Below are 71,294 nucleotides of genomic sequence, written 5' to 3' on the forward strand. Positions count from 1 at the left end.
ATACCCTCTGTGGGGTGTTGTTTGTAAGTCACTTTGACCTGCCCTGGGCAAGATAGCAAGTAATTTTAATTAATTGATCAATGATGATGATGGTGATGATGCAAGCAACGCAAGCATGGCATCCAAAGAGAAACTTGCTTTTGCTGTGGCCCCTGAGCACCCATCTTGCTGGGGTGGGGGCTTGTCCTCCCGCAGGGTGGGGCAGGCACATCCTTTGCAGGAGCTGCATCCAACAAGCAAGGTTTCCTCCAGTAAGGGGCAGGGGTGGGTTTCCAAAAATACCGTCTCGTGAGAGGAGCTCACCAGCTGCTTCCCTGATGGGGCAGGGGTGGGCGCAGGGTGGGCTTGTGCAGCATCAGAACATCCCCTCCCATGAGAGGGGCTTGGGAGGAGGCGGTGGCTGCTTGGGTTTGTCTCTGGCAGAGGGAGGGCGATAGGGAGGGCGATGCCTCGGTAACAGTGATCGAGCAGAATTCTTTCCACAATCAGTAAATTGCGATCTACAGGTTGGACTAGTGGAGCTACAGGAATGAAAGGGTTGTAGATAACATCTCCTCTTGTAACCTATTTCCAATGATCTGACTTCTGAACAGCTTTCATCACCATTTTTAACACAAACACACACTCCTCTCTTCCCCATTTTTCTCTTTTCTTTCTCCCTCCTTCCTTCCTTCTTTCTCTTTTTACTTTCTCTCAATTCTCCCCTTTCTTTTCTCCTCACTTTCCTGCTTTTATTGTGTTCTCACTTTTATAAATCCTAACAGCATCAACATTGCCATCATTATTGCTATTTATTTTATTTTAAATACACCTCCTTCTACTCATTTATTTATACTAGCAGAATTTCTAAAGGATGGAGTAAAGTCATATGTGTGTAATCACATCTAAGAAAATGTGGCATTTTCCCTCTCCATTTATTTCCAATGTTTCATTAATTAGGAAATCCTCTCACACTAAAAAAAGGGGGGACACAAAGATGAGGCAATGCTAAGACATCTCAACCACATGATGATATGAAACATTGGACTGAGCTTTAAAAATCAAATCAAATGCTTAATGTGCTGCAAGTGGTGGTGGTGGGAAATCTGAACCTGGTTCCAGTAACCAGGTGGAGAGGTGGAGAAGTGGGCATCTCCCAGGGTGAGAGGCTGGGTTAGAAAAAGGAAATCTCCAAGGTGAAAATGGGGGGTGCCTGTCATTGGGAGTCGGGGAATGTGCTTGTGACTTGTCAATGCTGTGACTTGTTTGCAAAGCATTTTGAGGATGAAATTGCTTGCATCCACTGGGAACCTGACTCAGCTGTTACAGCAGATGAAACTCAAGGAGTGTCCAGAGCACGTTCTAGCCCTGATGTGTTGACTGAGTTTCAATTGGTAAGATTCAAGGACATTGCCCCTTGCCCCTCTTGTCTGAAGTAGCAGGGGGGGGGGACAGCTGACTGGGTCAGGGAGGTGATTAATGCCTCCTTGAAAGAGGGGGTGGTCCCTGTCTACTTGAAGGAGGCAGTGGTGTGCCATCATCACAGATGAGTTATGTGGATTCCCCCCCAAGTTATTTCATACTAGCCCTTGGAGCTGGGACATCTGAGATGGGACTTTTTGGGTAGAGTGTCATATGAGATCTGTAGAGGGGTGGGGCATAATGAACTGACAGGAGGTAGTATACTAATACTACTGATGCCTGTTGTATGCATGACCAAAGTATCCTGCCAGGCTGCTCAATCAGAGGAATTGGGGGGGCAGTGTCTATGGCACCCTGTCTGAAGGCAACTAGGAGAGACCTATAGACCAGTTGCCAAGCCCATCTACTTTGGGAGGGACGGGCTCCCTCAGACATTTTAGGGGGTGGGGAGCGAAGACTCCTTGCCACCTTGGAGTTGCCTCCTATGTAAACTGGTGTTTGTTCAGTGAAGGTCACCGTGCATATCCTTTCTCTAAGGTATTGGCTAAAATTTAAAAAGGGGATGGAGGCTGCAAGGAGATTCAGATTTTTAATAATAGAGAGACTCCATCTTGGAATAAGAAAATACTACGCATTATTGATGATTATGATCTTCCTTGAGATATTCTTACTGTGTTAGATACTGAGGTGACACCTTGTCATATGAAATTTCATATTTTAAAGCATGATTTCATGGTCAAATGTGCTCCTTGGCAAGTCTGTCCCTAGACATGTTGGCAGATGAGGCAAACCACAAAATAGTGCCTCCCCATTCCAGGGAAGAAGAGATGAGTGCAGATGGACATCCGGAAGAATGTGAAGGGTGAGGAATAAAGATCCTCACAGGAAACAAGCATAGGAGGAGACCAGCAGTGCCTACTATTGGCCAAGAGGCCACTGAAGAGGCAACCTGATTGTGGGGGAGGGGCAAATCTGGTCTTTAAGAAGCGCACTGCGGCTGTTGTTGCCACTGTGTCAGCAGCAGGGGCAAGGAATTCCTTGGAGGTCAGATCTGCTGCCCCTATGGATCTATCCTCCTAAGATGGTTGCCTCACCTTGCCTCATGGGGACCAGCCTGTGTTGGAGAAACGCCCGACCGGGACGCCGGGGCTTCTCTCCGGTGGTCACTCTCTGGCTGGAATCCTCCCTCAGTCTAGAGAGACCGATGATAAGCGACCCCTCCCATCTGAGAGGAGCACATTCACTTTCTCCTGGCACCGCATCACAGAAGAAAGAGGCAGTCCATAGTCTACTGCTACTTTATTAAGACTGTACAAAACATGTCTGCGCTCCTGAGCAGTACAGCACGAGAGTATCTGACTCGACTCTGCTTCTACACAGAAGCGAAAGACAACTCTCAGTAGCTCCACCCGGGTACACTGAAAACTGGCTGAGACTTCCTGTCTCACGCTCAGAGACATCACATGATGTCAACAATGTAGCTGCTTGCTCGCAGCTGGTGGGAACTGAAATCCCAACTGCCTGCAACTTGCTATGCCAAACTAGCCATTCAGCCCCCTCACTATGTAAGCACATCACAAATACCAAATGGGGAAAAGCTTTTACAACTCTGTCATAGTTGAAGGCTGCTCTCTCTGGATCCCCCATGTAGTTTGCCTACGTAAAGGTGAGGGGCCTGAATATTCACCCAACTACTTACTGGTTTGTTCCATCTAAGAGGACTTCAGAGAAGCTTTGTTAAAATATTTAAATCTCCCACTTGAGAGATGGATTGGTTATATGATTAACTATTTATTAAGGGACAAATCCCCTTAGCCCTCTGAAAAATTGATCTGTTTTGCCTTTACGATTATAAGGAGAAAGGTTTGTAGGGATCAGCACTATTTTTCTAGATTTGCAGGTGCCAGAGTTCACCACGTTCACCACGAAGTTGTTCCTTGTTCTCTTAGAATGGCAATGGCACTAACCTGAGAGGTGCCGGAGCTGAATTCCACTGAACTCTGCTTAAAATATGCCCTAATTTAAATCTTTCAAAGGAGAAACCTCTTATCTCAGGAATCATCTGACTTGAATAATGATTTTAGCTGTGCAATGTAGTTTATTTTGTTTTTATTCTGTTTTATGTATTCCGTCTTTTGTAATCGCCGTGGCTAAACCAATAAATGATAATTACATTTGTATCTGAAAGAAACAGATCTGAGAACCAGCATTTGATTCTCCATAACCATTTATTTTGCATTGTAATAGTCATAATGAAAACTTAACTGTTTTTTAATGATACACAACAGGATTCTTTGAAGTTAGAATCCCCAATTCCCGTATTCTGACCTCTTTTTCTCTGCCCCTTGCTTCCCTTTACTTCAACCAAAAGCAAAAAAGAAAGAAACAGAGATCCTGAGTCCTGAATTTCAACACTAGGCCTCCAATTCCCCCTTTTTGCAATTGATTTTGGAATACACAAGGAGGAGGTCTACACTGTCCCATTCACTCTTCATGTTCAGGCTGGTGTGAGATTTGTGAAGCATTGTAACAACCTTCTTGGATAACAGAAAGAACAAAGTTCCCAGCTCCTAACAACTTTTTTTTATTTTTCCCGAAGGCACAAATATCTGTTGTTCCACAACCTTGGAAAGTGAAACGGTAGACCTGAAAAAAATCTGGGGGGGGGGGAGAGAGAGAAATGTTGGCATTAGTCCTTTACTCAGGGACTAGGAGATGGTTCCTGTGATGGTGAATGATAATTTTAATAAGTTAGTTTTTAAAAGTGTATATTTAAGAAATCTGAGAAATATAATTTCGTCAGAACATGAATATACAAAATTTCCAGCATTAGAATTTCAGGTAAAAAAATAGATCAGATATAATTTAAAATTGCTATCATACCCAAAGGACTCTCAAGACACAAAGAATATTTATAAACAGGTTATACTTACGTACTTTTCGCACCATAACACTCACTTTTTTCCTCCTAGAAAGTAGGGGGAAATGTCTGTGTGTGTTATGGAGTGAATGCCTATGGATGGCGGGGGGATCTGCTGCAGTCATGAGCAGAGGATCCATGGTTTACCTTCCTTCCCTCCTCCGTGGCTCGCTTTGAAACAGCAAAGCGGTAGAAGAGCCACTGAGTGGGGAGGAGGGAGAGAAGCAGAGCCTGCTTGCTTCAAAGTAGCAATGCAGGAGAGGAGAGGAGCCACTTACACAAGTGTAAGCGGCTCCTGTCCGGTTGGCTCCTTTAAAGCAACCATGTCCCTCTCTCCTCCCCACTCAGCTCGCTAAATCGCAGTGAGGTTTTTCAGATTGCTAAGCCGGGGAGGTGGGAGAGAAGCAGAGCCTGCTTGCTTCAAAGGAGCAAAGTGGGAGAGGAGAGGAGCCTTCTCCTCTTATACCCCTCTTCTGCATTATTAGCAGCATCCCTCTCCACACACCCCACGCGTGTTCCTTCTCCCCTTTTAGCAGCATACCTCTCCACACACCCCACGCATGTTCCTTCTCCCCTTAAACCCCTCGCCTGCATTATTAGCAGCATCTTTCTCCACACACCCCACGCGTGTTCCTCCTCTTACACCCCTCTTCTGCATTATTAGCAGCATCCTTCTCCACACACCCCACGCGTGCTCCTTGTCCTTGTCTCCTTGCACTGGGTTACCCCAAATTCACCATCAGATCACATAGCATGTCCATGGCTACAGCTTGCACCAAAAAAAGCACGCACCCACTATTGCCCGGGGCCGCAGTGGTGCAAAAATGTGGTTACAAAGCATGGATCCACATGGATCCTCAGGATTTTTGCATTGGGCTACCCCAAACTCACCGTCAGATCACATCTCTGTGGCCACAGCATGAACCACAAAAATCATACATCCACTGTTTCGTTTAGAATATATTTTTTCTTGTTTTCCGCCTCTAAAAACTATTTGCGTCTTATGGTCGGGTGCGTGTTATAGAGCGAAAAATATGGTATAAGATATAATGAAATCAGAGAATTTGAAAACAGGCCTAAATCAAATTCTTGTGGGCAGGTGATTTGCAATAAAATACGAGGAATTCTATCCCTGCCATCTCCTGGGCATGTTAAAAGTCACATGCTATGGCCACACAGCAAGATCTGAGAACAACACTCCCACCTTGGTGTCTGAACCTTGAGTGAACCTGCCATAAGTCAACAGGGTGATCCAGCAGCAAAAAAAGCTGGAGTTGCACTTCATTGTCTCTCAGGATGGTTGGGTGCCAACTAAGGCTCCCTCATTGCCCCACTGTGATCTAAGTATCCAGAGAATCCTTTTATTTTACCATATCTAATTTCATGTTAAACGCATCAAACATAAAGCAGATGAAAAAGGCGAACCCCAAGAGCCAATCAGGTACTCATCTCAGAATTCTTACTCAACCCTTAAAAGAGAAAATAGCAAAGCCAAGGCTGTAAAGGGAAGCAGAAATAAGAGAAGAAAGAATGTAGGGTAGAAACATCACAAATGGCCTGGAATCTGCCTCTGTCCTTCTGAGGCAAATCAGCCATATGCCCCTCCCCCATTCATTCCAAATTCCCTCCCAATGTAGCATTATTCCTGAAAAATATGCTGAAAGGATGGTTTCAGGTTAAGAACGGACTTCCGGAATTAATTAAGTTCTTAACCAGAGATACTAGGAAATCCTGTTAATGAAAGACGGGACTCCCAAGTGCCATCTGGTGTCAAATTGTTATAATGCATATAAAGCGCTTTATCTTTATGAATGTAGCTAAATCATGACATCAACAAAATAATGTATGGTTGTAGAAAGGAACATATCCTCTCTCTCTCTTCCTCCTTTTGTGTATCCCCTAAATGAATTCTGAGGGTTTTCCCAATTCTGTGGAGCAGATTTTGGGAGGATTCAGAGCACATACATGCAGAAGAGAGAGGAAATTCTCTTGCACAACTGTAAATCCTTGCACTGATGGTCTGAGTTAACCAGATACTGCTCATTGTCACAGAATTTAAGGAAATGAAATACATTCCTTTTACTTAATAAATATTTGTTTTGAGCAAGACGGACACATTTTGTCCTGGACTGCATCCCAGTGGTGGAGAGATCCGGATTCAACTGGGGTGAAGCAATCAATGCATTTTTTTTACTTTGTTCAGAAGGGTATTTTATATACACATCTCACTCTGAATCCTCCTTCCGGACAAGCAAGTGGCATTATGAGAGTTAAAGGACACAGACCAGGCAGGCAAAACAATACGGAAGGGTGCAGAGTGGGGCCAGTGAGAAATATGATCCCTCTCATTGTTCGTGCAACATGCAAGGGAAAAGGAGGAAGGGAGAGAAGGAGACAAGGAGAGAGTCTGCATTACCAAGAATTACTAGGCCTTTTTTTCTTGTCTGAGTAGCAATGTTACCTCTAATGAAATCAACTTTAAAAGCAACACACTGGGTCTCATTCTCAAGGCAGTTGATGGTCTTCTCACTTTTACACATTATTGTTCCTTTGGAAAAGCAGGATGGGCACTGCAAACCATTTTCAGCCAGCATGTTGCGATCAGGAACTGCCAAAATCAAAAGTATAGTGAGCATGTTGATGTTTTTCTCTTTTTTTGTATCTCTGTGTTGTATTAATGGAATCCACCCTAGGGCCTTCCAGTTTTGGTGGGGCAGCTGCAAGTACTCTTGGATAAAATATAATCTAGAAACAATCTGGGTTCAGGGCTGAGGATGGGACAAAGTCACCATTGGTCTCTGAGATGAATTACCTTTACATAAAGGGGAGTGGGGGAGTGTGAACTTTCTTCCCTTCTCAGTCTCTCAGAAGGTTTTCCTGCCATTGATTATGGTGTAGGCTGTATGAAAATGGATGCTCTTAGTCCCTTATCTTTGTACAGAGATTCTGTCTTCTGCACTTTAGCAATGAACTAACTGTCACTTTCTGTGAATTCCCTGAGACCTCCAGGTACAGGGCAGTATATAAATTAAATAAATAACAATAATAAAATAACTGCCAGCTTAGACAGTGCTTATTTTGTCAATTAAAAGACTGACCAGAAGCAGTTCAAGTGTCTGGATAAGATAGGTGGGTTGTAAGGCCCATATTTGGAGCATCTAATTGAACGTTATCTTTAAGGGACCATAAGCTATTTATGAGCTGTTCATGCGCTTAAGTATCCAATTATATTGCTTGAAATAGATCTTTGATGGCTAATTATGCATAGGGAATGTTATAAAGGCATCTTGAAGATTGTATTCTTGGCCCCGATTTTTTTTTAGACTTTTTTTTACTTATCCACTTGGTTAATTAACGTAGGCAAAGTTCAATTGACATAACTGACACTTCTTTAGACACTTCTAAATCCTCGGAAATCAACATGACTTATGCCAGAAGCAATCTACTTCTGAGGTAACCATTTTGGGGAGGTGGGTCATTAAAATAGCAGATTAGCACAGCAGCACATCAAAGGAATGGAGGCTGCTCCCTGTGTAGTAATAAAACCAGGATTAGGTTTTATTAGAAAATGAGGGATGTGACCGTTCTCAGGAAAAGACAAATTGCCAAGGCAAGGATGCTGCTGTGTCTATGAGAGGGACAGGACATCTTCTGGTGGATGTCTTCATTGTAGGCCTCAGGTTGTATATATTGATGCATAACCATATATGATAAAGACACCACAGTGCATTATGGTCCCACAGGAAACACAGACCCTGGGTTACAGCATGCCTGGTACCCATGGAATCTCACATCACTTGGATATAGGGGCGATATGTAACCATATATTAACATACAGTAAAAATATGGCTGGGACAAGGGGGACTAGCACTGTGCAAAATCAAATCCTTCCACCTATCAGTAGGATGATCTGATTCTGCATGGAGCTGCTTTGAGGGGCAGGAAGAAGGAGAGGCCTGGTTGGAAAGGCAACCCATCCCTTCTCTGGCTGACATGTCTGCCAAGTAAAAAATAAAGGGACCCCTGACCATTAGGTCCAGTCGGGAACTATTCTGGGGTTGTGGTGCGCATCTCGCTTTATTGGCCTAGGGAACCGCCATTTGTCTTCAACCAGCCTCCGGGTCATCTGACATCATGACTAAGCCACTTCTGGTGAACCAGATCAGCGCGCTGAAATGCCGTGTACCTTCCCGTTGGAGCAGTACCTATTTTATCTACTTGCACTTCATGCTTTTGAACTGCTAGGTTGGCAGGAACAGGTACCCAGCAACGGGAGCTAACCCTGTCATGGGGATTCGAACTGCTGACCTTCTGACTGGCAAGCCCTAGTCTCTGTGGTTTAACCTACAGTGTCACCCATGTCTCTAGCTAGGTCCCTCTTTTTCACAGTTTCTCCTCATCACTGCCTCCCCATCCTGCCTGACTCTCCATCCCTTGAGAACCCCTAATAGTCCTGAGCTGCTCAACACAATCTGTAGCCACCTGGGGCTGTCTCACCCCATTTGAATGAGGCACAGATTCTCTAAGTACTGCTGATTGACTAAGGATCCAGGCCGTGGCCAAATTCAGTGCAAAACCCTAACATGTTAATGATTCTAAATTGATGAAGAAACGTACGGCTGAGAAATGCATTGTTACACCAGTCAGTCTTGCAGCATTGTATCTTCATCTCAAAGAATTTACCATCCGCTGCAGTGAAGCTGTAATTGCCTGATAAACAGATTCCGGGTGGCGAGCATTGATTCGAAAGATGCTCTTGGAATTTCCCTATGAAAAAGAATTTGAAAGAAATATCTAGATATGAAGGTTTATTGCTGCTAAGACACATTCGTTGTAATGGTTCCAATTTTCTGTAAAAGATGCTTGCCAAGGATGGGTTAAATAATAGTGAGTGTAGAGTAGCCAATATAACTCAGATGATACTACCCTTACCTCTCAGAAGTAATAAGAAATAAACCTAGATACTGCAGATAAAACAATGTGACCACCTTTTAATCTTCCTTGTATTTCTCTTTTATTTTGCTTTTGAAAATGATTTTGTGGGTCTTCGACCAAAATAAATAATGTTGTTCTTGGCAGTATCAGTTGCATTTTCAGCTGAATTTCGGAAACCACTTGAAGCAGCCATTGTTAAGAGCTATTTCAATGGCTTTTGCTTGATTTGCTCAATGCAAACAGCTAGAAGTCTGTAAAATTTGATAATCAACCCAATGTGCAATGGGGCGTGAATAATTTTGATTGCAACCGTAGTTTGTAAACTATAACCAAAGCTTTCAAAGCTTTATTACGATCATAGACCAGAGTAAAAGGCATTAAATTTGGAATGAATGTAGAACTTCATTTCAGGTCCAATCTACAGCATGAAGAATCATGGCTTCTTCCATACTTCTGACAATACATGTGCCATACACTGCATTCTCTCTGCTAGTCGATCATAACCATTTACAGGGTGGGAAAATACTTCCCTGAGCTCCTGTTGCCCAACCCAAAATACTTGGCAGAGGTTTAAAGACTGTCTCAAGGCAAATCTAAAAAATGTTGTATCAACACTGACAACTGGGAAACACTGGCCTGTGAGCACTCCAGTTGGAGAACAGCCATTACCAAAGGTGTCATAGGCTTTGAAGTCACTTGAACTCAGGACGCAAGGGAGAAACATGCTAGCAGGAAGGCACACTTGGCAAATCCACACCTTGATCAACTCCTGTCTGGAAACCAATGCCCCCACTGTGGAAGGACGTGTGGATCCAGAATTGGCCTCCACAGTCACTTACGGACTCATTGTTAAAACCGTTTTTATGGAAGACAAACTTACTCAGCTACTAGTGATCGCCAAGGAAGAAGACTTGGCAGTGCACTTCAACTGCACCAACCTCACTGTCCCATTCCCCCTCTCCCTCCAAGTATGTAGCAATGATGTAGGAACAGATGGTCAAGTGAGCACCACCATCCCACCCAGAATAGCCCCAAGGTATTTTGGCACCTGAGGCAAACCACAAAATGGTGGTTGAATATGTACATCAAGATGGAAATCTGATGCTTGTGATCAGGTGATTTTAGTTTCCCCATTTTCAAATGTTAGTGATTCCTTACTGCAGGATTGAGAAGCTATGATCCTCCATATGCTGCTGGACTACATCTCCCATCATCTCTGACTGGTGGCCAGGATAGATGAGGCAGATGGGAGTTCTCTTTCATCTACAGCTTCCTTACCACTAATTTAGTAATTCCAAAAACAAAAGACAAAAAACCAAATAAATCTTACTTATATTTGTACGCAGAACACTGGCAACACAGAAATCTTGACGAAAGGTGCAATCGGCTCTTACTTTGGCTCTTACATTGCCAGTAAATGTCAGTGCAGTCTTGTTATATCCGTATCTGCACTTCAGAGGCAATGCTGAGGACAGGAGCAAAAGATTAGTTCATGGATTGTTATTATCATTAACATTATTATTATTTGGTTTTGTGGTTTCCTTCGTTTGACACAGAGAAGGAGGTGAGAGTGAATTAAATCTTTTAAATGAAATGGGGTTCAAGTTAAAAAGATCTTTCAGTAAAAGAAAATGAATAAAAGCCATTGGCCAGAACACTGGTTTAATTATTTCCAAGAGGTAAACCCTCCCTGTCTGACGGCCCATTTTTTCCTCCCATCCACTCTATTACTTCAATGCCTTTTTTTCCCTACTGTTCAATTACAATCTTAGATGTGAGCTTAGATAAAGGAGCAATGGCCAGATGAGCAGCAGGAAGGCTTATCCCATCATTTATGTATGAAAAAAAGCATTGTGGAAACTGGGTATCCTCTGCAGGAAAACTCTGTCCCATCACTGACCCAGACCTGTTGGGGAGCAGATTTTGCATTTCAACCAGTTTTAAGCAGAGTTAAATGAACAGGGTTAGATCCAGGTTAAGAGAGTTGGTCTTTAAGGGTTCTAATAGCTATGCTAGGGCAACTCACCTATGAAAAATGTTGACGATGTTCTTGGGGTTTTTTTGGGGGGGTTAGGACAGTTAAGGGGGGAGAAAGAGGGGACAGCTTTGTAGCTGAGTGGGGATTTGAACCCTGGTCTCCTGGATCCTTGTCTGAACCGCTAATGACTACAACACACTAGCTCTCTTAAATTCAGCTCTCTGGATTCCTCTGTGCTTCTAAATATTATTTCTGTAAAAGTTCCCCATCCTACTGGTTCCTACTTACCTGGAGAAAGCAGGGCCAAGAGGAGCCATGTGCTCAGAAGTGCCTTCATCATTCTAGAAAGAGAACTGATGCCTGTAGAGGCTTACTTGGAGGGATTTATAGGCTACGTGTTTGCGCTGCAAACAACACTTGGGGACAAATGTTCAGTAAACTCTGGGAAGAGGAGTTTATTTTCCCCTTTGGCATAACGACATAGAGAAAATGATGACATTCAAAAATCACTGTTGACATTGTCTGAATTATTTCACCACAATCTCATTAGTTGTCAACAGTCACTTTTCAATTTTTTTCTTCTATACAGTTACCGTATTTTTCGTTCTATAGGACACACTTTTTCCCTCCTAAAAAGCAAGGGGAAATGTGTGTGCATCCTATGGAGCGAATGCAGAGGGGAGGCAGGCGGGAAAAGCCCCCAAGAGCTGCACACAAGCTCCGTGCGCTCTTGGGGACTTTTCCCCAGGAGGGAGAAGGGACTGCCTGGCCGCACCAGTCCTTTCTCCCACCTCGTAGAAAAGCCCACAGGAGCCACGCACCCTTTAAAGAGCGTGCGGCTTCTGCCAGTTTTGTGAAAGGCCAGCAGAAGCCGTGCAGCCCCTTTAAAGAGCACACGGCTTTTGCGGGGCCACTCTTGGGGGCTTTTCCCCGAGGAGGGACAAGGGACTGACTGGCCGCATCAGTCCCTTCTCCCTCCTTGTAGAAAAGCCGACAGGAGCCGTGCGCTCCTTAAAGGGTGTGTGGCTCCTGTGGGCTTTTGCAGGAGATGGGGGAATTCCCCCACCTCCCTCAAAAGCAGGGAGAAGGTCTGGGAGAAGCGCATAGGCTGTGCGCTTCTGTTCGCTTCTCCCCAAACTGTGGGCTTTTGCGGGAGGTGGGGGAATCCCCCCACCTCCTGTAAAAGCAGGGAGAAGGTCTGGGAGAAGCGCACAGACTGCCGGCAGCTTGTCCGCTGCTCGCAGAGCTGGGGGGAGTGGGGAAATCATATTTTTTTCCTTGATTTCCCCCTCTGAAAACTAGGTGGGACCTATGGTCAGGTGCGCCCTATGGAGCAAAAAATACGGTAATATAAAATTTTAATTCTGACGGTACCCAATAAAGGAGCTGAGAACCAAAAAAGGCAATGGCAAAGCCCGGAAGCCACCTACAAGAAACCTCCTCAATACAGTCTCCATCTAAGGATTCCTCTTCTAAAGAAGAGAAAAGCCTGGATACTAGATCCATCCCAGCAAGGCTGCGAAGTATAGGATGAGCTGTGGTTAAAATGTTGACTTCATATTGCAGCGCATGTGGCTGCAATGGATGTTTCAACCAGTAAAACTGATATACACAGAAAAAAGAAGGGTGACTCAGTGGCAGCAAAGCAATCACTTCAGGGGCAGGCAAGTAAGGCTGAGGTAGAAAGCAGAGTGATACCTCTGGATACGAACACTTCTGACTACGAATGATTCGGGTTACGAACTCCGCTAACCTGGAAGTAGCTGCTCCTGGTTGCAAACTTTGCCCCAGGATGCGAATGGAAATCGCGCGCAGCAGGAGGTCCCCTTAGTGAAAGTACGCCTAAGGATAAGAATGAATTAAGTTATTAACCAGAGGTACCACTGTAAGGTAATGTTACTGCAGGACCACAAACAGCTCCAAATGAGCAACTTGTTCCAAGAAGGCTGCAAAGTCAATTGAGGCCATGTGACTATGCTCATCATTAGAAATAGAAAAAATAATTCTGTTTTGTTTTTTTAAAAAAATATTTATTAGGTTTTCACAGAAGAAAAAAAAACACAGGAAAAAAATACATAACCACCACAGATACAAAAAGAGAACAAGAAAAAACAAAACATATTCAAAAGTACATTTAAAACAAATCAAAATAAAATCCAGTAAAAGAAAAATTTCACCCAACCAGATAAAAAGTGTAAAAACTCCAACTTTTAAGGTCATGGCAAATTAACTTCCTTTCTTGACTTCCTCACTCCTCCATTTTGTGTTCCTCATTACCCAATCAGGTACAGCAAGTCCTTACCCTCTTTCAAATCTCATTTCTAATCATTAGGTGTATTCTATTATGTCACCAACCTTTCCTCTTTGTACTTAAACACCTTTATAATGTTATTTACTTTCGACATAATATAACTTTTATCTTTCCTCCTTTTCTGTTACGTTTTGCATACTTTTTCTTAAGCTATATCGCTAATGCCATATTATTTCCAAAACCAACATTATTTTAACATTCATAAACTTTGCAGTGTTTCTGCAGAGAGTCTTTAAACTTCCTCCAGTCCTCTTCCACTGATTCTTCTCCCAGCTCTCGGATTCTGCCAGTCATTTCTGCCAACTCCATATAATCTATCACTTGCATCTGCCATTCTTCCAGGGTGGGCAGATCTTGTGTTTTCCAATACTTTGCGATAAGTATTCTTGTTGCTGTTGTCGCATAGATAAAAAACGTTCTATCTTTCTTTAACACCAATTGTCCGACTATGCCCAAGAGAAAGGCCTCTGGTTTCTTAAGGAAGGTATATTTAAATACCTTTTTCATTTCATTATATATCATCTCCCAGAAAGCCTTGATCTTCGGACACATCCACCAAAGGTAAAAAAAAGTGCCCTCAGTTTCTTTACATTTCCAACATTTATTGTCAGGCAGGTGATAAATTTTGGCAAGCTTGACTGGGGTCATGTACCACCTATAAATCATTTTCATAATATTCTCTCTTAAAGCATTACATGCCGTAAATTTCATACTGGTGGTCCATAACCTTTCCCAGTCAGCAAACAAAATATTATGACCTATATCCTGTGCCCATTTAATCATTGCTGATTTAACTGTTTCATCCTGTGTGTTCCATTTCAACAGCAAGTTAAACATTCTTGAAAGAATCTTAGTTTTAGGTTCTAACAGTTCTGTTTCCAATTTTGATTTTTCCACCTGGAAACCCAACTTTTTATCCAAATTAAATAATGAAGCCAATCTCGCACCTTGTCCTTTAGTTTCTCAAAACTCTGCAATTTCAGTTTATCTCCTTCTAATTCTAATATCTCCCAATATTTCGGCCATTCGGCCTCCATATTAAGTCTTTTCAGAGCCTTTGCTTCCATAGGTGACAACCACCTTGGGGTCTTATTTTCCAATAAGTCTTTATACCTTATCCAGACATTAAATAATGCTTTCCTGACAATATGGTGTTTAAAAGCTTGATGCACTTTACCCTTGTCGTACCACAGGTATGCATGCCATCCAAAAGCATTGTTAAAACCTTCCAAGTCCAAAATGTCAGTGTTCTCAAGAAGCAGCCAGTCTCTCAGCCAGCAGAAAGCTGCTGACTCATAGTAAATCTTAAAGTCCGGCAGGGCAAACCCCCCTCTTTCTTTCGCATCTGTTAATATTTTAAATTTTATTCTGGGCTTTTTGCCCTGCCAGACAAATGTAGAAATATCTTTCTGCCACTTCTTGAAACAGTCCATCTTGTCCACAATTTGTAAAGTTTGAAACAAAAACAACATTTTTGGCAATACATTCATTTTTATGACTGCAATTCGCCCCAACAAGGAAAGCTTCAATTTAGACCATATTTCTAAGTCTTTTTTAACTTCTGACCAACATTTCTCATAATTGTCCTTAAATAAATAGGAAAAAAAAATTCTGATCCAATTCCTCTGTTTTTGCCTTCGCTTACTGAGTTGGAAGGAACAATATACTTTTTCTGTTCTTCCAGGCTACTAATCAAAGTGCAATCAAAGCCTCAAGGTACTGCTCAGGTGACTGCTCAGCTGCCAAAGCTAGACATAGCTCAGGGCTGTTGAAAGGTGCCAGGGACACACTGGTAGGCACGTAATAGAATACAGTGACTCTAAGATTATTACTGAGAGCTGATTAAATCATTTTACTGAACTTTGCCCCTCCTTGTTCTAATTGTGTCAGATTGTTGTGAAAGGCAGAGGATACTTTGAGCCAGCTGATTTGTTTAGTGATGACTAGACTTAGCCACATTGTCTTGAACTGAATCCAGCTACGTAGTTGGTTATCCCTGATTCAAATCCCACCCTCCATTTTCAGAAGACAAGAAGAACCCTGCAGTCTAGCAGCATCCTTCTTGGAGTGACTGATCAGATGTCCATTAGTACAGGACTATCATAACAGGAGGGCAGTCGCACACTCCCCCTGTTCTCCCCGAGCAAATGGAAATGGTATGTCCATCAAATTAATTGCCACTGATAGCCTCTTCCATAAATGTGACTAGTCCACTCTAAGGTCAATCCAACTGTGGCTTTCACTGCTGATGTGGGTTTTCTATAGCTCAGCCAGCAGAGCATGAAACTCTAAATCTCATGATCGAGTCCCAAGGGGGGAGATACAGTTTGTCGCGCTGATTCCGGATCTTCCCCGTCAGCTTTGCTAACTCAACATATTCCACCATCTTACTCCAACATTCTTCCAATGTTGGAATCTCCTGTGATTTGCATTTCTGGGCCAGGAGTATCCTTGTGGCCGTTGTGGCAAACATAGATTCATCTCCAATTAGACCTAACAAAAATTTTCGATGTCCTGGAGAAGGCAACCTAATGTTGCTTAATTATTTTGCTTGTGTTTAGTAAGTTAAAGAAAAAAGAAAAGAAAAGTATTCTATTTAATGATTAACCCCATAATATCACAAATATTTTAGCTGAGATAGTTGAAAGGAGGGATGAAGCATGCTTAGTGCAGTTCAGAAGCTATGTGCTGTATAATATATTATGCAGTTCATAGTTCAATCATGGAACTCACTTCCATAGGAGGCAGTGATGGCCACCAGCTTAGATAACTTGAAAAGAGGATTAGACAAACTCAGGCAGGGCAAAATAACCCACAATATCTATGTTCCACCTCCAGTTTCAAAGGAAGTTTGCTTCCTTCCTTGAAAGCGAAAGATATTTCTCAATTTTCCACCCCATCCCTCACCAATAAATATATTTGGCTGGAAGGATTGGAGCAAACTCCTAGGGATTTCAGCACACTCCTATGCACTTTTGGTTGAACTAATAACCATTTATTTCAAAGGGATTACAGTGCAATTCTATACCTGTCTATCTAGATGTAAGTGCCACTGATTTCAATGGGTCTTACTTCCAGATAAGTCTGTATTGTTTTGTATTGCAACTTCCTCAAAGTATACTTTGGAGTTTTGGTTTCTCTGGCACTTCCCTTTATCTCCACTGCCTCAGAAGCTTTTCCAGTTGAAATAACTATTATAATGCTTCACATATCTAACACCAGCCTCACATTGATGGGTAATTATGGTTCAGCATAAATCTCCTCCTTGTGAATTCAATAATTCATATCAATGTGAGGGCGATTCCTAGTGGTGAGAGTCAGGCATTTGGATCCCTGTCTCTTCCCCCCTCTCTCTTTTTTTCTGTTCATGGAGGGAAATGGGATGCAGTACACAGAGAAAAGAGTGCTGTCTATCATTGTGGTTATTATGATAAATATAAATGACTGTGGCAAATAAAAAGTTGCTTCTAAAATGTGTATCCTTCAAATCAATAGTTTGGAATGGGGAAGTATGGTATTTCCTGATATAAAGCATCAAAGTTTTGTTTTTAATGTAAAACTGCAGGCAAGCAGAGATTTGACAGTTTTTGAATGCATGGTTATATCATCTAATAATAATAATAATAATATTAAAAGGCAGTGGACTTTTATGCCAATCCTATGGTCCTCCAGCTCTGACCATTTTGCTTTGTAAATGTTCTCATATACTCCTTACAGTTCAAGAGTCCATTAACCTTGGAGGCAAATTTATTTTAAAGCTGATTTAAATGCATATGCCTCAGCAGTCCTGATTTGGCTGGAATGGCTACGGAATTCCTTGAGCTGTCCTGGGTTGTGCCTTGATTCCAGGGTGTCCTGATTTCTCCCTGCCAGCAGAGAAGGGCCACGGAAGCAGCTCCTGGGGTGGCAGCAGCATTGGGAAAGAGACAGGAGGGCTGCTTCCCAAAGCCTAGTTAGTGCTTAATGGCTTTGTGGGAAAGGCCGTTTGACTCCAGGATCCTGTCAGAGTCCTCACACCTCCTGCCAGAAGCACCTCCTTTTGCTAAATCTTTCAGATCGGAAGAAGGGGCTTACCCAACCATTGCACTGCTCCCACACCTCTGTATTGTTTAGCCTAAGCAGTAGTCGAAACCAACTCTTCAAGGAAGAAGCATATACTCAAGAAGACCCTCATAATGCCTGAGTGATTAGAAGCCAATGAGGAATGAACCAACAGGTGACCGCTGGAAGAAGAAGTTGACTTAGAGGAATTCATGGGCCAAGGAAGGGTGACTAAGGATTCCAATTGGGAAGGACTGGTCCAGTGAGGAGCAGGAAATTATGAAAATAGGGAGTGCATCCTATATTTTTATATTGTAACACAAATCTCTTTTTTCATATTGGATGCAACTCTGTGGGAGTCAGCCAGGTGCCTCTTCCAGTTGAACCACATTTAAACTCTCAGTAAGCAGGTACTTTTAATAAATGTGTTCCTCCCTCAGGCTTTATGGTAAAGCTGAGCTGGAAACAAACTAATCCTAACGAGGCACAAAGTAATAAACAATTAGCATGTCACACACATGCTCTTCCCAGAAATCAGGTGAACCTGGAACCTGCTTGTATCCATGGGGTCCTTCAAGTTTACACTGTCAGTTTTGTAACTTATCAGTACGGTATTTTGTTTTTAATATAGTTATGATAGCTATTTTCCCTCCAGTATGAGAACTAGTAAGCCTCTGAATATCTGTTGTTGCATATCACAGCGGAAAATGTGATCTATAAAGGGATACACATGCATTGATAGTTACCAGATCCTCTTTGCGGGTCACAAAGTAGTGTTGTCCGTTATGGATACCATCATTGCAAGCTTCCCAACCCCGACTGACACCCCGTCGGTTCTGGCAGCAAAATACATTGTAGAAGAACTGTCAGCAATGCAGACTTTGCTAAAAGAGCGTTTGGACTGTGCTAAAGAGGCCTATAAGAAATTGTCCGATGCGCACTGACAACCTGGCACCGAGATTAATGTGGAAGGTCAGGGGTGGCTGTCAAAATCTGATTTCCACAGAAGGGCATGTGCAGGAAACTGAACCCAAAGAGTGGGCCCGTTTGAAGTTGTGGACCAGATCAACTCTCTGACTTTCTGGCTCCGATTGCCTGTGTCTATGAAGATTCACCCCATCTTGCACAGATCAGTCTTGTCACCCGTCGTGCCTGCACACCCTTACCAGGCACCTAGACATGGTAGAAGGAGAGGAAGAGTACGAAGTAGAACAAATTCTAGACTCCAGGATGCAAAGAAAGAAGGTGCAATACCTGATTGCATGGGAGGGGTGTTGACCGGAAGAAAGATCATGTGAGTATTTTTAGGCCATTATCCATATTGTAATTGGACATATGAGTATGTTAATGGATCTTCTTGTTTTCTTAATGTTACCACTATGAGTGATAGGCCAAAAGTCTCAGTTAATAATGTCACAACCTACATGACTTATGAACAACAAGCTGCGTGTAGAGATTTTTATGTTTGGTTCAACTGGATGAGAAAGAGCAGTAAATCTACATGTTTGCTTCAATCTGATTTATGGTTATTTTGTGGCACAAGGGCCTACAAAGAAATCCCCTTTGCCTTTTCTGGAACTTGCACTCTAGAAATAGTGATACCCCTGATATATAAAATAGATAAGCTCCCAGAGGTTCGTTTGCGTAACAGAAGGGAAGTATAATCACCTATTTCTCATTATACAGGAACAGCCATCTCTAGATCCCTTTTTCCCTCTTTTGGTGTAGGGATGAATTACCGTGATCTGCAGAAATGGCTGTGTGGCTTCTTCTGGATTGTGGTTTTTACATGCCAATAATCGAGCCACGAAATATCACGCAGGTTGCTCGGAAACAGCTATTGGAATAATTTACCATTCTCATCCTTATTGGCATCACTTGGATTTTACCCCCCAGATATATATTTTTTTCTCCTCCCTCAGGAGTCCTGCCTTATGATGTGGTCCCCTGAGCATGTACAGAGGGTTATCTTGGAACTATTGTGGACTCTTGGCAAGGGAGGGGGTGAGGGGATTTTAGTGTGTTCAAGTTGTTTCATTTTTGTGCTTTGGCATGGTTCCCGGACAGAAAGCAAGTTGCAACATGGTTCTTTAGCAAGGCCTGCGAAGACAATGGGCCCTATTCTCGACCTTGTTGCAATCTTTTTAGTTACAGCAAGCGGAATATGCTTGGCTATTGCCTTTTAGCTGCTGAGAAAAATGATTTTGAAAAGCTTTAAAAAGCTTTGAGCTTTTTTTTTTGATGGTGGTATTCTAGCATTCCAGTAAATGCTTCATTTAAGATTAGCAATAATATGAAGGACAATCGTATAAGTTTATCACCTGTGTTTTGTTGCTTGCAGAAATAGTGTCTTATTGTTTTTGTTTTAATCATAATAGAAGTAAATTTTTAGGTCATTATCCATATTGTAATTGGACATATGAGTATGTTAATGGATCTTCTTGTTTTCTTAATGTTACCACTATGAGTGATAGGCCAAAAGTCTCAGTTAATAATGTCACAACCTACATGACTTATGAACAACAAGCTGCGTGTAGAGATTTTTATGTTTGGTTCAACTGGATGAGAAAGAGCAGTAAATCTACATGTTTGCTTCAATCTGATTTATGGTTATTTTGTGGCACAAGGGCCTACAAAGAAATCCCCTTTGCCTTTTCTGGAACTTGCACTCTAGAAATAGTGATACCCCCTGATATATAAAATAGATAAGCTCCCAGAGGTTCATTTGCGTAACAGAAGGGAAGTATAATCACCTATTTCTCATTATACAGGAACAGCCATCTCTAGATCCCTTTTTCCCTCTTTTGGTGTAGGGATGAATTGCCGTGATCTGCATAAACTGGCAAACTGGATTGAAGCCTTGTTTAATTCTACTATCTTGGCTTTAAAAATGATTAACACAGAAATGTCAGAAATAAGAGAAGTTGTTTTATACACTTTTTATGCTTTAAATGTAATCTTTGCCTCTAAAGGTGGAATTTGTGCCTTAATTCATTCTCATTGCTGTATGTGTATAACTGATCAATCGACCAATATCTCTGCTACTATTGATTATATGGAACAAATGATAGCCCATAATCCTTTGAATCCACCTGAAGGTTTTGATCCATGGGAGTGGTTGTCTTCTTGGTTGCCTAATGGATTATGGTTAAGAACAATATTATTGATTGTAATTGCATGTATTGCTGGCTTCATTATGGTGTGTTGTTGCATTCAATGCATACCCTCTTTGATTTCCCAATGCACTGCATGGTGGTACCGACCACGGCCCACCACAGGGGTTACAAGAGGAATTTATGTTGCAAAGTATAGACGCTTAGGCAATGAAGTGTACGATTCGGACTAATGGTCCCTCTTTTCCTCTAATAATATAAACAAGAAAAGAGGGCATGTGGGAAAATGATTGCTTGTACATGAGAGCATGAGCAAAGTTCTTATTACTGCAGGGTGATTTCATAGCTAGAAGTATCCTTGGAGCATGAACAGCGCATGAATAGCTCGTGCTGTCCCAAATGATTGGTTAACGTAGCATGGCCTGATGCTCGCATGGTCTAGTGCGAAGGTCCTTATCTGCTGGCTGAGAACAAATTGCTTCGCTTGTATATTGTATCTTTCTGACTTCACACAATAAAAGCTGTGCTGCAGTAGCCCTAGAGCAGCCATATTTCTTCAACCTATCTTGGTGTGAGACTGATTTCTTCGGATGTCGAGCTGGCACTCGACAAACATGTACATTCACCATACTTGCAAAGGGCGTTGCATACATGCCACCCCAACTGACCAAAACTACTGGGATAGGTGGAGGAGGGCTCTGGAGAGAACCTGACCCTTCCAGAGAAGAAGACAGTTCAGAATTACAACAGAGGTTTGAGGGAGATCACAGCTCATAGGAAGATGAGGGGAGAAGTTGGGAAATAATGGGAGAGTAGGAGGAGGCAGAGCCGGAGCAGCTGGCTGATACGTTATCACTAGAAAGCGTTTTAGATCCACCATCACCCTGAACCCTGCAAGCAAAGAGTTCAAAGACAAATGGTCCTAATGAGGCATCAGGCATAAGCCTGCATTTTATTAATGTTTGATCAGGACTTGTATATTAAAGAGAGAGCTTAGATTTTCAAAAGTTTCATGCCAGGCACAAGACCAGCTGCTTAGAGAACCTTGACAGTGTTTTCCTCCTAGACAAAGGGGCCCCTTTGATTTATAGCAGAAAACAATTCTCAAAGTCGTAAAAGCTGGAATTACAGACTGAGTGAGGACACTGACCCTACATGTTACAGAAGATAAAAAAGGCAGAGATAAACATAATTAATAGTTGGTAAATAGTAAAATAATACCAATGTGCCTCCCAGTAAAATGAGCCAGATCTTCTTTCTAAGGTTAAAAGGCCAAGACCAAATGGAGAAGCATCTAGCTGGCAGAAAGAGAGCATTTTTGGAAGTCTTTTTAAAGCATTTTTGGGAAGTCTTTTTAAAGCTGTTTCTTTCTTAAACTGAGAAAGTTAGAGGGCAATAAATGTTGGGAAGAGCTAATGGGAAAAGCAACTGGCTGGAGAAGGGGGGGAGTGTAAACTGAAGAGGCTTCTTTTGGAACTGCTTTTTTTACTGAGTTCCCTTTTCTACTTTAAAAAGGCCTTATTCCTTTTAAGAGGCTACCTGTGTTGTGTATTAAATATATTGGCTTAAATGTAATTATGCAAAGGATTTAAGAAATGCTAGATTTCATATAGTTGTAAGAGTTGTATTTTGAAATTAAGTCAGCCACCAGTCTAGCCCCCCTTGCCAGACAAGAGACGCCATCCAAGCAGTCCTGATATATTAGTTGTCAGACATTTGTTTAGAAACCTTCAAATGAAGGAGATCTTTCAATGTTGATGTGAAACTCAAGATCCTTGACATATGTTTAAGATAAAAATTTAAGATTAACCATTTGTTTTAGAAGGCAATAGGGCAAGGAGGGCAAGAGGTGAGCTGGTAATTAAGATTCCTTGTTGAGACACATGTAAGATATATTACTACTTATTTGTCATTTATAGATGTAACAATATATAGCTCTTTGTGTTCCATATAAGGACAGGAGGATATGGGTGTATCTTTTAGGATTGGTTATAGCAATCAGCCAATAGGAAATTCAACCAGGCTGATTGGACAGAGGCAGCCAAAGGAGGAGCAAAGGGGGCTGGATTAAGGGAATATAAGTGCTGGCCATAATGGCAGGAGGCCAGGCCAGAGCTTGGTAACCATATACCACTGTGCCTCTCATTTATTTGTCTGACAAATAAATTATTATTTTAATTTCTCTATTGCTGCGTTGAATATTTCATTCCAGCTAAGCGTTAACCACAAGCAGGGTGCTACACTAAGAGGAAACCATAGAGGGGGTGGTGCTGTTGACGAATGAGGAAGTGGGAGAGAAGGGGAGTGGAGTTTTACTCAGGACTATGCCATTTTTCCAAGAGGCTGCATTTGCATGTTCTCCAATAAATGAGATTACGTGTTGCGGTGTGGGCCGCTGGGCCAGGCCTCTTGATGCCAGGCAGGTTAATAGTTGTTACCTGCCAATGTGATTGGATAACCGGGTTGTTGGGGCAAATTGTATGTTGTAAATTGGGTGGGTGGGACCATAGTCTTTAAATACTGGTGCACTCTGGTTTCTCTTTCTCTTTGCAGAGTGCATCGGATCAGTTGGATCAGTGCAGTTGCAGCGAGAGAAATTGGTGATATTTGTACCTTTTAAAACCTTTTTTTTTTTTACTCAATTTTCCTTCTTTCTACTTACCCTATCCCCCCACACCTCCCCACCTTTACCTGGGGTCGCCTCTGTAAGGGCAGCCTTGCCCTTCCTGGGGGGGGGGTCCTGTCCCTAGCCTTATCGGAGTTTAGGCCTCTACGCCTGGGGTTACTTTTTCCTTTTGCCGCCGCCTGCAGCTGTGTGCAGGCTCCTCGGGAGTGGCGAGGTGCACCTTGCCGGTCGTCGCACCCCAATTTTTTCTGCCTTATTGCCCTGTGTAGGCCCAAGGTAATTCCTTGATTTTGGACCCACTTTGTATTAGTTGCCTCCAGCACCTGGGGCACGCGCGGGCGCTCCATAGGCTTCCTTTTGGCCGTTTCGGCCATCAGCGTTGGGCCTTTTCTCAGCCCAAAAAACTTATCTAGGTCACGGAGGGTTGCACCCGTGGCCTTTGGGCACCCCCACACACCTTAGGTGGGTGAGGGGCTTGCTTCATTTCGGGGGCTGGCGCTTTTGCGCGCGCGCTCTGGCCCTCCGTTGCGAATCACAGTTTATTTCTGTGCAACAAGGCCTTATTTCAATTTCTTAGGCAACATCGGCCTCTTGTGGCCAATATCTGTAGCTGCAGCTTTCTTTTTAGATTATTTTTCAGTTGCTGTGTTTGGGCACCATCTACTGGCGACTGAGGTGAATTGCACTCTGCAATATTATTTAGAGATTTAATACTGCTGCTTTCATTCGAGCAGCCCTCCCTCTGGGGTGCTTTATTTCTTGGAATTTTGTTATTTTCTTTCGGTCTATTGACTTTAATTATAAATTCATTTATTTCAATTTAAATTTTATTTTATTTATTTATTTTTATTTGTTTTTTACTTTTTATTTTATTTTATTTTTTTATTTATTTTTTTTCTTATACCAAGACTATTTTATTGCTTTTTTTATATGATATTGTCAGAGCTGCTTCCAGATCCTAGCTCACAGAGGATCACGCTAGCCAGCAATCACTTTGTAAAAGTCTTTATTGAGTTACAGTTTCCATTCTCCAGCTGCTGCGTGCAGCTCTACGTCTTATGGCGAAGCTCTGTCTGGGTCCCCGCCTCCTGTACACCAACTTAATATCCTAGCCTTACTCCACCTTTTCCGCCTGACCGTTCTTCTCTGGGTCCCTCTGCCCCCCGTGGTCTCTTCCTTCCGGGACTCTTCTGACGCTGACCCCCCGGACCCTTCTGTCTCCTTGCGCCGGGCTTTAGGACCTGGCTCCCTTTCCGGGCTGCTTACTGCGCCACCTTCCTGTGTATTTGAACTTGGCGCACGCGCCCAACCTTCCACTTTCCATCTGACCGTTTCTTCGCTCCCCGATGGAGGTGTGGCCACTCCTGACTCGTGCCCTCCCTCCTGTTGTGAGCTGTCAGCGCTTGATACCTGACTCCCTTCCTCTCCCTTGCTCTCTGTTGGTGACGCTGGTCCCGATTTCCAACTGCTCCCCTCTGAGCCCCCTCTGGCCCTTTCCTCCTGGGGTGTCCCCCTAGGCTCCCCCCTTGCCCTGGCCACTGGTGCTCCTTTCTGTGAATCTTCTGATTCACTGGAAAGACTCGGAGATCTCGGGTCGTCGTCATCACTCATCCTTTCTTCTGCCTCCTCCCCCTCGCTCTCTGTTTCCTCCCTTACCCTTGCCTCTGCTCCTGAACCCCTGACATCCATCCCCCCCTCGAAGCCCCCTCTTCCCCCCTCCCCTCCTTCCGGTGTGGGAGCTGGGTGCTGCCGTGTCATGGGGACGAATGTCGGATACAGTTCGCTTCCCGTGGCGGGCCTCCATCTGAAGTCTTCTGGTTCTTCCTCCCTGCTCTTGTCGACGACGGTCACTTCCGCTTCCATCTCTGTGCCGCCGTGCTCGAAACCCGGGTCATCCCCGAATACGTCCATGTCTGTCTCTCCCTCGCTTCCTCCTGGGGGCGTTGCTCGGCCTGGACCCTCCAGCCACTTCCTGCGCCACTGCTCCTCTGGTCTATCGTCCCACCAATACGAAGGTTCTGAGGCAGATCCCGAGGGTGACCCCTCCGGGGAACGTGCGTCGCGTGTCGGTTCCTCGTCCGAGTCGAACCCCCGGAACGTGCTGGCTGAAAGCGTGGGCGTGAAAAGCCAGTAGTCGAAAAAGTCTGCTGGCATGGGCCTGTGTGGGAAGAGGACATGAAACTCTTCTTTGAGCAGAGGTTCGTCTAAAGCGTAGCCCAGCACCCAGCTGTTAGCACTGGCCGGGGTGCCCTCCTTGGCGAGAAGGTATTCTACCCCCTCTTCCCCCCCATCTAGAGTCCAAAATCTCTGTGACTTCGTTGATGCGCTCCCCCTGTGCCACTCCCCCTTGCTCGGTTCTCTCTCGGAGCGGACTTGGTGCCGTTCCTGGTTCCTGAAATCTGTGAGGTGCCTTGTAGGGAGTGAACACCGATCTGTGGAACACCGGATGCATCCTGGAACCCTCCGGAAGCGCCAGCCTGAAAGCCACCGGGTTGACCTGCTCTTCGACTTGGTAGGGCCCCAGTTGTTTATGCCCTAGTTTCTTCTTCGCTAACGACCTGGCCAGAACTGCGTGGGCTGCCAACCATACCCAGTCGCCCACGCGGATCTCTTCGCCAACCCTCCTGTGTTTGTCCGCTTGTACCTTGTAGGCATGCTTAGCCAGCTCCAGGTGCCGCCGAAGCTGATCGTGGACCTCCTGCAACTCCGACGCGAACGCATCTGCTGTCTGCGGCTCCCCCTCCCCCATTCTTTCCAGTCCCGGGAAGGTTCTGGTGTGCCTCCCGTTGTTGGCGAAAAACGGCGTGACCCCCGTGGACACGTGCTTCGTGTTGTTGTAGGCGAACTCGGCGAGAGGCAGGTAATCCACCCACGTCGCAGGCTGTTGATTCGCATAACATCTCAGGTACTGCTGCATGATGGCATTGACCCGCTCCGCTTGCCCGTTGGTCTGCGGGTGTCTAGCCGAAGCCAGGTTGATCTTGACGTTCAGGAAGCTCATCAGCTTCTGCCAGAAGTTCGAGATGAACTGCCGCCCCCGGTCGGACAGTATAGACCGCAGCAGACCGTGAACCCTGAACACGTGATCTATGAACAGTTTGGCGGTTTGTTCCGCCGTGGCCACCTTCGCACACGGGATGAAATGTGCCATCTTGGAGAACAAGTCCACCACCACTAGCACTGCCGTCTTGCCCCTCGAGCTGGGCAGATCCGTGACAAAGTCCAGGGCCACTCTCTCCCACGGTTCGCACGGGGTTTGCAGCGGTTCCAGCAGTCCCGCCGGCGGTCTGTGTACTGGTTTGGCCCTCTGGCAGGTGTCACACCTTGCCACGTAGTCCGCGACCTCCCCTCTCATTCTGGGCCACCAGAAGTCCCTGGCGACTAATTCTATCGTCTTCTCCTTGCCAAAGTGCCCGGCAGTGGGTGCGTCGTGCAGCTGCTGCAGTACCTTGGCGCGAAGATCGTCCCCCGGCACATAGATGGCCCCTTTACGGAGGAGTAATCCATCGCGAACTTGGAACTCGCCGGTCGCCGCCTTGCCCCTTTGCGCCTCTGCCATCTTGGCTCGCGCGAAGGTGTCGTCCTGCAGTGCTCTCCTCACCGCATCCAGGTCAACTGTCGCCAAAGCGCACGCCCACACCGTCGGTGCGAAGATGTGCATGGCAGCCGCTGGCGTCGCCTCCTCCAGGTACTGTGGTTTACGGGATAGGGCATCCGCCATGACGTTGGTGTCCCCCGGGACATACTCTATTCGGAAGTCGAAGTTCGCAAAGAATTCGGCCCAACGTATCTGCCTCTGGTTCAGGAACTGCGCTGTGCGCCAGTGCTCCAGATTCTTGTGGTCCGTGCAGACCTGCACCGTGTGCTTGGCGCCGATCAGGAAGTGCCTCCACGCCTTGAAAGCTGCATGAATGGCAAGCAACTCCCTGTCCCAGATGGTGTAGTTCTGTTCAGACTTGCTGAGCTTCCTGGAGTAAAACGCGCCCGGCCTCCAGGCCCCCTGCGGGTCTTGCTGCAACAGGACTGCTCCCACGGCTCTGTCTGATGCGTCCGTCTCCACCCTCATTGGCCTGCTAGTGTTGACATGCAGTAGCTGCTCTTCCGACGCGAAGAGACGCTTGAGTGCCTGAAAGGACTGCTCCGCCTGCTCCGTCCAGATGAACTTCTTCTTCTTGGAACTGAGCGTGTCTGTGATGGCCGCCGTTTGCATAGCGAACCCCTTGATAAACTTGCGATAGAAGTTCGCAAAGCCAACAAACCGCTGGACCTCCTTCCGGTTGCGCGGGCTCTTCCAGTCCAACACGGCACGAACCTTGGCGCTGTCCATGGCGAGCCCCTTGTCTGACAACCTGTAGCCCAGGAAATCCACCTCCGTCACGTCGAACTGGCACTTTTCCAGCTTGGCGTAAAGCCTATGCTGCTGTAGCCTGCTCAGCACTTCCTTGACATGTCTGTCGTGATCCTGCTGGGACTCAGAAAATATCAGGATGTCATCCAAGAAGCAGACGCACGTCTTGTAGAGGAGCCCCGCCAGCACGTGATGCATGAAAGCTTGAAAACAGTGAGAGCCATTTTGCAATCCAAAAGGCATAACCCTGTATTCGTAGGTGCCCAGGGGCGTGAACATGGCTGTCTTCCACTCATCACCCTCCCGCATGCGAATGAGGTTGTACGCCCCACGCAGGTCCAACTTGGTGAACACGCGACCCTTGCGTACCGTCGCGAGGAGGTCGTCGATCCTGGGCATGGGGAAGTCCGATGGCTTGGTCACACTGTTCAAGATCCGGTAGTCCACTACAAGTCTTTTTTGGGGCGTGTCCTTCTTCTTCACAAAGAATAAAGGACTGCCTCCCACCGCCTTGGACTCCCGGATGAAGCCGCGCTCCAAATTATGATCTATGAACTCCTTGAGTTCCTGTAGTTCGTCCTCAGACATGGAATACAGCTTCCCTTTGGGCAGCGCCGCCCCTGGCAGTAGGTCAATCTTGCAGTCATATGACCTGTGGGGGGGTAGCTTATCCGCTTCCTTCTCGCAGAAGACCTCCAAAAATCCCGCGTATTTGTGGGGGATTGCTTGCAGCGTCCCCAGCTGCAGCTGCGCTTCCTCCTCCTCTCCCTCCTGCCGGGGCAGGATGCAATGTTCAGCGCAGTATGAGGAGCCAAAGACTAGCTGCCGCTGGTACCAAGCCAACGTCGGACTGTGTCTGTCCAGCCAACTCATGCCTAAGACAATAGGCGTGTCCGACAGTCTGGTGACATTAAAACTGATGATTTCCCTGTGATTTCCAAGTTGCATCACCATTGGTGGCGTTTGCTTCACCACCTGCCCCCCTAGCAGCTCCCTGCCATCCATTGTGACGACCTGCAGGGGCAGCGTGGCAGGCAGCAGCTGTATAGCGTGTTTATCAACAAAGTCCTGCCCTATAAAGTCTGCATTGCTTCCTGAATCAATGGTGATTGGCACGTCCATGGTGAGTCCATTGGGTAGCTGGAGCGATGCGGTGAGCCTCACCACTGGTTTGGGCGGGAGGGGGTCTGTGGGCTGCAAAATCTCTGGGGACTGCTTCACTGACACGTCTGGCTGGGCCCCAGTGCCTCTCTCTCCAGCCAGACTCCGTCGTTTCCCTGCTGTGGTTCCCCTTGCTGAGTTGCTGCAGTTACCCATTGCTGAGGCTGCAGTGTGCTTGTGGAGCCTCTGGGGACACTCTTTCGCCAGGTGCTGCGGACTTTCGCAGATGTAACACTTCCTGTTCCCTCTAGGAGGCTTCGCCTTGACTGCTCCCAGTGCTAGGGCTCTGTTTGCTGACTGAGCCCTGGCACCTCCAACCTCCATAGGTTCCGCTCCCCCTCCTGGCGGAGGTGTGGATTGCGCACGCGCAGCTTCCCTGGGAACGAAGGAGAACCCTCTCGCTGTTTCGCGCCCTCCACGCCCTTCGTCCCTGCTCCATGGACGTTCCTCCAGCCGCACTCCCACCGCCAGCGCCCTCTGAACGACCTCCTGCGTGGTCCGGGGTCTCTCTCCCCTTGCAATTTCGTCTTTAACCGCACTGTTCAAGCCTTCCCAAAATAGATCTCTGACTGGAGCTGAATCTCTGTCCCATTCCAAGGCACTGACTAATGCAAAAAAGCGGGCATGGTACTGTCTTACGCTGGCCCTCCCTTGCTTCAGCCCATGCACCTCCTTCCGGGCAAGATCCACGTCTATGCTTGATAAAAAACACCCATCCATCGCTTTAATAAAGGCATCCGCGGTTTGGAGCGCTGGATCCTTATCCCTCCACAAATTGCGCAGCCACGCTTTAGCATCTCCATGCAAATGGGACATGATAAATCCCACTTTCTCTTGCTCATCTCTAAAGTCTTTGTTCAGCAGTTGCAGTGCACACTGTACATCTGCTCTAAAGTTGGGGTACATTTGTAAATTCCCATCGAAGTGAGAGACTAGACCGCCTGTTCTTCTTCCCAATCCAATCCCCTCCCGTTTGGGTGTCAGTTCCCCTTGCTTCGTAAGCACTTCCAACCTGACCTGGAGATCCCTGTAGGCGGCAGCTGCGTCCTCCTCTCTCTTCCTGGATGCAAGTATTTCAGCATTCAGACGTGTCACTGCTTCTCTGAGTTCTCCTATCTGCTGTTCGGCCGTCATATTGTCTGCCGTTCGTGAGCTGAGTCGCAGGCACCCTCCTTCTCCTCTGTCCACGAGGCTGTAGATGCCCACAACGGGAGACAGAGCTTACTGTCAGAGCTGCTTCCAGATCCTAGCTCACAGAGGATCACGCTAGCCAGCAATCACTTTGTAAAAGTCTTTATTGAGTTACAGTTTCCATTCTCCAGCTGCTGCGTGCAGCTCTACGTCTTATGGGTTAGACCGGCGAAGCTCTGTCTGGGTCCCCGCCTCCTGTACACCAACTTAATATCCTAGCCTTACTCCACCTTTTCCGCCTGACCGTTCTTCTCTGGGTCCCTCTGCCCCCCGTGGTCTCTTCCTTCCGGGACTCTTCTGACGCTGAACCCCCGGACCCTTCTGTCTCCTTGCGCCGGGCTTTAGGACCTGGCTCCCTTTCCGGGCTGCTTACTGCGCCACCTTCCTGTGTATTTGAACTTGGCGCGCACGCCCAACCTTCCACTTTCCGTCTGACCGTTTCTTCGCTCCCCGATGGAGGCGTGGCCACTCCTGACTCGTGCCCTCCCTCCTGTTGTGAGCTGTCAGCGCTTGATACCTGACTCCCTTCCTCTCCCCTGCTCTCTGTTGGTGACGCTGGTCCCGATTTCCAACTGCTCCCCTCTGAGCCCCCTCTGGCCCTTTCCTCCTGGGGTGTCCCCCTAGGCTCCCCCCTTGCCCTGGCCACTGGTGCTCCTTTCTGTGAATCTTCTGATTCACTGGAAAGACTCGGAGATCTCGGGTCGTCGTCATCACTCATCCTTTCTTCTGCCTCCTCCCCCTCGCTCTCTGTTTCCTCCCTTGCCCTTGCCTCTGCTCCTGAACCCCTGACAGATATTTATTAAAATTTTCAAGATATTACAAAATAAAAATAGAAAAAAGAAAAATACAAAATAAAAATAGTTACAAACAAGTCAATCTTTCCGTTACTTATCTTTCATTAGCTTGTTTCCCGGACCTCCTCATGCCTCCCTTTTTTGTATTCCAGTTCGGTTTGTTAGTTCAGCAAATCCTTCCCCTCTTTGTTTATCCTAGTCTTTAATCTTAAAATATCGTAACATTAAATTTTTACCTGTTAGTAATCCATTTTTCATATTCCCTTATAGTATTACAGCTAAAAACCACTTCTATCCAACATCATTCTAACATTCATTAATTTTGCAATATTTCTGTAAATAGTCTTTAAATTTCTTCCAATATCTTCCACCGACTCTTCTCCCTGGTCTCGGATTCTGCCAGTCATTTCTGCCAGTTCCATGTAGTCCATCACCTTCATCTGCCATTCTTCCAGAGTGGGTAAATCTTGTGTCTTCCAGTATTTTGCATTAAGTATTCTTGCTGTTGTTGTAGCATACATAAAGTTCTATCCTTCTTTGGCACCAATTGGCCGACTATGCCCAGGAGAAAGGCCTCTGGTTTCTTCAAGAAGGTATATTTAAAAACCTTTTTCGTTTCATTATAAATCATCTCCCAGAAGACCTTTATCCTTGGGCACGTCCACCAAAGGTGAAAGAATGTACCTTCAGCTTCTTTACATTTCCAACATTTATTATCGGGCAAATGATAGATTTTTGCAAGCTTGACTGGGGTCATGTACCACCTGTATACCATTTTCATAATATTCTCTCTTAAAGCATTGCATGCCGTAAACTTCATACCCGTGGTCCATAACTGTTCCCAGTCAGCCATCATTATGTTATGTCCAACATCTTGTGCCCATTTAATCATAGCAGATTTCACCGTTTCATCCTGAGTATTCCATTTCAACAGCAAGTTATACATCTTTGACAAAATCTTAGTTTTGGGTTCTATCAGTTCTGTTTCTAATTTTGATTTTTCCACCTGGAAGCCAATTTTCTTGTCCGAATTATATGCCTCCATTATCTGATAATAATGAAGCCAATCTCGCACTTTGTTTTTTAGTTTCTCAAAACTCTGCAATTTCAGTCTATCTCCCCCTTGTTCCAGAATTTCCCAATATTTCGGCCATTTGGCCTCCATATTGAGCTTTTTCTGTGCTTTTGCTTCCATCGGTGACAGCCACTTTGGGGTTTTGTTTTCCAATAAATCCTTATATCTTATCCAGACATTAAACAATGCTTTACTAACAATATGATTCTTAAATGCTTTATGTGCTTTGACCTTATCATACCACAAATATGCATGTCATCCAAATACATTATTGAAACCTTCTAAATCCAAAATGTCTGTGTTTTCAAGAAGCAGCCATTCTTTCAGCCAGCAAAAAGCTGCTGATTCATAATATAGTTTAAGGTCTGGCAGGGCAAATCCACCTCTTTCCTTTGCATCCGTTAATATTTTGAATTTTATTCTGGGCTTCTTGCCCTGCCAGACAAATCTAGAGATATCTCTCTGCCACTTCTTGAAGCAATCCATTTTGTCCACAATTTGCAATGTTTGAAACAAAAACAACATTCTAGGCAATACATTCATTTTTATCGCAGCAATACGGCCTAGCAGTGAAAGCTTCAAATTTGACCAAATTTCTAAGTCTTTTTTCACTTCCGACCAACATTTTTCATAATTATCTTTAAATAAGTTCCCATTTTTAGCTGTCATATTAATCCCAAGGTGTATTTCACTTTCTTAACCACTGTTAAACCTGTCTCATTCTGAAACCTTTCTCTTTCAATCACTGTTAGATTTTTCTCTAAAACCTTTGTTTTTAATTTATTCAGTTTAAATCCTGCAACTTGACCAAATTCTTGAATCAATTCCAAAACTCTTTTAGTACTAGATTCTGGCTCCTGTAATGTCAATACTAAATTGTCTGCAAAAGCTCTCAGTTTATACTGTCTAGCTCCGACTTGTATACCTTTAACCAACTGGTCCCTTCTAATCATATTCAACAAAACCTCCAGGACTGATATAAAAAGCAATGGGGAAATTGGGCAGCCTTGTCGTGTCCCTTTTTCTATCTGAATTCCTCCGTCATCTCATGATTAACAATTAACTTGGCCTTTTGTTCAGAATAAATTGCACCTATACTATTTTCAAATCCTTCACCCACCCCCATCCCCTGTAAGTTCTTCTTCATAAAACTCCAAGAAATATTATCAAAAGCTTTCTCCGCGTCCACAAATATCAAAACTGCCTTAATGTTGATATTCACTTCTAGTTTTTCCAAAATATTAATTATATTCCTCAAATTGTCAGACAAGTGTCTACCCGGGAGAAAGCCCGCTTAGTCTTTATGAATCTCTTCCATCAACACTTTTTTCAATCTCTTGGGCAAAATATCTGCAAAAATTTTGTAATCCACATTGAGTAATGATATGGGGCGGTAGTTCTTAATCTGGGTCTTTTCAGTCTCTGTTTTCGGTATAAGTGTAATATACGCTTCTTTCCATGACTCTGGTGCCCTTTTGCCTTCCAATATTTCATTGCAGACTTCCTTTAAAGGTTGTACTAACCACTCTTTTAAGGATCTATAGTATCTAGAAGTCAACCCATCTGGTCCTGGAGATTTGCCTAATTGCATGTTTTGAATGGCACCTTCTACTTCCTGTTCAGATATTTTATAGTTCAACATTAATTTACTTTTTTGAGAGATTTTTTGCAGTCCATTTATCTTCAAGAATCGATCTATATCAATTTCTTTCTGTGGCTCTTGTGTATATAATTGTTTAAAGTACCTCTGGAAACAGTTTCTGATCTCGGCTGGGTTCTGTATGTTCTTTCCTTCCACTTCTAAATTTATAATAGTATTTAGTTTTTGTCTTTTTTTCATTTGCCAAACCAACAATTTCCCACATTTATTAGCTGATTCATTTAATTTTTCATTCTTTTCCTGATTCATCATTTTCATATATTGTACTTGATATAACTTTATTTCTCTCAAAATCTCCTGCGACTTTGGTTTTGCTCTCAATTTCTTCTCACTTTCTTTTATTTTCTCCAAAATTTTATCTTTCTTCTCATTTTGGCTTCTCTTCTTTATTGCATTCTGTTGTATCAGGAACCCTCTCATAAGAGCTTTGCTTGTGTCCCAGATTACTCTTTTTTCAACATTAGTGTTCATATTTATCTCAAAATAGTCTCTCAAAGTTTTTTGGGCCTTCTTAATCACATCTTCGTCTCTAAATAAGGTGTCATTCATCCTCCATCTGAAGGAGCCAGTTGATACTAGTTTCATCTCCATCCTTACAGCATTATGGTCGGAGCAGGTTTTTGGACAAATTTCCGCTTTCTTTATCTTTGGTGCCATTCCTCTAGTTACCCATATTTGGTCGGTTCTAGTCCATGTCATCTTGGCTTCAGAAAAGAAAGTTCCCTCTCTTCCCAAAGGATTCTTTGTTCTCCAAATGTCGACTAAGTCCAAGTTGTCTGTCATCTCAAAAAATGTTTTCGGTAGTCTACCATCCTTGGTGACTACCTGTCTTTGTGCCTTATCCATGTTTGTAGATACCACTCTGTTCATATCCCCCATCAAAATCAGATTGTAATCCAAATAGTCCATTAAGTTCTCATGCAACTTTTTAAAGAATTTAGATTTCCCCTCATTCGGTGCATAAAATCCTACTATCAAAAATTTCTCTCCTTGTATTTGAATTTCAATTGCCACAAATCTTCCTTGGTCGTCTTTAAAGATAAATTTTGGTGATAATCTCTCCTTTGCATAAATCACTACTCCTCTTTTTTTAACTTTGTCAGATGAAATAAACTCCTGTCCCAATCTCTTGTTAATCAATACTTTCCTATGTAGCCTTATCACGTGTGTTTCCTGTAGGCAAATCAAGTCCAATTGTTCCTTTTTTTGTAAATGAAAAACACTTTTCCTTTTCCAAGGAGAGTTGAGGCCATTACAATTCCAACTTAATAGTTGCAGAGCCATGATGTGATTACTTTGCTTTACCTCCAACTGCACCAAGTGTTTGTTCTTGTTCTGTCGGTGGTGTCACTTTCTCTGAACCATGCAATCCAAAAAATAAATTTGCTATGTCTAATATTCCTCTCTCCTGTGCTCTTGGCTCTTCTCCAGATTCCACTTCTTTCTGTAAGTCTTCTCCGTGGTCTTTCAAGAATCTATCTTTGTCTTCGACTGATCTTATTTTTATCTTTCTTCCTTTATATTTAAAGGACAGGTCTTGGGGAAATTCCCACCTAAAGATGATTCTATTGCTTCTCAGCAGGGCAACCAGGTCTCCGTAGTTAAACCTTAAGTCCAAAAGATGTTTTGGAATGTCCTTAAATATCTCCACACTTGACTCATGTATTTCCAAAGTCTTTCGGAAATGCAGATCAAGATTTTGTCTCTCTCCTCTTTTGTTCGAAGCGTAATCAAACAGTCTCTCACCTTGTTCTTCTTTCCTCCTCTTCCAAGCCTGAATGCACTCACTATCTTCCTTCCCCAAATCCGGTTGCCAGAAGTCTGCAAATTCCTGCGTAAGAAAGTCAATCAAATTATCTTTCTCAAGTTCTGGTACAGCCCTGATTCTCAAATTCGTTTGTTTCTCCTTCAATTCAATCATAGACAGCGTCAACCTGTGGTCCTCGAGTTGCCTATATATCGGTGGTATCTTCTCTTCAGTAGAAGTTGCTATGTCCTTTGCTTCTTCAGCTGTCTTTCGGGTCAAAGTAAATTCCTGTAACCATTTCTCAATAGTCTCTGTATTGGTGTTCACCTTCTGTCCCAAATTATTAATACTTGTAGTATTTTGATCAATTTTTACTGAAGCTTCAGCTACTTGTTTACTTGTTTCCGAAGATTCATTAATTTTTCCTAGTGCCAAAGCTAAAACGTCTTCAGACGACATTCCTTTTGATTTAACTTGTACAGGTGCAGCCCCTGATAATCCAGATGGTCCAGAAGGACCAGATGTTGAAGCTCTTCGCTGCGACCCCATATCTGTACGAAAGGATCTGCCAGACCTCGTAGTTTTTTCCTGAAACAACTCTAACTTTCCTCTTCCATCTGCCATAACACTCTAATTAGAGTCCAAGGTCAGTCCCACGGCTAGGATTTGTTCTGAAGTGGAAAATTCCCCTGGCCCAGTTGTTATTGTAACAATGTCCAACCTCCTCTAGGGGGACACAGTAACAGTCAAAACTTGTAACTTTGAAAAGAAAATAACCTTTTTAAATCCCCCAATTCACAAAAAGATGACAGTTTCAATTGCGCTTAATCTCCAGTTACTTTAAAACCAGGAGAAGTCCAGAAACACTGTATCTCTCTTGCAGAGTTAGCTGTCAACAGTACTCTATTTGCCAATAGTGCTTTTCACAGAACGGCATTCCTTCTCCCTAGGCAGTCCGTTCCCAGGTTCTAAGCGGTGGATTTTAGCTTCCTTTCCTCTTTTTTTTTTTGCAGATAAATACAGTTCAAACCTTTCCCCCCTCCTCTCCTGCAATCCGGAGGGGAGATCACTTTTCTGATGTTAGAATTTGAGTCCTTTTTCAAGCGTCTTTCAAAGTTTCCGCTTACAGTCTCCTTGATTTGATCTGTTTGCAAGAAACGGAAGGTGGACTTCCTGTTTATGCCTCCCCGCTTCGGTGCCGAATTAATTGTTTTCTCCCTTTAAGTCCAAGTTTATCCTACTCACGGGTAGTTGCTTTTGAAGTCGAACTGTCCCAGGAAAAAGTCAGTGCTCTCCGATAACTGCTTCACTCCGCGGAAGAAGCAGTCGACTCTCAGCACCGCGCCGCTCACCCCGTTTCGCTCCGGAGCCCGTAAATGGGTTCCTTCAAAAATTGGGGGGGGGCGCAAAAGGTGTCCGCCAAGTCCCACGTTCACAGGCTTCACCCGCCTGTGATTTTTGAAGGGTCCCCGCTTCGCCACAGCAATGCAGACCCGATCCCGTGGAGCTGGTCCCTCAGAAAGTCAGAGGGAATCCGCCATTACCGATGGTGCCAACCCGGAAGTGTTGTCGACTATTTCATTGTTTAGTGCTATTCATTAATCTTGCTATTCTTCTATTAACCAGACATGGCCCCGAAGAAGGCTGCTGGGAAAAAGGCTGCTGGGAAGAAGGCTGTGACAGTCGTCTCCTCTAAGCGGCCCATTAAGGGTCTGTCACAATCGCTGCGTTCTCCCACCCCAACTCAGTCCGGAGGCCAATTGGAATCTCTGGTATCAGGGGTAGCAGGTGACCCTGTGGCTCTAGCGCATCTTTCTGCGGAGATGGACGGCCTTATTCGACGCTGTGCCTCCCAACCATCGACTTCGCTTGTGCCTGCTCCCACGGCATCTGCTTCTTCCCCTGTTCTGTTGTCATCTAGTGAAGATGAGAGAGAAGCATTAGTGACTGGGGATTTGTTGGCGGAACCCCCGTCTCAGTCCCTTACCTTACCTGTGCCTCAGGTTGGCCCTAGGGGGGGGAGACTTTCAGCTAGGCGCCACTTGGGGAAGCGGGCCAGGGGGTCGACTCCTGCCAGGGCAATCTTGCCAACTCAGTCCTCCCCCGTTCTACCGTCTGGTTCGGGTCTCTTACAGGATTTTTCTATTCAGTCTACCTCAGGTGCTGCACAAGTTGGGGTTGACACGGACTCTTCAATGGAAGACAACTTGCCCGTTCCTGTGAAATCTTCTTCTGGGGGGCACTGTCGCCGTAAGAAGAGTTCCAGAAGGCGTTCCAAGAGGAGGGTCGAGACTTCATCTTCCTCCACTGGTATGTCTTCTGAGAGTTCAGGGGACGAGACTGACGCCTCTCTTGACCTTTATTGGGGTTATGGAGAAGCCGTCGGTGGATTGCCAGGGTGGGCTTGGCAAAACAGGGCTAATTCACATAGGGCTAGGTATGGGGCAATCCTTGATTGCCGCGACGGTAGACTGGTCCCTGATGTAAGGGTCTCTACTAATTCTGTTAGGGACATTATACCGGGGGCTCATTTGTCCTCCAAATTGCAGTCCAGGATTTTGAATGGCCGCTATGCGGACATTTTTGACCTGGCACCGCCGACCGTGAGCTTGGACGCTCAATATAAGGCTGTTTCCGCCCCAAAGAAGCGGACGGTGTTTAAGAAGGCTCACAGGACATTTGAGCGCTGGTTGGATAGCTTCCAGGTCTTCGCTGGAATTGTCTCGGCTTCTTATCCAAGGAGAGCTTTGCATCTCTTTGTGTACATGTCTATTGTGCACTCGGCTTATGCCATGGCCGGAGAGTTGGCGGCTATCAATTACGATGAAAATTTTCGATGCTGTGCTGCCCGTATCCTGACGGCTCAATGGGACCGCAGGGATTTGGATGTATGGACCACTTATGTGGTTCCACACTTTGAGAAGAAGACCTTAGATCAGTCCAAGCAGAAGGCAGCTCCTGTTCGGCCTAGGCGTAAGGTAATCTGTTGGGATTTTAATAAAGGACGGTGTCAGCGACAACCCTGCAGATATCCCCATACAGGCGAGAAGTGCAGTGGGGGTCACCCCACTACCAACTGTCAGGGTGGCTGGCAGCCCTTTCGAGGGGGAAAGGGGGGCTCCCAGCAGCCCCCAAAGGCCACTACCCCCGCTTCCTCCACTGGAGCTGGAAAGTAGTGACTTACTGTCTATGGCCTATACGCCGGTAAGATTGTCAGCGTCGTTGCCTTGGCTGCAGTCTTATCCTAAGCGCGAGGCTGCAGACTATTTGAGGGAAGGGTTTTCAATGGGTTTTAGGATTCCTGTAGCCATGCCGCCCGTGGCATGGAATCCTTCCAATCAGAAGTCGCTGCGGGAGATGCCTGACATCGCCCGTAGGAAGATTGGAAAGGAGTTGGCCTTACGACGTATGCTTGGCCCTTTTACGTCACCTCCGTTTCCTAATTTGCATATTTCACCTTTGGGTATTGTCCCGAAGAAGGCTGCGGGGGAATTTCGCCTTATTCATAATTTATCTCACCCTAGAGGCATGTCAGTAAATGACATCATTCCCCTGGAGCTGTGTTCAGTGAAATATGCATCTCTTGATCAGGCGATCAAGATGATCAGGAAATTTGGCCCTGGGGCCTTGCTGGCGAAGTGTGACATTGAGTCGGCATTTCGCCTGCTGCCTATTCATCCTGAGGACTTTTGGCTGTTGGGATTCCAATTTGAGGGGAAGTTTTATTTTGACAAGGCTATGCCTATGGCCTGTTCCATAGCATGTGCTGCCTTTGAGTTTTAGTACCTTTTTAGATTGGGCCTTGCGTGTTAAGACTTGCCTGGGGGGCGTGTCCCATTATTTGGACAACTTTTTGTTGGCCTCAGCACACGACACGGGCAACTGCGTTGTGTTACTGGAGGCCTTTGCTTCCCTTATGGGAGACCTGGGGGTCCCCTTGGCAGTGGGTAAAACAGAAGGCCCAGCTACTCAATTGACATATTTGGGTATTCGGTTGGATACCAATGCTCAAACATCCAGCTTACCCCTAAATAAGATACCGTATTTTTGGCCCTATAGGATGCACTTTCCCCCCTCCAAAAATGAAGGGGAAATGTGTGTGCGTTCTATGGGGCGAATGCCGGCTTTCGCTGAAGCCTGGCGAGCGAGAGGGGTCAGTGTGCACCAACCCCTCTCGCTCTCCAGGCTTCAGGAAGCTCTGCGCAACCCTCGGGAGACCGGCTCTGAGGGTTGTGCAGAGCTGCCTGCACTCCTGGGCTCAGCGCAGCTCTGCGCGGCCACCGGGAGCCAGGCGCAAAGTCTCACCCCGCTCCCGATGGCCACGCAGACTACCTACAGTCCTGGGCTCAGCGCAGCTCTGCGCGGCCATCGGGAGCGGGGCACGAAGTCCCGCCCCCTCCGGATGGCCGCGCAGAGCTGCCTGCCGTCCCCGGCTCAGCGCAGTTCTGCGCAGCCACTGGGAGCCGGGCGCGAAGTCCCGCCCCGCTCCCGATGGCCGCGCAGAGCTGCCTGCAGTCCCAGGATCAGCGCAGCTCTGCGCGGCCACCGGGAGCCGGGCGCGAAGTCCCGCCCTGCTCTGGATGGCGGCGCAGAGCTGCCTGCCGTCCCGGGATCAGCGCACTTCTCCCCATAGCCAGCCCCACAAGCTCGGGGGACAGCGGGGAGGCAGAGCGTGCCTTCCCGCTGTTCCCCGACCTGATTATTCCAGCCCCGCACCTGGGGGGGGGGAATAAATCTTTTTTTCTTTATTCCCCCCCCCAAAAAAAACTAGGTGCGTCCTATGGGCCGGAGCGTCCTATGGGGCGCAAAATACGGTAACTACATTGCGTAAGGTTATTCAGGAGATTTTTCTGTTGTGGAAGGTTACTCTGAGGCAGCTTCAGTCATTATTGGGTCATTTGAATTTTGCATGCAGAGTGGTGGCGCCTGGTCGCCCCTTCTGCTCCCGTCTGGCCAGGCTCACGGCTGGGTTATGGGTTCCACAGCATCGAGTGCGACTGTCCGCGCAGGTATGGGCGGACCTGCAGGTTTGGCTGGAATTCCTAGAGGAATTCAATGGTGTATCTTTGTGGCAGGACGTTTTGAACCGCCACAATGATTTTCAGGTGCACTCTGATGCTGCTGGTTCATTAGGCTTTGGGTTGTACTGGAATGGGAGATGGTGCGCCATGTGGTGGCCGCCCGAATGGCAAGGGGAAGCGATTACGTGAGACTTAACATTTCTCGAGTTTTTTCCCATTGCAGTAGCAGTGCATTTGTGGGTCGCTGAATTCAGGGACCGTCGGATTTGTTTCTGGTCCAACAACCAGGCGGTGGTTACGTGCTGGCAAAAAAGTCGTCCCATTCTCCCAGGGTGACGGCCCTTCTGCGGGCCTTTGTTTTACATTGTCTGAGGTTTAATATTGTGTTTTCGGCACGCTTCATCCCTGGTATATCTATCGAGATTGGTGATGCTCTATCCCGTTTTCAGATGGAGCGATTCTGGTCCCTGGCTCCAGAAGCTCAGAAGCTTCCAGAGTATTTTCCTCCGCACCTCTGGACTCTTGGCAGCATTTAGTCATGCAGGGAGTAGCAGCTTCCATTTCTGTGTCCACTTTGCGATCCTATAAAAAGGCTTCGGCTGACTTTTTTAAATTCACGCAGTCGGTGTCCAGCAATTTTAAACCCCCTCCTTCTACTTCTCAGGTCCTGCAATATTTAGCTCATTCGTTTCAGCTGGGCCGCGCTGCCAGAACTCTGAGAATTCATTCCACAGCAATCTCATTTTTTAGCAAGTCTTTGTATGACAAGGATCCTTGTAAAAGGTTTGTGGTGCATAAGGCCATGGAAGGGTGGGGCAGACTTGCCCCCCCCCCAGGACGGCTGCCAGGCATCCTGTCACCTTTGAGTTGTCCAGAATGCGCTCCAAGTTGAGGAGTGTGTGCTGGTCTAAATATGAAGCACGCCTTTTTTCAGCGGCGTTTTCATTAGCATTTTTCGGAGCCCTTCGGGTGGGAGAGGTTGTAGTGGAGTGCAACTCAGCTGCTGGTTCCCATGGGTTGTTCTTCCAGGATATTAGCGTGTCCCCCCTGGAGTTGAGACTATTAGTGCGCAATTCCAAAACTGACCAGTTGGGTTGGGGGGAGGTTATCCGCCTCCCTGCCACTGGGGAGGCGGGCCCATGCCCTGTCAAGGATGTAAGGAGGTACTTGGCCTTGAGGCCTCCTGGGGGTGGTCCCTTGCTCATGCATGAAGGTGGTCGCTCTCTGGCACGTCACCAGTTCACAAAAATCATGTGTAAACTTCTTGCAGCATGTGGGATCTTGGCATCTGGTTTTGCCCCTCATTTTTTTTGCATAGGGGCAGCGACCACGGCAGCCCATTGGGCTTTGTCAGCTGCCAGGATTAAGGATCTGAGGAGGTGGAAATCTGATGCCTTCAATGGTTATGTGCATAACAAATGTTGATTTTGTTACTAATGCTTGTTGTTTCCACTTGTAGATCCCTCGCCGGTCCGCGTCTGGATAGTGGGACACAGCATCGTTCATTGGGCTGGCATCAGAGCGAGGCAATCTACCAGGGGATCGTGCCTTGGCCTCCCTCAGCACGTGCAAGTGTCATGGATTTCCAGACGCGGAATGCTGTGGGAAGAGTTTTTGCTGCTTATTGAGCGTCGGCTGCTTTCTTCCCCTCCCCCTACGGCCATAGTGGTACAGCTGGGGGAAAATGATGTGGCAACTGTTGATTGCCTTTCTTTACACTCCATTATCATGAGGGATTTGGAGCATTTGGCTGCCTTGCTTCCTTCTGTGAGAATTATTTGGTCTCACTTGTTGCAGAGGCAATCCTGGCGCAGTGTTCCCCACCTGGAGGCCGCTGAGAAGGCCAGGAAATGCATTAACTCTGCAGTGTGCAAGAAGGTTTTGGAGCTGGGTGGCTTAGTGATTCCCCACCCTAGCATTTATTTTAAGGTGGAAGCCCTTTACCGGGTGGATGGAGTGCACCTTTCTGATTTGGGGAATGATATTTGGTTGGATGCTGTGGCTGAAAAATTGAGTTCTTGGTTGGGTTTGTGAGTGGTTGGAGGCGTGTTTTAAAGCTCGTGTGGCGGTTAGGCATTGCTGGTGGTGGAGGGGTCAGGATAGGCTGTGCCTGCCCCTCCTATTGCACTGAAGGGAATTCCGGTAAAGGAATCCTGGGGCTTGCCACGATTTCATCCAATCCCTGTCGGGGGATCAGGGCTGTCCAATCCCTGTCATGGGACCAGGGCCAGCAAGCTTTCGGGGAGCTGCTGGGGTGAGCGGTGTGGGTCCGACGCTTAGGTCAAATGACCCCCAAGTTTGACTTTCCCTTCTACTGGCTACCGATCGGGCCTCGGGATGTCAGTTCTGTTCCAAGCGGGGGGACAGATAGTCATAACCAATGTCTAAACAACCAATCACTGATTTTGAATTTTAATAAAGTTGTGGCCAAAATAGTGCCCAAAAACCAAAACTAAAATTACGTGTTATGTGTGGAGTTATTTGAGGGGTGGCCCGGGGACCTACACACGCAAAGCATGTTCTCCAATAAATGAGAGCACGTGTTGCGGTGTGGGCCGCCAGGCTAGGCCTATTGTTGCCAGGCAGGTTAATAGTTGTTGCCTGGCATTGTGATTGGATAACCGGGTTGCTGGGGCAAATTGTATGTTGCAAATTGGGTGGGTGGGTCCATAGTCTTTAAATACTGGTGCACTCTGGTTTCTCTTTCTCTTTGCAGAGTGCATTGGATCACCCGCCCGCCCTCTTTTCTGGTTGACCTTGCTTTGCCTGTCATGGGGTCGTCTGCCTTGGGATAAGATAGGAACTTTTAAAAGTCCTTGTCACCCCATTCTCGGGGTTCAATTCCTCTTTGAACCTGTTGCGCAATAAACTTTGACCTACAGCTATTTGCTCCAGTTGGTGGCTGGACTCTTTCTTTGTTCCACAGGGATCCACGGGCTCTGCCCGCCGAGCTGAGTGGCTGAGCAGCCTCGCACCCAGATTTTTCCCGTAACATGTCTGAAAGGTATTTTATCTTTTGTGATCTCTTCAGCTAAAACAATAAATAATAATTGCACTTGTATCTGAAAGAAAGAGATCTGTGTGATAAGAATTTTAAGGTCTTAGATATGTTCATAAATGTACCAAGCAAACACGTACATAAATATATAAACCACATGTCTGAAACCCCACAGAAAAAAGTCCTGAACAAATTGACCTTTCTCTGCAAGTTCAAAGTGGGAAACCTCGCCATTGTCTCTTTCCTCACAAATCCTGTCTTGAGGGCACATTTAAGATATGAATAGGGTGTGAGCCTGTGACCTGGCTCAGGAACTATTTATCATTACAAAAGAGTGTCCAGGCTCCCCAGGCAATCCAATCAAGTGACCATTAAACAGGTAACCTGCCAGACAGGAGAAAAACAATGACAGGAGATAAAAAATGCACTCAGATTTCTTCTGTAGACCACCCTTTCTGTAATGTAGGTATGATGTGTCTGGGGGGTGGTCTTGAGCTACGCCCCTTCTGTGATGTATGTATGAAGTTTCTGGGTGTGGTCTTGAACTCCAGGGTGGGCAATTTAAAATGTCTATATAAGGGCGGACACACCTGCGTTCTGGGTCCTCCTCCTTTCCTGTGTGTGAGGGAGCACCCTGTTGCAACAGAACAATAAAGATCAGGCTTACTAGCTGCTTTGCTTCTCATTATTCGCTGGTTGGCCTCTGTTATTTTCTCCTACCAGTAGGGAACCTACGTAAGGACTCTATCTGGGCTCTTGGATACCCCATAAGGGAAAAAGGACTGATTTTGTTTACAACATCTGAGAACCGACATTTTATTTTCCATTGTAATGATCATCATGAAAACTTAACTGTTTTTAATGATACACTACGAGGTTCTTTGCAGGTAGAATCCACAATCCCCACATCACGACCCCTTTTTCTCTGCCCCTTGCTTCCCTTTATTCCTCCAAAAGCAAAAAAAGAAAGAAACTGAGATCCTCAGTCCTGGATTTCACCACTAGGCTTCCAATCCTCCTCATTGTCATGGATTTTGGAATACACCAGGAGGAGGTCTACACTGTCCCATTCACCCTTCATGTTCAAGCTGGTGTGAGATTTGTGAAGCGTTATAGCATCTTTCTTTGGCAATCTTAAGGAAATATATCCCAGCTCCGATAAAAGATCTTTTTTCCTTAACGGCACAAAAATCTGTTGTTGCACAACCTTGGAAAACTTGGAAAGTGACATTGTAGAGCTTGTGGATAACTGGATAAAAGGAAAGAAATGTTGACATTAGTCCTTTGCCCAGGTACTAGGAGATTGTGTCTGTGATGATGAATGAGAATTTTAATAAGTTAGTTTTAAAATGTGTATATTTAAGAAATTTGAAAAATATCATAATTTCATCAGAACATGAATCTACAAAATTTTGAACATTAGAAGTTCAGGTAAAAAAGTAACTCAAATGTAATTTAAAATAGCTATCATACCCAAAGGACTCTCAAGACATCAAGATTATTAATAAACAGGTTATAGTTATAAAATATAATGAGATTAGAGGATCTGAAAGCAGGCTTAATTAATAAGATTAACCAAATCAAATTCTTGTGGGCAGGTGAGTTGCAATAAAATGGGAGGAATTCTACCCCTGCTATCTCCTGGACATGTGAAAAGTCACATGCTTGTGGCCACACAGCAAAATTTGAATACAACACTCCCTCTCTGGTGTGTGAGCCTTGAGTGTGTGAACCTAGCACACACAGTGGGATGCAGCAGCTAAAAAAGCTGTGTGAGGTTCCAAAAAGTAATGCAAAAGTGTCCTTTTTATTATGTTATGTTAATTTAATTATGTTTATAAATGCTATGTTTTCTTTTAACTTAATACTTGCAATGTGCTTCTGAAATAGTTGTGTATTAACACTGGTAGTATCTTTGAAAGTTTGTCCCTGCTTTGTATCATGTAAAGGAGTGTAAACTGCTTGTAATCCAATTAAGTGCTGTCTTTGAATTTACTATTGCTTTGCCTGCTGAGAGATGAATGGCCCAGGTAGGTCCTGCATTTGAAAGGATCAATAAACAAAGGGAAGTGTTTTTTGTTAGGATAGTGTGAACAAGATATTTTGTGTCTGATAAGGATTTAGAGTGACCCTAAGAGTGAGAGTTTTATAAAGGTAAAGGTACCCCTGACTATTAGGACTTTGGGGTTGCGGCACTCATCTCACTCTGTAGGCCCAGGGAGACGGCGTCTGTCTGCAGACAGCTTCCAGGTCATGTGGCCAGCATGACTAAGCCGCTTCTGGCATACAAGAGCAGCGCATGGAAACACCATTTACCTTCCCGCCAGAGTGGTACCTAAAGCATTGGTTCCTTTTGACCAGATTAACATGCCAAGGAGTAAGGTATGAACTGGGCGTCAAAAGGAACCAATAGGAATTAGAGGAGGGACAAAGGGGGAGATGGGGGGGGAGATGCTGTTTTGAAACCAGTGCCTGGGACAATTAAGGTCTGATTAGCAGATCTCAACAGCTGGAGTTGTCTTTCATTTTTCCATTGTCTCTCAAACAGTTGGATGCCAACTCAGGCTCCCTCATTGCCCCACACTGTGATCTAAGCATCCAGAGATTCCTCCTTTTATTTTACCATTTCTATTTGCATGTTAACTACATCTAACATGAAGTAGGTGAAAAAGGGGAATCTCAAGAGCCAATCAGGAACTCCCGTCAGAATTCTTACTCAGCCCTCAAGAGAGACACTAGCAAAGCCCAGGCTGTAAAGGGCAGGAGATGGATGATCAGAAAGAAATGAGAGCAGTGGCAGCTCAAATGGCCTGGACTCTGCCTCTTCACTCCTGGGGCAGATCAGCCATATGCCCCTCCCCTGTTCATTCCAAATCTCCTCTTTTCAGGAAGCAAGGATTTGACAAATTTGCCCTCCTCCAAACAGCATTATTCCTCAAAGGCAAGATTTAGACACATCAAAAAAGTGATTCATTAAAAAATGTGTTGTAAAACCCATTGGTGAAACACAGGACTCCGCAATGCCATCTGGTTTCACAGTGTGTGTGTATACATATACATATATGCGGGTGGCACTGTGGGTTAAACCACAGAGCCTAGGACTTGCCAATCAGAAGGTTGGTGGTTTGAATCCCCGTGACGGGGTGAGCTCCTGTTGCTCGGTCCCTGCTCCTGCCCACCTAGCAGTTCGAAAGCACGTCAAGTGCAAATAGATAAATAGGTACCATTCCGGTGGGAAGGTAAACAGCGCTTCCGTGCACTGCTCTGGTTCACCAGAAGCGGCTTAATCATGCTGGCCACATGACCTGGAATCTGTCTGCAGACAAATGCCAGCTCCCTTGGCCATTAAAGCGAGATGAGCGCCGCAACCCCAGAGTCATGCACGACTAGACCTAATGGTCAGGTGTCCCTTTACCTCTCTCTCTCTCTCTCTCTCTCTCTCTCTCTCTATATATATATATATATATTCCAGTATTGTCCAAACTTAGTTGGTCTCTAAGATGCTACTGGACAATTTTATTTTTTAAAAAATATATATATTTCTACTGTGTCAGACCAACATGGCTACCTACCTGAATCTGGTTTCACAGTGTTATAACACTTATAAAGTGCTTTATCTTTATGAATGTAGCTAAATCATGACATCAGCAAAATGACGTATGCTTTCTCCCTTCTCCTGTCTATCCCCTAAATCCATTTTGGGACTTTTCCCAATTCTGTGGAGCATATATTGGGAGGATACAGAGCACATACAGGTGGAAGAGAGCAGAAATTCTGTTCCACACTGTAAATCTGTGCACCAATGGTCTGAGTTAGCCAGATACTGTTCACTGTCACAGGATTTAAGAAAAAATATTACATTCTTTTTACATAGTAAATATGCTTTTGGAGCAAGAAGGACACATTTTGTCCTGGACTGCATCCCAGTGGTGGAGAGATCCAATTGCAACTGGGGTGAAGCAATGAATGCACTTTACTTTTTTCAGAAGGGCTCTGAATCCTCATTCTGGACAAGCAAGTAGCATTATGAGAGTTAAATGACACAGCCCAGGAAGGCAAACACAAAGAAAGGTGCAGATTGGGGTCAGTGAGAGATATGATCCCTCTCTCTTTTCCAGCAACATTTAAGGGAAAGGGAGGGAGGGAGAGCAGGAGGAAGTCTATGTGACCCAGCCAATGACTAGGTCTTTTTTCTGTCTGAGTAGCAGTGTTACCATTAATAGATCCTTGGAAATCAACACACTGGGTCTCATTCTCAAGGCAGTTGATGGTCTTCCCACTTTCACACTTTGTGGTTCCATTGGAGAAGCAGGATGGGCACTGCAGACCATTTTCAGCCATCATGTTGCGATCAGGAACTGCCAATATCAAAAGTATAGCGAGCTTGTTAGTTGTCTGTTTTTGTATCCGTGTGTTATATTACAGTGGCACCTCTAGTTTCACACATGATCCATTTTGGGATGCCATTGGGGTGATCATGGGCAGGAGGCGGAGTTATGCTAAGACCAGACGATGTCATTACCAAGGAGGCAGGTTTAGTCGTTGTTTGAAGACTATCCCTGCCTCCGGGTCTGGCCTTGACCGGATGGATACTGGAATCAACAGGGGAAACCCACATGACCTGAAAGTGTTGCTGTGCAATGCCAGGTCAATGATGAATAAAACCACTGCCATCCACGACTTGATTGTGGATGGAGGATTTGACCTGGCATGTGTGACAGAGACCTGGTTGGAGGAAGCAGATGGGCCTGTCTTTGCCGCTGCTTGCCCACCAGGTTTCTCTTACGCACAGCAACCCAGGTCATGTGGGCGGGGAGGGGGGGTTGCAGTGATTTTTAGGAAGTCACTAGCTTGCACCAGGCGTCCTACTGGGAAGATCCAGTTCTCTGAGTGCATGTTCTGGAAGTTGGGCAATAGGGGCAGTACAGGATTCCTTTTGGTGTACTGACCTCCCCGCTACACCAGGGATTCCCTGTCCGAGCTGCTTCAGGTTGTGGCGGATTTTCTCCTGGAGACACCTAGTTTGGTTGTCGTAGGGGATTTTAACATCCATGCCGACACGACCTTACAAGAGGCTGCTCGGGACTTCGTGGAAAGCATGGCCTCCATGGGGCTGTCCCTGAATAAGTTTGGCCCAACTCATAGTCATGGACATGCCTTAAACCTGGTGTTCACCTCTAGTGATGTGGGTGATCTGACACTAAGTAAAAGTGAAACAAAAGAAGTGCCATGGTCAAAGGTCAAAGCACATAAAGCATTTAAAAATCATATTGTCAGGAAAGCATTGTTTAATGTTTGGATAAGATATAAGGATTTATTGGAAAATAAAACCCCAAGGTGGCTGTCACCGATGGAAGCCAAAGCACAGAAAAAGCTCAATATGGAGGCCAAATGGCCGAAATATTGGGAAATTCTGGAACAAGAGGGAGATAGACTGAAATTGGAGAGTTTTGAGAAACTAAAAAATAAAGTGTGAGATTGGCTTCATTATTATCAGATAATGGAGGCATATAACTCAGACAAGAAAATTGGTTTCCAGGTGGAAAAATCAAAATTAGAAACAGAACTGTTAGAACCCAAAACTAAGATTTTGTCAAGGATGTACAACCTGCTGTTGAAATGGAATACTCAGGATGAAACGGTGAAATCTGTTATGATTAAATGGGCACAAGATGTTGGACATAATATAATGATGGCTGACTGGGAACAGTTATGGACCACAGGTATGAAGTTTACGGGATGTAATGCCTTAAGAGAGAATATTACGAAAATGGTATACAGGTGGTACATGACCCCAGTCAAGCTTGCAAAAATCTATCATTTGCCCGATAACAGATGTTGGAAATGTAAAGAAACTGAAGGTACATTCTTTCACCTTTGGTGGACGTGCCCAAGGATTAAGGCTTTTTGGGAGATGATCTATAATGAATTGAAAAAAGTATTTAAATATACCTTCTTGAAGAAACCAGAGGCCTTTCTCTTGGGCATAGTCGGCCAATTGGTGCCAAAGAAGGATAGAACTTTTTTTATGTATGCCACAACAGCAAGAATACTCATCGCAAAGTATTGGAAGACACAAGATCCACCCACTCTGGAAGAATGGCAGATAAAGGCGATTGACTATATGGAACTGGTGGAAATGACTGGAGAATCCGAGACCAGGGAGAAGAGTTGGTGGAAGAAGATTGGAAGAAATTTAAAGACTATTTACAGAAATATTGCAAAATTAATGAATGTTAGAATGATGTTGGATAGAAACTAAGTGGTTTTTAGCTGCAATATTATAAGGGAATATGAAAAATGGATTACTAATAGGTAAAAATTTAATGTTACAATATTTTAAGATTAAAGATTAGGCTAAATAAAGAGGGGAAGGATTTGCTGAACAAACAAACTGAATTGGAATACAAAAAAGGGAGGCGTGAGGAGGTCTGGGAAATAAGCTAATGAAAAATAATAATGGAAAAACTGAGTTGTTTTTAATGATTTTTATTTTGTATTTTCCTTTTTTATTTTTATTTTGTAATATTTTGAAAATCTTAATAAATTTCTTATATATAAAAAAAGAAGTGCCATGGTCAGATCACTTCCTGGTGCAACTGGACTTCTCCTCGACCTTTCCCCTCTGCAGGGAGGTGGGACCAATTCGGATGGTCCGCCCCCGCCATTTAATGGATCCAAATGGATTCCAAATGGTTGCCTCTGCAAGGCAGCCCTGTTCAGGGAAATTTTTAATCTGTGATATTTTACTGTATTTTTGGTTTCTATGGAAGCCGCCCAGAGTGGCTGGGGAAACCCAGCCAGATGGGCGGGGTACAAATAATAAATTATTATTATTATTATTATTATTATTATTATTATTATTATTATATGTTTATATACATCCAGATCAAGTGGGATTCCATCCAGGTAGACAGATGAAAGAAAATATAAGAAGTATCTTAAATGTAATAGAATATCTAGAAGTAAGAAGTGAGAAAAAAGCATCAATGATGTTTATAGATGCGGAAAAAGCATTTGATAATATATCTTGGGATTTTGTGAAGAAAGTGATGGAAGAAATGGTATATGGAGAAAAGTTTGTAAAAGGGATACAAGCTGTATATACAGAACAGAATGCAACATTAATTATCAACCAGGTGATAACGAATCAATTTAAAATAGAAAAAGGTATGAGACAAGGATGTCCGCTGTCATCTTTATTATTCATCCTGGTCCCAGAGGTTTTAAACAGAAATATAAGAGCAGATAAACAGATTATGGGAATAAGAATGGGGGGAAATGAATTTAAGTTGAAAGCATTTGCAGATGACTTGGTAATTACAGTTGAGGAACCAAAATTATGTCTCCCTGAAGTTTTAGAAAAAATACAAGTTTGGGCAAGTAACAGGATTTAAATTAAAGAAAGAAAAGACAAAAATATTAACACAAAAAAGAAGTAATCAGAGAAAAAGGAATTGCAGGAGATTACAAAGATAGAAATTTATTTTAAAAAGTCAAATATTTAGGAATCTGGCTTACCAGCAAAAATTTAAATTTAAATAAGGGTAATTGTGAGAAAGTTTGGAATGAGATTAAGAAAGATTTGGAAATCTGGAACAGAATGAATCTTTCTCTGATGGGAAGGATAGCAGCAATAAAGATGAATGTTATTTTTATTTTAGTCAGTACCGATAATAAGTAACTTTGTCTGCTTCAAATACTGGCAAAAAGATATTTCAAAGTTTGTCTGGAATGGGGGAAAGCCTAGAATAAAATACAAAATACTTGTTGATGCTTAAGATAGAGGAGGCCTCTCCCTTCCAGACCTAAAATTGTATTATGAAGCAGCTTGCATCACCTGCCTTTGTGACTGGATTAAATTAGAGAGAGATGAAATATTAGATTTGGAAGGACATGATAATAGATTTGTTTGGCATTCATATTTATGGTATGGGAAAGATAAAAAACACAAAGGTTTTCATAACCATATAATAAGAAATACTTATAAAAGTATGGAATAAACATAAAGATTTTTTAAAACAAAAAAACTCCATGGTGGCTCTCACCGGTAGAAGCATTAGCATTAAAACCTCTTAGTAAGAGAGGAAATTGGCTTACGTACAGAGAATTATTAATAGAGACTGAGAAAGGGTTAAAGCTGAAAGAATATGAGGAACTAAAGACTACATTGCAAAGTTGGCTGCATCATACACAATTGAACGAACAGTTTAAGGAAGACAATAAAAAAAGTTTCACTTACACAGTATCAAGCTTTCGAAAAGATATGTTTGAGAGTGATACGAAATTAGTTAAAAATGTATAATCTCCTGTTATATGGGGGAACACTGGATGAAATGGTAAAGTCAGCCCAAATAAAGTGGGCTCAGGATTTGTCATAATATACAACTGGAAGATTGGGAAAAGATGTGGAAGCTGAATTTAAAATTTACAGACTGTATCTTATTGAAAGAGAATTATATGAAAATGATGTATGGATGGTATATTATGCCAGAGAAAGTGACAAAAATGTATAAAAAGGGATATAAAACCTGTTGGAAATGTAAAGAAAAAGATGGTACATTTTATCGTATGTAGTGGGAGTGCAAAAGGGTTTGAAATTATTGGGAAATGATATATAATGAATTGAGGGAAAATGCTTTAAAAGTCTTTTGTTAAGAAACCAGAAGCATTCCTCTTAGGAATTTTAGATCATGATTAAAAAAAAAAGGAAATTTGAAATTATTTATGTATGCAACAACAGCGGCAAGAATTATATTAGCAAAAGCTTGGAAGACAGAAGAAATACCAACGAAAGAACAATGGCAAGGGAAACTTATGGAATATGCAGAACTGGCAAAATTAACAGATGAATTACATGAAAAGGATAACAAAGACTTTAAAAGAGAATGGGAACCATTTACAGCATATATGAAGAAGCAACATAAAGAATTGGACTTACTGGCAGGGTTTGAATAAACAAACACAACTGTATATAAAAGTAAGATTATATGAATGGGGGAAAATTTGGGACACAACACACAGGGTGAGTAATATGGAAATAAAACAAAATGGGAATATGAAGGAAGAGTAGGGGGAAATATGGAAATATGGAAAATTGTTAGAAAAATATTGTTAATGGAAAAACCAATATTTTATATTTTTAAAGAAAGTTAACTGTTCATGACCTTAGGTATGCAATTATATTGCTTGAAATAGATCATTCACAGGCTAATCATGCATAGGGAATGTTATAAAGGCATCTTGAAGTTTGTATTCTTGGCCCAGATTTTTTTTTTTACTTATCCACTGGGTTAATTAACTTAGGCCAAATTCCTAAATGGTGTGTCTCTAAATCCTAGGAAATTAACTTATTTCAAAAGCAATCTACTTCTGAAGTGACCATTTTGGGGAAGTGGGTCATTAAAATAGCAGATTAGCACAGCAGCACATCAAAGGTATGGAGGCCACTACCTGTGTAGTAATAAAACCAGGATTAGGTTTTATTAGAATATGCGGGATGTGACCGTTCTCAGGAAAAGACAAACTGCCATGAGAGGGACAGAACCTCATGTTGTGGAAGCCTTCATCATAGGTTTCAGGTTGTATATATTTATACATAACGGATATATAGACTCTACAGTGTCTGCTGTGTATTATGGTCCCAAAGGAAACACAGAGTCTGGGTTAAAGCACGCCTGGTACCCCTGGAATCTCATATCACTTGGATAAAGGGACAGTGTGTAACAAAATCTTAAAGGTAAAGGTAAAGGTACTCCTGACTGTTAGGTCCAGTCGCGGACTCTGAGGTTGTGTGCTCATCTTGCTCTATAGGCTGAGGGAGCCAGTGTTTGTCTGCAGACAGCTTCCGGGTCATGTGGCCAGGATGACTAAGCCGCTTCTGGAGAACCAGAGCAGCTCACAAAAATGCCGTTTGCCTTCCCGCCAGAGCGGTACCTGTTTATCTACTTGCATTTTTGACATGCTTTAGAAATGCTAGGTTGGCAGGAGTTTGGACTGAACAACGGGAGCTCACCCTGTTGCGGGGATTCAAACCGCTGACCTTCTGATCAGCAAGCCCTAGTCTCTGTGGTTTAGACTACAGCGCCACCCGCGTCCCTAACAATATCTTAACATACAGCAAAAATATGGCTGGGCAGTGGCACTGTGCAGGATCAGATCCTCCCACCTGTCAGAAGGAGGATCTGATCCTGCATGGTGCTGCTTTGAGGGGCAGGAAGAAGAAGAGGCCTGGTTGGGAAGGCAACCCATCCCTTCTCTGGCAGAGACGTAGCTGCCCAGTAGCTCCCTCTTTTGCACTGGTTCTTCTCATGACTGCCTCCCTGTCCTTCCTGACTCTCCACCCCTTGAGAGTCCCTAAAGCCATTTCCGGCTCCAAGGAGATGGGGTTGCGGGCTTGCTCCACCGCACTCCCGCGCGGGGGCTGGCTTCCCCCCGCACGAGAACAGGGAATCCCCGGGCGTGTCACTGAACCAGCCAGCCAATAGGCTGGCCGGGGAGGCGGGACCTGGCCTATTTAAGGCCAGGCACGCCCGGGGATCGCCCTCTTTCCACCCAGAGAGGTTTTGTTTTGCAGCAGAGAGCTCTATTTTCCGTCGCTTCGCTCTATTTTGTTTGTGCAGCTGAGAGCTCTATTTTTCGTCGCTTCGCTCTATTTTCCTGCCTGCGTTGCCGCCAGCCGCGAGCACATCTACCGCGCTTCGCTCCTACGGCTTAGCCGCCGAAAGGCTCACTTTTCTGCCTGGCAAAACCCTCCGTCAGAGCTGAAATCAACACAGCGCTCACACACCGGAGCGCAAATCATTTTGTTTGCCTTGGATGAAGGCTGTGGATAGAGAGAAGCGGCCCAGGGAAGCTTAGCAGCCGAAGACGGGTAAAGTACACTGGCGGCTTCCCCCGCAGCGTTCCTACAATACCTTCCGCTCGTACTGGAGCTTGCCGGCTGGCGGTCCCTGTGCTTACCCGCTCTTCCCTTCTCCCGTGAATTCTCCTTTGAGTTTTTCCCTGCCTTGGCGCACTTCGTGCCTTTTGGTTTTTTCGCCTACCTCGTAGCAAACGTCACAACTTCTCCGGTGTTGGCGGTTAGGCATTGGCAGGGGGAATTGATACGCAAATGAGAGGGGGGGAAGGAAGCGCCATCACCTTCCCCCAAATAAAGGGGTAGTCCGGTAGAGGACTCCGGGGGGTGTTGCCTTGTCCGAAACCTACGGAGGTAAGGGCCGCCGGCATGCCCCCGAGCGGTGACACCCGTGGGATCCTAGTTGGCGTACTTCAACAGGACCCCCCACGGTTTGTGGACAACCCTCCCGGTCACCATGCCGGGTAGTCGATAGGAGCCAATGCCTAAAGCCAATACCTTTCAATTCTGTAATCAATAAAGTTGTGGCCTTTTTATGCCCATTAACCTAAAATATTGTGTCCCGTGTCTTCATTTCACAATGGGGGTGGGGGAGTATTGCCACGCAATAGTCCTGAGCTGCTCAACCCAACCTGTAGCCACCTGGGGCTGTCTCAACCCATTTGAATGAGGCACAGGTCCTCTGAATACTGCTGATTGACTAAGGATCCAGGCCTTGGCCAAATCCAGTGCACAGCCCTAACATGTTAATGATCCTAAAATGATGCAGAAACTTACGGCTGAGAGTTTCATTATTACACAGTTCAGTGTTGCAGCATTGCATCTTCATCTCAAAGAATTCACCATTCGCTGCAGTGAAGCTGTAATGGCCTGGATAACAAATGCTGGATCGCGAGCATTGATTCAAAAGTTGCCCTTGGAATTTCACTATGAAAAAGAATTTGAAAGAAATATCTAGATCTGGAGTTCTATTGCTCCTAAGGCACATTCATTGTAATTCATTGTAGAGAAGCCAATATGTCTGATGGCCTTGGCTAATTTCCTCTTGGAATTAATAAGAAATAGTAACCCTGCTCTAGATTTTAAAAAATGACAGCCTTCTAATCCTTTCCCTGTATTTCTGTTTTACCATCAGGGCCTTGTAAAAATTCCAAGATCTCCTACAATGATTTTGCAAAGTTTTTTGCAGATAAAGTCACTCATATTCAGAAGGAGGTAGACACCATGGTGGGAGCAGGGGCGGGGCGGGAGAGTGCTAGACCCCTGTCTGGTCAAGTTGTGTGAAATCAGTTTCAATCTGTTACCCCCCAAGGATGTGGACAGGCTGCTTGGATGCGTGAAACCAACCACCTGTCTCCTTGATCCTTGCCCATCCTGGCTAATAAAAGCAAGCAGGGAAGGGCTGGGCGATGGGCTCTGCGGGGTGGTGAATGCTTCCCTCTGTGAAACGAGCATTCCCAGACGCGCTGAAAGAGGTGATCATTAAACCACTTCTTAAAACAAAAACACCTTTAGACCCGGCCAGTATGGCCAACTATTGCCCAGTCTCAAATCTTCCATTCTTGGGCAAGATGATTGAGTAGGTGGTTGCTGAACAACTCCAGGCATGCCACATCGGCGGGTTACAAATAAATTATTATTATTATTATTATTATTATTATTATTATTATCATCATCATCATCATCATCATTATCATTATCATTATCATTATCATCATCATTATATTTTGCTTTTGAAAATGATTTTGTGGGTCTTTCGACCAAAATAAATAATGTTGTTGTTCTGGGCAGTATAAGTAGCATTTTCAGCTGAATTTGGGGAAACCATTTGTAAATTTTGATAATCAACCCAATTTTCAATGGGGCTTGAATGATTGTGATTGCAACAGTAGTTTGCAAAATACACCAGAAGCTTTCAAAGCTATATTTTGTTCATAGACCAGAGTAAAATGCATTAAATTTGGAATGTACGTAGAACTTTATTTCAGGTCCAATCTGCAGCATGAAGAATCATGGCTCCCTCTGTACTTCTGACAATACATCTGACATACACTGCATTCTCTCTGCTAGTCGATCATAACCGTTTCCAGAGTGAGGAAATACTTCCCTGAAAACTCCTGTTCCCTAACCCAAGATACTTGGCATTGCACTTCAACTGCACCAACCTCACTGTCCAATGGTGATTTTAGATTCCCCACAGACACAGGGTGATTTGCTGACATTGATTCCATCTTTGTCATGGGTAGAGCATTTTAAGGCGGTTTTCTTTGATGACTGTATTCCACCTGATAGTCAGGACCATACCACTTTTACTTTCGTGGATGAGTGGCCCCCTGTCTCCGTCACCAAATTTATAACTTGACCAGATGACCAGATGAAAGCAGGAAAGGCTGCTGGCCCTGATGCTATTCCATCTGAATTGATTAAAGCCAAGCCAGAGTGGTGGGCTCCGATACTAGCGGAACTATTCACTATGATAGATAGATCTGGTATCTTACCTCACTCATGGCAGCAATCTACAATCATCCCAATCTTTTAAAAGGGTGACAGAAAGCTGCCATCCAATTATTGGCCAATAAGTCTACTGTCAAACATTGGGAAATTGTATGCTAAACATCTGTTAAATAAACTAACTACTTGGCTTGATGAGAATAACATCATAGGTCCAGAGCAGGCAGGATTCAGGCCAGAGAAATCTACTTTACGCAACTGTTTGGTGTTATCTCATTTAGCTGCTAAGTACACGCGGCATCATAAAGAATGTCTTTATGTGGCCTTCCTTGATATCAAGGCTGCTTTTGACACTGTCAACAGGGGGCTGTTATAGTCCAAATTGGAGACAATGGGCCTAGAACCTAGATTATTTACTTAATCAAAAAGCTTTACACAAAGAACACCTGTCACATAAGAACTACACCAGGGAATGTAATGACAGATTCTGTCATTATAAACAGGTGTAAAGCAGGGCTGTGTACTCGCTCCCTCTCTTTTTAAACTTTAATGACTTCACTTCTCTACTAAAACAGGTGGACGCCCACAGCCCAAAACTCAACACATCAAGCATTCCCATCATTCTATATGCAGATGATATGATTTGGCTTTCACGGACAAGAATTGGCCTCAAATGTTTGTTAAATTCCTGTATTGACTATCTGTACTGACTATCCCTGTATTGACTATCTGTCCAGAATGAAATTGTGCATGAACCCTGATAAAAGCTCTACAGAATTCCAATCTGGCTGCCAGGGTTTACCCAGCTGGTAGAACGAGTGCAGGCAGCTTTCCTTTTTAAGATTTTTGCTGTCCCACATTGTGTACCCTATGCAGCTTTGTGTCTAGAGGGAGGTCAACACAAGGTAGAGACCCTAGCCTGGGCGAAATTTCTTACATGCTGGTTAAACATCTGCCTCACAACAGATAAAGATCCTCTCCTTAGTGAAGTTTTGCTAGATCCCTTTCCTTCCCCAGGGCTACAATGGTTTAACATAAAGGTACAGCAACTTGGGCTGTCAGTGGAATCTCTGCGATTGATGTCCCCACCATCTACCATGTGAAGACCATCAGGTGGAAACTCTTACACATATGGTTCTTAAATGTAAACGATATGTTGATCTCCGCCAGCAGTTCCTAGATCAACTCTGCATCCCCAAATGGAAACCAGAGTTAGAGGTCATACATTTTCTATTATTGGGGAATAACCAGGAGCTCACTAAGTTAGTGGCTAAATATCTTGATCTGATTTTTTGTCGCAGAAACACATTGCAGACGTCTGCTCTCCCTGGAGACCTAGAGATGTAATGTTAGACTGCTTTGCCTCTTTCATTTCACAAATGTTTTGAGTCACTGGGAAGGTTGTAATTCTGTATTGATTTGCTATGGATGTTTGTATGTGATGCCAGTAAAAGGTTTGAGGATGATGATGATAACCAAAACTAAACTGGAGTTCATTAGTTTGGGTCAATGGAGATTTCTGGTTAATGCAAAACAGGTTCTCCAAGCCAAGCTGGAAACCTGATGCTTGTGATCAGGTTATTTTAGATTCCCCATTTTCAAATGTAAGCCATTCCTTACTTGTCAGGGAGTCGATAACAAATGAGTGTAGATAATAAAAAGGAATATTTATTGCCAAAACAAACAAAGTTATCCATCCATAACTCAAAGATGTCCCTTCTAAGGAGGGTGTTTCCGGCGAGACCAGAAACAGCTGGATTCCTCTTGTGACGTATTCTGTCTTGAAGATCACCCCCAAATGCCTAAAACATGAGCTAAGGGAGTCAGCTCCAACCCCTTCCTCTTCCTCTGAAAGTGCACTTCGGTTGTCTTTCCCGCTCTCTAAGCTGCTTTCGTTTCTAGGCCCTGCATTTTGTCCTTCACTAGCACAATGGGAAGCTACCGGCTGACTTCCCCAAAACCTGCTATCAGTCGGCATCCCTAAGGGCAGGGGAGTTGGCTCTCCATTGTAATCCTCCTGTTTTGTAGTTAACCCTCTCTCATCTTGGCTCCTTCCTTCACTGGGAGCTGGCAGCAAACTTCCCTTGGGAGCTGGCTCATTCATGACGATATTGCAGAATTGGGAAGCTGTGATACTCCAGATGTTGCTGGACTACATTTCCCATCATATTTGACTGGTGGCCAGGATAGATGAGGCAGATGGGAGTTCTCATTCATCTACAGCTTATGTGCCACAGCTTCCTTACCACTAATTTAGTAATTCCAACAACAGAAGACAAAAAGCCAGATAAATCTTACCTAGATTTGTACGCAGAACACTGGAAGCACAGGAATTGTCTTCCAAGTTACAAGTTTTTTCTACATAGCCATCATATGTCAGTCCAGTCCTGTTAGACGCATATCTGCAGTGCAGTGGTAATGCTGAGGACAGGAAGAAAAGATTACTTCATGGATTATTATTACTTGGTTTTGTGGTTTGCTTGATTTGACACAGAGAAGGAGGTGAGAGTGAATTAAATCTTTTAAATAAAATGGGGTTCAAGTTAATAATATATTTTTTAAAAATTAAATGAGTAAAAGCCATTGGCCAGAACACTGGTTTAATTCTTTCCAAGAGGTTTGAAGGTAAACCCTCCCTTTACCATGGCCCATTTTCCCTCCCATCCACTTCAATGCCTTTCCCCCCTTCTACAATTCAATTACAATCATAGATGTGAGCTAAGATAAAGGAGCAATGGCCAGATGATGAGCAGCAGGAAGGCAAATTATGATAGTGTGCAAATCCTTTCCCCCTCACCTGCAGGTCCACTTTTAAATTTAAATTGGTCTTATCCCATCATTTAGGCATGAAAAAAAGCATCAGGGGAACTGGGAACCCTATGCAGGAATAATCTGTACCATCTTTTACTAGACCTCTTGGGGAGAAGATTTTGCATTTAAACCAGTTTTATGCACAGTTAAATGAACAGAGTTAGATCCAGGTCAAGAGAGTTGAACTTTAAGGGTTCTACTAACTATGCTGAGGCAACTCACCTAAGAAAAAAGTTGACAACTTTTTGGTTTTTTTAATACAGTTAAGAGAGGAGAAAGAGGGGACTAGCTGGAAGCACATACTGTTCTGCATGATATGGACAAAGTGGAAATACAAACATTTTGATCCCTCTCTCATAATGCTAGAGTTTAGACTATCCAATGAAGCTAAATGTTGGAACCTTTAAGACTGACAAAGCTACCAATTGAATGACTTCAGAAAAGGCTTTGACAAATGATGCAGAATTAGGCTACCAGTGGATACTAAACATTGTACCTTCAGTTACTATCATATTTCAAATATCAGTTGCTGGAACTATAAGAGAGGAAAGTGCTGATGATGATGCAGTGAGGTCCTGATCCTATGCATACCATAGTCCTCAGGTTTTTGGTGTGAGAACAGGATCCTGGATTATGGATGAACTATTCTATCCAATTCAGTTGCTCTTAGTTTCTAATTTTTTGATTTATATGTTTTCTGCACTTGTCTCCAAGAAGCTCAATGCTGTGTACATGGTTCTCTGCTCCCCATTTTATCCTCACAAGAACCCTGTGAGGTAGCTTAACCTGAGGTATAGTGACTGGTCCAGGATCCCCCAGCGAGCTTCGTGGCTGAGTGGGGATTTGAACCCTGGTCTCCTGGATCCTTATCTGACCGTCTAATAACTACAACACACTAGCTCTCTTAAGTTCAGCTCTCCAGATTCCTCTGTCCTCTAAATAGAATTAAAAGTTGCCCATCCTACTGGTTCCTACTTACCTGAAGAAAGCAGGGGCAAGAGGAGGCATGTGCTCAGAAGTGCCTTCATCATTCTAGAAAGAGAACTGATGCACATAGAGGCTTACTTGGAGGGATCTATAGGCTACGTGTTTGTGCTGCAGGCAACACTTGGGGAGAAATTTTCAGTGAGTTCTAGGAAGAGGAGTCCCCCCCCCCTTGGCATAAAGACAGAGAGAAAATGATGAAATTCAAAGCTCACTGTTGAAATTGTCTGAATTATTTCTCCACAGTCTCATTAGTTGTCAATAGGCACTTTTCAGATTTCTTCCTCTATACAGTTAATTCACAATTAAAATACTGACAGCACCCAATAAAGGAACTGAGAGCAAAAAGGTAAAGGCTAAGCCCAGAAGCCACCTACAAGAAATCACTTCAATACAGTCTCTATCAAAGGATTCCTCTTCTAAAGGAGAAAAAAGCCAGCAAGGCTGGGAAGTATGGAATGAGCTGTGGGTAAAATGTTGACTTCATATTGCAGCGCACATGGATTTAATGGAGGCTTCAACCAGTAAAACTGATGCTCCTGTTTTCCAGATGATTATCCTTCCTAGAGGCTCAAAAGGATGAGATTAGACCTGAAGATTCTCACCTCATCCAATGACTGAGAGAGTGCCAAGTATGAATCAGCCACACAAACAACTATGGGGAAGGTCTCTACTGGAGCCAACAATGGCCATGGAGCTTCCTCCATTCAGAAGCTACACAAACTTGGCCATTCTCTCAACCAGTCAAGTGGAAAGCAACAGGCCATGTGCAAAGGCCACTTGAGGAAGACACATTGTTGGTTCAGCTGCAAATTACCCCCAAAAGCTGTTAGTGCATCCACACAGAAAAAAGGAGGGTGACTCAGTTGCAGTGAAGCAATCCGTTCAGGTGCAGGCAAGTAAGGCTGATGTAGAAAGTAAGGTAATGTTACCACAGGACAACAAACAACTCCAAATGAGCAAGTTGTTCCAAGAAGGCTGCAGGGGCAATTGAGGCCATCTGACTATGCTCATCATTAAAAGTAGAAAAAATAATTCCAAGCCAACGCCTCTGTTTTTGCCTTTACTTGATTTGGAAGGAGTAATATACTTTTTCTCCTTTTCCAGTCCACTAATCAAAGTGCAGTGAAAGCCTCAAGGTACTGCTCAGGTGACTGCTCAGCTGGCAAAGCTGGAAATAGCTCAGGAAGGTTGAAAGGTGCCAGGGACGCACTGGTAGACACTGAATAGAGTACAATATCTCCAAGTTCATTCCTGAGAGCTGATTAAATCATTTTACTGAACTTTGCCCTTCCTTGTTCTAATTGTGTCAGATTGTTGTGAAAGGCAGAGGATACTTTAGGTCAGCTGATCTGTTTAGTGATGACTGTCCTTAGCCACATTGTCTTGAAGTAAATCCAGCTAGTTGTTTATACCTGCTGCAAATCCCACCCTCCATTTTCAGAAGACAAGAAGAACCCTGCATTGTAGCAACATCCTTCTTGGAGTGGCTGATCAGATGTCCATGGGTACAGGACTATCATAACAGGAGGACAGTAGCCCACTCCCCCTGTTCTCCCACAGCAACTGGAAATAGTATATCCATCAAACTAATTCCCACTGATAGCCTCTTCCATAAATGTGGCTAGTCCACTGTTAGGTCTATCCAACTGTGGCTTCACTGCTGATATGGGTTTTCCATAGCTCAGCCAGTAGAGCATGAAACTCTCAATCTCATGGTCGAGTCCCATGGGGGGAATTGCAGTGGTTGGACTAGATCCCTCTAGAATTTTGCTGATGCATGGTATGCTTCGCTTCAGCAGAATTTCTGATGTCCTGTAGAAGGTAATCTTATGTTTCTTAATTATTTTGCTTGTGTTCAGTAAGTTAAAGAAGAAAGAAAAGTATTCTATTTAATGATTAACTCAATAATATCACAAATATTTTAGCTGAGATAGTTGAAAGGAGGGATAAAGCACGATTAGTGCAGTTCAGAAGCTATGAGCTGTATAATACTGTAATCGCTCTATAGGACTCACAAAACCATAGGAGGGAGAGAACAGGAAAACAATTTTTTTTCCATGTTCTAACCCTCTAAAACAAGGTGTGTTCAAGGTCCATTCACCCAAAGGAGTTCCCGCTGCACTATGGAGGCTTCAGGCGGCTACTTGGAAGCCTGGAGAGCGAGAGGGGTCAGTGCGCACTGACCCCTCTCGCTCTCCAGGCTTCAGTGAAGGCAACCCGAAGCCTCTGGAGCACGGCAGGAGTTTGTGCCGGGCTCCGGAGGCTTCAGGTTCCTTTCGACCTGCACTGCTCCCCCCCCCCCGCTAGTCCCAAAAAGCAGGTCGGGGAATAGAGCAAAGGCTGCACGCAGCCTTGCTGCTGCCCCCCCCCCCGAGCTTGTGGGGCTGGCAGTGGGGGGAACTGCTGCTTTCCCCCACCACCAGCCTCAAAGATCCCTGAAGCCTTTGGAGTGCAGTGCGAGATCCCGCTGCGCTCCAAAGGATTTGGGTTATTTTCACTGAAGCTGCGAGAGTCGTGCTCCGCAGCGCTCCGTCTCCCTGTTCTGGCTTTGGGCTTAGCCACACAGCCTGCATTCGCTCTATAGGACTCACACACATTTCCCCTTAATTTTTGGAGGGGAAAAAGTGTGTCCTATGCAGTTCAAAGTTCTATCATGGAACTCACTTCAGTAGGAGGCAGTGATGGCCACCAGCTTAGATGACTTAAAAAGAGGATTAGACAAATTCAGGCAGGGCAAAATAATCCACAATATCTATGTTCCACCTTCAGTTTCAAAGGAGGTTTGCTTCTTTCCTTGATAGCGAAAGATGTTTCTCAATTTTCCACCCCATCCCTCACCAATAAATATATTTGGCTGGAAGGACTGGAGCAAACTCCTAGGGATTTCAGCACACTCCTATGCACTGTTTATGGAAGTAGTAACCATTTATTTCAAAGGGATTACAATGCAATTCTATATCTTTCTACCTAGATGTAAGTGCCACTGATTTCAATGGGTCTTACTCCCAGATAAGTCTGTATAGTTTTTATTGCAACTTCTTCAAAATATACTTTGGAGTTTTGGTTTCTCTGGCACTTCCCTTTATCTCCCCTACCTCAAACTCTTTTCCAATTGAAATAACTATTATATTGCTTCACATATCTCACACCAGCCTCACACTGATGGGTAATTTTGGTTCATCATAAACCTTCTCCTTGTGAATTCACAGCAGTTGTGTGAGTGGGTTGGATGCCTGATGGCAATGCTTGGAATCAATATTTCTGTCTCTTCATTTTTTGCTGTTGGTGGAGGGAAATGGGATGCAGCACGCAGAGAAAAGAGTGCTGTATTGTGTATCAGTATTCCTATTGTGATAAATATTAATGATTGCGGAAAATAAAAATTTGCTACTATGATGTGTATCCTTCAAATCAATAGTTTGGAATGGAGAAGTATGGTATTTCCTGATATAAAGCATCAAAGCTTTGTTTTTAATGTAAAACTGCAGGCAAGCTGAGATTTGACGGTTTTTGAATGCATAGTTATATCATCTAACCTCAATACAAGACAACACATCTCTCAAATAAGTGAAATGATAAAAGAGTTAGAACAGGTGGTGAAAGAGACTGGCTGGGCCTAATGATCTTTGTTTCTTCAGGTACCTTAGTCTTGTTAAAAAACAACATACAAAAAGTCATATTCAAAAGGCATTGGGCTTTTACACCAATCCTTTTTAAATAATAATAATAATAACAATAATAATATTTATTAATAATTCCAGAATTACAGGGGAAAAATAAAACAACAACACTACAATACACAAAAAGAAAAAAAAATGCAAAACATAAAAACCAATACAACAATACAGCAAAGAAGAAAATAAAAAAGGAAAAAAGACACAAATCCCATATTACATATCTTTAACTTCCATTTGCTTGTTTCGTTGACCTCCTCACACCTCCCTTTTTGTATTCTAGTTTAGTTAGTTATTTCAGCAAATTCTTTCCATCTTTCTCAATTTTTATTAAATAATTTATCTTAACAATTTAACCTATTAATTAACTCGACAGATCCTTTCCATCTTTCCCTATATTCTTATTCAAATTACCTTAATTTATTTAACCTTATCTTACCATAAAATACCTTAAAGCTTAAAACTTGATACTCAGTTATACATAACTCCTGATATCATTTCTGCTAGAGTCATATAGTTTCATTCCAACATTTCCCCTAATATTCATTAATTTTAGGCTAATTCCCTAAATAAAAAAAATTCTTTATAAATTTTCTTCCAATCATCATCCAACGTCTCTTCTTCCTGGTCTCGGGTCGTGTCAGTCCTTACTGTCCATTCCATCTAGTCCATCAACCTGGAAGTCTTATGTCCGAGGCCCTTGAGTCTCTTCCATGTCCCTTCTGCAGATCTTCTTCTTCTTGTTTATACTTGCACTTTTCCTTGTCTTTTGTTGATCTCTTTCTTAATTTCTTTCCTTTCTCATTGAGGAGTAGGTATCTGGGGGGTTCCAACCCAAAGTTATCTCCGTCTCCCTTCATCAAACCAGCCCATTCCCCACAGTCCTACTTCCCACAGTCATCAATATAATCCAAAAAATATTTACGAGCATATTCCGAAGTCTCTCCAAAGTTAAAAGCCTCCTCAGCTCCAGACTCCCCCTGGCCCACTCCAACTTCAATCTTCAAAAACAGCAGCTTATGCTCCTGTAGGGCCTTGGGCCTCTCCATTTGTACTATTTGAGGTGCAACCGCAGCCTCCTCCATTATCTTCTACACTTGTCCAATCCATACAGCTTCCTGAGTTGGATCCTGGATGGTTTCTATATTACTATTCACTATTTGTCCACAGTTATTGGCCACAACAGTCATCAAATCCATTTTCTCATTCATCAAATCCATCTTCTCATGCATCTGTTCCAACAAAGCACTTTTCTTGCATAAAGCAAGCACCAAAACTTCCTTCCAGCTCATATTTAGTCAAGGTCAAAAGGACTAATCCCACGATCTTAAACTCACAGCTGTGGAATCCTCAAGTAGACTGCAGCAACAATTTAGCAGGCTCCCTCTAGAGGAGACAATTTCTATTTGTATCCATCTTTTTAAGGCAAGTCCAACAAAGGAAAATTACTTTCATTTTTCAGATATTTTGTTTCTTTAGAATGCAAAAGGCAACATTGGAATAAGTTTATTTCTCTTCTTCAGTGTAGTGGTTGGGAGTTACTCGTGCGTAATCCTGCTCTGTTTGAGCATAGGATTGCCTGGTTAAACCCTCCGGACTGCGCAGCCCATCTTAGTGTGGCTGCCCTTAGCCACTCGTAGAATCTGTCTGTGGGCGTTTCTTAAAGCGTTGCCAACATAAGAGTTGTTTGACGCCCAATCATTTCCGCCTCTCACTGCGCGGGAGTCTCCTGCGCAGGGTGGGCATGGGCAGCGGGGTGCTTGGGCTCTCCTCGCTAACTTCCAACGAAGAGTCCTGGAGCCCCTGCACCTCCCTGTCCCGTTGCTCTCCCTGATCCCTGGTGTTACACTCATTCTCTTCCCCTTCTTCCCGGCTGAGTCTCCCTCTAGTGCTTGGACCTTCCCCTGCAGAATCAGAGACCCACTCCTTCTCCCGTGCCTCTGATGGCAGTTCCCTGACATTCAGCTATCTGTCAAAGTATTCCATTCACAGTCAATGAACCTCTCCAACAATTTCTGGCTCTGACACCCCGTTCCCAGGTTAGAGACGGTGGAAACTTATCTTTCTTCACTCCCTCTCCTGCAAGCATTACACAAAGTCCCCCCCTTTTTTCTCCTGCTTCCAAGGGGGTTTCAGTAGTTATAAATGAAGGAAATTTAGGCTTTTTAAATGACTTTCCAGCCTTTAGCCTACAAGGTTTTTGCTTCAGTCTATATACAAAAAGCAGAAGGCGGACTTCCTGTTTTGAACCTTCCCACTTCGATGTCAAATTAAGATATTTCTTGATCCAATTTTCCGTTTCTACTCAGGGGTACTTGTTTTAAATCCAATTGTCCACAGGAAAAAGTCAGCGCTCTCCGGCGATGGCTGTGCGGCTTCACTCCGTGAAAGTAGCAGTCAGTTCGCAGCACCACGCTGCTCACCCCACTTCACTCCGGAATCCCAAAAAGGGGTTCCCCGTGAGTAGGGGGCGCTCCTGGTGCCCTGCCGAACCCCACGTTCCCAGGCTTCCTCCGCCTGGGAATTCTAGCGGGTCCTCACCTTTGCCGCGGCGGGAAGACCCAGTTTCCACGGAGCCAGTTCCTCCAGTCGGAGGAACTCCGCCATTTGCCGATGGTGCTAACCCGGAAGTCGGGCTTTTACACCAATCCTGTGGGCCTCCAGCTCTGACCATTTTGCTTTCTAAATGTTCTCATATACTCCTTACAGTTCAAGAGTCCATTCACCTTGGAGACAAAGTTATTTTAAAGCTGATTTGAATGTATACCCCTCAACAGTCCCGATTTGGTCAGAATGGCTAGAGTATTCATTAATAAGTTGCCATGGGTTGTACCTTGATTCCAGGGTGTCCTGGTTTCTCCCTGCCAGCAGAGAAGGGTCACAGAAGCAGCTCCTGGGGTGGCAGCGGCATTGGGAAGGAGATGTGAGGGCTCCTTTCCCAAAGCCTAGTTAGTCCTTAAAAGGCTTTGGGAAGAAGATAGTTGGACTCTAGGACACTGTCAGAGTCCTCACGCCTCCTGCTGGAAGCACCTTTCAAACCAGAAATCAGGGGCTTGCCCAACCATTGCACTGCTCCTAGACCTCTGTCTTGTTCAGCCTGGGCACTAGTCAAAACCAACTATGAAAATCCTCATATATCCTCAGGGAGGCCCTCATAATGCCAGAGTGATCAAAAGCCAAGTAGGTAACCTATGGAAGAAGAAGCTGATCAAAAGCCAAGTAACCTATTGAAGAAGATGCTGACTTGGAGGAATTCATGGGCCAAGGGTAGGTGCCCAAGGATTCCAACTGGGAAGGACTGGTCCACTGAGGAGCAGAAAATTAAGGAAATTGGAAGTGCATCCTATATTTTTATATCGTAACACAAATCTCTTTTGTCATATTGGATGCCATCTTCTTAAGGAACTCTGTGGGAGTCAGCCAGGTGCCTCTTCCAGTCCAACCACACCTACACTGTCAGTAAATGGGTCCTTTAAATAAATGTGTTCCTCCCTCAGGCTTTTTGGTAAAACTGAGCTGGAAACAAACTAATCCTAATGAGGCACAAAGTAATCAACAATTAGCATGTCACACACATGCTCTTCCAAGACATCAGGTGAACCTGGGACGTGCTCGCATCCATGGGGCCATTCAAGTTTACACTGTCAGTTTGGTAGCTTATCAGTATTTTTAAAAATACTGTTATTGTATTTTTCTGAAATATGTATTCTGTACTTCTGGTGGATATTTGGATACAGTCTTGATCCAAACCAGTCCTCAGCTCTCTTTTGGCATCCTGGGTGATATATTTTGCTGGAGACATCGTGCAACAGAGAGAGGTCATTTAATTCCTGCTTTCTGGAATCGCCCAGACATCCTTTTACCCAGAGGTGTCTCCTAGACCTGAAGGGAAGAATTGTTAGCAAGAGCGTTGACATCCTAATATTCTGGGAGTGGGTGGGGTGTTTATAATGTAATTCCCACCCCCCGCCCACACTTTGGTTTATTTTTATTTTTAAAAAATTTGAATACTGCCCTTCAGCTGTTGATTTCAGGGCACTTTACAAGAGAAAAACACAAAGCACATAATGAAAACCAGACTGACCCCTTCTCACAAACCAATACCCCCTCCCTCTCTGTGGGGTGTTGTTTGTTAGTCACTTTAAGCTGCCCTGGGCAAGATAGCAAGTAATAATTTTAATTAATTCATCGGTGATGATAATGATGATGCAAGCAACGCAAGCATGGCATCCAAAGAGAAACTTGCTTTTGCTGCAGCCCCTGCACACCGAACCTTGCTGGGGTGGGGGCTTGTCCTCCCTCAGGGTGGGGCAGGCACGTCCTTTGCAGGGGCTGCATCCAACAAGTGAGGTTTCCTCTGGTAAGGGGCAGGGGCAGGTTTAAAAAACCCCATCTTGTGAGAGTAGCTCACCGGCTGCTTCCCTGATGGGACAGGTGTGGCACAGGGTGGGCGCGTGCAGCATCAGAACATCCCCTCACATGAGAGGAGATTGGGATGAGGCTGCTTGGTTTGTTTCTGGCAGAGGGAGCACGATAGGGAGGGTGAGGCCTCGGCAACAGCGGTCCAGCAGAATTCTTTTCACGATCAAACAGCCAATCGCGATCTACAGGTTGGACATAGTGGAGCTACATGACTGAAAGGGTTGTAGATAACATCTCCTCTTGTAACCTATTTTCAGTGATCTGACTTCTGAACAGCTATTATGTCCATTTTAAACACACACACACACTCCTCTCTTTTTTCTCTTTTCTTTCTCCTCCCTCCCTTCCTTCAGTCTTTCTCTTTTTACTGTTTCTCATACTTCCCTCTTTATTTAACCTCCTTTCCTACTTTTATGATGTTCTAGCTTTTATACATCCTAGCAGCATCAACATTGCTATTAATTTTATTTTAAATATACCTCCTTCTACTCATTTCCTTTCTATGTGTATGTCTTTTGTATTTGCTTATACTAACAGAATTTCTAAAGGATGAAGTAAAGTTATACTAACAGAATTTCTAAAGGATGAAGTAAAGTTATATGTGTGTAATCACATCTAAGAAAATGCGGCATTTCCCCTCTCCATTCATTTTCAATGTTTCATTAATTAGGAAACCCCCTTGCACTAAAAAAGGGAGTCACAAAGATGAGGTAATGCTAAAATATCTCAATCACATGATGATATGAAACATTGGTCAGGGCGTAAAAAATAAAATAAAATAAAATGCTTAATGTGCTGCAAATGGTGGTGGTGGGAAATCTGAACCTGGTGCCAGTAACCAGGTGGAGAGGTGGAGAAGTGGGCATCTCCCAGGGTGAGAGGCAGGATGAGAAAAAGGAAAGTACAAGGTGAAAATGGGGAGGGCCTGTCATCGGGAGCCGGGGAAAGTGCTTATGACTTGTCAATGCTGTGACTTATTTGCAAAGCATTTTGAGGATGAAATTGCTTGCATCCACTGGGAACCTGACTCAGCTGTTACAGGAGATGAAACTTAAGGGGTGTCCAGAGCACTGTCTAGCCCTGATGTGTTGGATGAGTTTCAATTAGTAAGATTCAGGGACATTGCCCGTTGCCCCTCTTGTCTGAGGAAAAGTAGCAGGAAGGGGACAGCTGACTGGGTCAGGGAGGTGATTAATGTCTCCTTGAAAGAGGGGGTGGTCCCTATCTACTTGAAGGAGGCAGTGGTGTGCCATCATCACAGATTGGGTTACGTGGATCCCCCCCCAAGTTATTTCATAGTGGCCCTTGGAGGTGGGACATCTGAGATGGGTCTTTTAGGGTGGAGTGTCATATGACATCTTTAATCAAACTCTAGAAGGGTGGGGCATAACCAATAGACAGGCGGTAGTATACTAATACTACTGATGCCTGTTGTATGCATGACCAAAGTATCCTGCCAGGCTGCTCAATCAGAGGAATTGTGGGGGGGGCAGTGTCTATGGCACCCTGTCTGAAGGCAACTAGGAGAGACCTATAGACCAGTTGCCATGCCCATCAACTTTGGGAGGGACCGGCTCCCTCAGGCATTTTATGGGGGGGGGTGAAGACCCCTTGCCACCTTGGAATTACCTCCTATGTAACCTGGTGTTTGTTCAGTGAAGGTCAGAATGCATATACTTTCTCTTAGGTATTTATTGATAAAATTTAAAAATGGGATGGAGGTTTAAAGGAGATTTTTAACATTAGAGAGCCTCCATCTTGGAATAAGATAATACTACAAATTATTGATGATTATGATCTTCCTTAAGATATTCTTACTGTGTTAGATATTGAGGTGACACCTTGTCATATGAAATTTCATATTTAGAAGCATCATTTCATGGTCAAATGTGCTCCTTGGAAAGTCTGTCCCAAGACATGTTGGCAGGTGAAGCAAACCACAAAATAGTGCCCCGCCATTCCAGGGAAGAAGAGATAAGTGCAGATCGACATCCGGAACAATGCGAAGGGTGAGGAATAAAGATCACCACTGGAAACAAGCATAGCAGGAGACCAGAAGCGCCTCCAATTGGCCAAGAGGCCACTGAAGAGGCAACCTGATTGCGGGGGAGGGGCAAATCTGGTCTTTAAGAAGCACAGTGCGGCTGTTGTTGCCACTGTGCCAGCAGCAGGGGCAAGGAATTCCTTGGAGACCAGATCTACTGCCCCTATGGACCCAGCCACCTAAGATGGTTGCCTCACCTTGCCTCATGGGGGGGAGGGGGAGACAGTCCTGCACCTTCGTATGCCAAAGTACCCATTCAGGCCCCTCACTATGTAAGCACATCACAAATACCAAATGGGGAAAAGCTTTTACAACTCTGTCATAGTTGAAGGCTGCTCTCGCCAGATCCCCTATGTCATATGCCTATGAAAAGCTAAGAGGCCCGAATATTCACACAACTACTTACTGGTTTGTTCCATCTATGTGGACTTAAGAGAAGCTTTGTTCAAATATTTAAATCTCCCAATTGAGAGATGGATTGGTTATATGATTAACTATTTATTAAGGGACAAATCCCCTTAGCCCTCTGAAAAATTGATCTGTTTTGCCTTTACAGTTACGATTATAAGGAGAAAGGTTTGTAGGGATCAGCGCTATTTTTCTAGATTTGCCGGTGCCAGAGTTCACCACGAACTTGTTCCTTGTTCTCTTAGAATGGCAATGGAACTAATCTGAGAGATGCCTGAGCTGAGCTCCAATGAACTCTGCCTTAAAATATGCCCTAATT

General features: G+C 44.4%; 2 protein-coding genes and 1 long non-coding RNA gene across 5 annotated transcripts; 2 read left to right on the forward strand and 1 right to left on the reverse strand.

Annotated features, from left to right (window-relative positions):
• Window positions 1-3,686: 3,686 nt before the first annotated feature.
• On the reverse strand, window positions 3,687-23,546 carry LOC309537977 (uncharacterized protein). Its single transcript, XM_082233154.1, has 6 exons — window positions 23,486-23,546; window positions 11,523-11,575; window positions 10,587-10,721; window positions 9,005-9,088; window positions 6,783-6,929; window positions 3,687-4,058 (listed from the first exon to the last, which is right to left on the reverse strand). The coding sequence occupies exons 2-6, from the start codon at window positions 11,572-11,574 to the stop codon at window positions 3,886-3,888; spliced, it is 591 nt and encodes a 196-aa protein (XP_082089280.1). The 5' UTR covers window position 11,575; window positions 23,486-23,546; the 3' UTR covers window positions 3,687-3,885.
• LOC309535914 lies at window positions 19,362-20,201 on the forward strand. Its single transcript, XR_014221434.1, has 2 exons — window positions 19,362-19,892; window positions 19,965-20,201. It is a non-coding gene; the product is annotated as an uncharacterized lncRNA (long non-coding RNA).
• Window positions 23,547-36,727: 13,181 nt separating the features above from the next.
• On the forward strand, window positions 36,728-42,424 carry LOC309538259 (uncharacterized protein). Of its 3 annotated transcripts, XM_082233608.1 has the most exons (3): window positions 36,728-37,304; window positions 37,452-37,611; window positions 41,782-42,424. In XM_082233608.1, the coding sequence occupies exons 1-3, from the start codon at window positions 36,930-36,932 to the stop codon at window positions 42,354-42,356; spliced, it is 1,110 nt and encodes a 369-aa protein (XP_082089734.1). In that variant the 5' UTR covers window positions 36,728-36,929; the 3' UTR covers window positions 42,357-42,424. The 3 variants fall into 3 exon arrangements, 2 of the variants coding, with proteins under 2 accessions (XP_082089734.1, XP_082089733.1); XM_082233607.1 differs by having other exon boundaries at window positions 36,728-37,611; XR_014222148.1 differs by lacking the exons at window positions 36,728-37,304; window positions 37,452-37,611 and adding an exon at window positions 37,620-37,738.
• Window positions 42,425-71,294: the final 28,870 nt, after the last annotated feature.

Source organism: Podarcis vaucheri (genome assembly GCF_965113315.1).
Source record: "Podarcis vaucheri genome assembly, chromosome: 7".
Classification (NCBI taxonomy): Eukaryota; Metazoa; Chordata; class Lepidosauria; order Squamata; family Lacertidae; genus Podarcis; species Podarcis vaucheri.

What these genes read in the sequence shown, in the direction of transcription:
- LOC309538259 (XM_082233607.1), top strand. Translation starts at nt 36,930, where the DNA reads ATGGCCCCGAAGAAGGCTGCTGGGAAAAAGGCTGCTGGGAAGAAGGCT. An exon ending in GACTTCATCTTCCTCCACTG is followed by an intron (nt 37,612 to 41,781) that starts GTATGTCTTCTG and finishes TTCCACTTGTAG; the next exon opens with ATCCCTCGCCGGTCCGCGTC.
- LOC309537977 (XM_082233154.1), bottom strand. Translation starts at nt 11,574, where the DNA reads ATGATGAAGGCACTTCTGAGCACATGGCTCCTCTTGGCCCTGCTTTCT. An exon ending in CTTGGCCCTGCTTTCTCCAG is followed by an intron (nt 10,722 to 11,522) that starts GTAAGTAGGAAC and finishes TCCTGTCCTCAG; the next exon opens with CATTGCCTCTGAAGTGCAGA. An exon ending in TGTTCTGCGTACAAATATAA is followed by an intron (nt 9,089 to 10,586) that starts GTAAGATTTATT and finishes TCTTTTTCATAG; the next exon opens with GGAAATTCCAAGAGCATCTT.